Source organism: Rhipicephalus sanguineus, chromosome 11, assembly GCF_013339695.2.
Source record: "Rhipicephalus sanguineus isolate Rsan-2018 chromosome 11, BIME_Rsan_1.4, whole genome shotgun sequence".
Lineage (NCBI taxonomy): Eukaryota > Metazoa > Arthropoda > Arachnida > Ixodida > Ixodidae > Rhipicephalus > Rhipicephalus sanguineus.
The window spans coordinates 82,888,020-82,960,108 of record NC_051186.1 but is presented as its reverse complement, the minus strand read 5'-3'; the positions used below and the strand labels follow the sequence as shown (position 1 = coordinate 82,960,108).

The following is a 72,089-nucleotide window of genomic DNA, read 5'->3' as shown; positions in this document are numbered from 1 at the left end:
GGGCTGCTCTTGAAGGATGGTTGAGTTATTGGGGTCGTCGATGTATCTTTGTCAGATTCTGAAAAAACAAGCACACCGGTGACAGCCGCGGTTTCTTCGTTGTATGCTGTTGTCGTGCCTCAGCTGAGGTGTCTGCATTCATGGCTGAAGTTCGTGAGCATCACGCTTCTTTATCCTTCATGCAACCGGGCGATGCCTCTTGCAACGCGAATGTCCCGGCCTACCAGCAAACGTTTATCACTCTCGGTGAGGCTTTCAATGTCTTCAAGTTTTTGGTTGCCGAGGATGATTATGACTGAAGCGGGGCAGAATGGTGACTTTATTCTCACGTGCGTTTTGGCAGTGATGACCTGGGTTCGTGTCCGGTGGTGTGGCTTTGTTCGATGAGGGTGTTATAAAGTTCGTTTATAAGGCGATGACAGTGCTGCAATTGCTTAAGAAGTCCATGCCTTCTATAATATTCCCGGAGCAATGTTGTAGGATGTCGAAGCTCGCAGGTTATGTCCGACTATTGATTGCGACTCCTGCTGAGCAGACTCCAGCCAGCGTTATTAGATGGCCACCAGCACTCCGGATTTCGGGCGTTCCCAGGCTGTTTTAACTTTTCTAAACTTAGTGGTGAACGGCCCACTGACGAAGGAATAGTGACGCTGTTCGGTGACGCTGTCGTCGTCAATAAGAGCGTCGAGGTCACTAATTCGTGATCTTGCGTTGTGGTTACGTCCTGATGTCGGATCACAGCTGCATCGGCTTGCTCGCTGCTGCTACGTTGCGTCGACACGTGTTGTTTCGATGGAGATGTGTCCCTAAGAAGGTTCTGTCTGAATGGCGGCGAGCTGATACCTGATGACTCCTGAATAGTCGTCGGCGGCGGTGGCGGAGGATCTTCGGCATTTCATCGTACAGCAACCGCACCTCCTCCGGTTGCTGCCCTTAGTTTCCTGAATAAGGGCTCGAGTATCGGCCCAGAGTAGGGTCTGTGCACTGCCAGTGCTGTGGTGAGGTGTAGCGGCCTGGCGCGGTGATCTCGAAGGTCGTTGGGTTGTCCACTGCACTTCTACAAGAAAGACGGCGTTGTCTCGTGGTCGTTCACCTCGCTGGGGAAATGGCACCTACACGGTGAAGCCTTGGCGTAGTCCCACAAGGCGGTATCGGCCACGACGCTAGATATGGAGGGCTTCCCCACAGTGGTAACAAGAGGGCGTTGGTCAGGAGAGCCCCAAACGGCGCTCTTCCTATATGGGAGTAGCGCTGGCTGACAAGCAAACTGTAGGGCGTCGGGAGTGGAGGTGGTGTCTGGCGAAGGAGCTGCGGTGCTGCTGCGTGTTGGCGTTGGCGCAGAGGGAGAGCGTGCCGGCGCACTTCAGCAACGTATTTCATTGCTTGCGGCTGTGACTGTGCTGGCTGAGGAACGCCCAGTGATTGCTCTACGACGTCAGAATTGCAATCCACTTGAGGCTTCAATGACGGTAAGAATTTTCCCAGCTCTTCCCGCACGGTTGCACTAATCGTGTAACGCTGGTCGGCATTTCCTCGCGCTTGAGCGTCTGCGTAGTCTGCAGCCAAGAAACAGCAGTTGTGCTGCCGCGTTCGCATTTCGAGCGTTTTCGCGATCGTCAGATTTGGAAGCAGTATTCGTATACCTCCGCCAAACAAGAAACGCGATGTCATACTCCAGCGGGCCACTGGACTTCTTTTTCAAAACAGGTACTACCTTTACTTCCACCACCTCAAGCAGCCAACGCGTAACATTCGGAGAGCCGAAAGAACGCAGATGTGGTGAAAGAGGCAGTATATGGCGCGTGGCCGTCAAAACCACCACTGCACGTTCACAGAAAGCCGGCACAAGATTCCACTAATAATTTCCGCGACGAAGATTTACGTGTCATCGCTGTGTGAACTTATTAATAAGCAGAATGCGCACGCTACTCACCAGAAATATAACCCCATCACATCTAAGCGCACTGAGCGTTCTGGACACCTTGTAGCCACTGCTTGCAAGCCTTCAATAGCGTCATGCATTCTAGTGCAGTCCATCTCAAACAGTCGAAAGTCGAACTGTCTTCTGTGACAGGCCGCAGTTTAAGACCTTCTGGGTATGCGCGGTGAACGATGCTAAGAGTACGAGCGTATTAGTTGTCTTCTCGTTCCTTCTTCTTTCTGTATTCTTTTATTTACCCCTCTCATCTTCCCAGTTTAGGGTAGAAAACCGTCTACAACCTATTTAACCTCCCTGCCTTTCTTTTGTCTTTCTCGATCTCTCTTCTCAATTGTACAAGTAGCGGCCGTAGGACAAGCGTCCGCAGCGTCTCCTCACGGCGTCTTCTAGGTAGACGTAGCTGTGACGCAGTTTCTCGTCGGAGTCCCAGTTTGTGAACGTGCCAACTCGGTGTTACGTCTCCAGCCAGCCTTCTGTATTTTGAAAGAATGATCCACGGAAAATCCGTGGCTCTCTGTGCTTCTGCATACCGACTCTAGTCGGGGACAGAGTAGTTATCATTGCGGCAGTTGTCTTCGTCACCGTGGCTGTCGTGTAGGGTAACGGTCCATACTGCGGTTGCAAACCTCGCAGTCTGGGGCGAGCTCGTAACTGCACGAGGGCTTCGGTGTCATCTACACGCTGTGGCGTGAGTTTGTCGCTTTTCGTGGGTGTCCGGTACATAAGGGACCCAGCTCCTCCTCCAGGTGTCACGTGGCCGTGACGCTGAAGGAAACGAGCAGCCGGTCCATTTGAGGTGAAACTCTTAATTAAGCGAACTCTTGCCCAGGAAACGAGAGGTCAGATTACTTGGGGCACCCGCTGTGCACTGATAGCGGCAATAATAATCGTACGCGGGCGGTAATGTGATCAGCGGTAAGGCGCGCCGGCATATATACATGTAGCATCGAAGATTCCGTCCCTAACGTTGGTGGCCTTGTTAGTTCCGGAATAGAGTGTACTGCTCGTGCTCTGCGCCTAAGCTGATCAGAGAAATCAACAATAATCGGGAATGTTCATATCATCGTTTTGCGACGTAAAGCCCCAGCTATTATGATTATTAGTACTTGCCTTTACTGAATGAAGAAAATTTCTGAAATGGAGGAAAAAGAGATCTCTGCAGATGTTCTTTTTTTTCGCTTGCAGGCAAGGACCACAAACCTGACATCGAATACTCAAAGCGAGGAAGCTGCAAGGAAAGGTTTCGGCGGTATTACTGCACAGTATACGGTTGCCGAGAATTCGTCGGGTGCTACACAGGTGGATCTCCTAGCCGCGATGAATGCATGAGCAAATGCTGTACGTATAAAACATTTACTTGTTGTTTCTCTATTTTAATCTCAGGCTATGGACATTACGGAGGGGAAGATAACAGCGCAAACTCAAAGTGGAAACCCAATGAATAAAATAATAATAAGCAAGCTAGAATATTTGGCAAATTTATGCGCAGGCGTTCCAGCTGCAATAGCATGACAACAGTAACACGCAGAGTAATAAGGTCACCAAGTGTACTGGTGTAAAATCTGGATAAGGAAGAAAAGACAGCAAACAAGAATAGATTTCAAGAACGAATGAAATTCTATTTAAAGAGCACGAGAATTGTTGAGCATATTATTAAAATAAAAAAATATATATTACTCTAATACTGTAAAATCTATCTTTGACAGCAGTAACTATTTATGGTGGAAGAGTGGCCGCGGAGGAGGCCCGGGAAAAAATGAATGCCATAACGCACCGGCATTTACACATATGGCATCGAAAATTCCGTCCTTATCGTTGGTGACATCGTTAGTTCCAGAATAAAGTGGTTTATTGTGGTCCATTGTGGCCCAGTGTGTAACGAGAAAAATAACATCTTGTAGATGGTCATTTCTAGATAACATGAAACTGGTATGCGCCACAATATAGCCACCGTAAAGTATGTCAGGATAACGCCAATAAACATCAGTATAATTTCAGAATATGAAATAACAACTATAAACAATTCCAAAAAATAACAAAGAAATACTATTTAAAGTGCAGAATCGAGGTACTTTTAAGGTGTTGGTAAAACAGTTTGTGTACGATGTATCTTAGGTAGCAGCAGGTATTCATGGTAGCAGATTCAAATCGGAGGTGGTTGAAGTTAAAGTGGATGCGAATAGGTAATGTATTTGAAATGAAGTTGACTTTCTCAGTGTGTTAAACTCTAGGAACGAAAGGTGAGAGCTTAACGCGCGAGGTGCCACCCTGTTCACCATCTAACCCTTATAACGTGTTGAATTCCCGGCCACGGAGGCTGCATTTAGATGTGGGCGAAAGCCAACACCCAGTGGTTAGATTTAAGCGCACGTTAAAAAGCCCCAAATGGCCAAGTGGTGCCTCATATGACATTTTGCGTTTGACATGTAAAACGCAAGATATACTTGCTGAATACTACTAAACATTTATTACTAGACAAAATCACACCCAATCCTCCTGAGAAGTGTACCAATCAAGGTGTAACGATTTCTCAGTTTCTGATACTGTGATCGCACCACGCCAACGCACTGCTAGGCCTTCGCGCTAAACGGCGCTGCCGCGGGAAGAGTCGGCGACTACTCCCGACAAGTCAGCAATGACGGAGATGATTGTGGAGTGGAGGATTTACCCTCCGAAGAGTTTACTGAGGAATATGGCTGGAAAACAGCATCTCGAAGAGATCGAGCGCCGTAGCCGGCCGAGTCAACCGCTACGTAAGCACTTCGAGTCAGGCTGGGCATTGCGTCAGCGCGACGGGCGGCTATAAATTGAAACCATATAGTGAGAGCATCCCGAATGCCAAGGATGCCGAAGGAACACATTAAAATTGTGATCCGACCAAGTGGTCAACTAGATATAACCAAGATTGCGCCCACCGTCATTGGAAGGGCAACCGTCAAGGCAGCCGGGCTCAACCCGTCACAGACCGACGAGGGCGTAATCTCTCCCAACTATCAGCGGAATATCGTGGTTGCTGGCACTCCTGAGAGGGACAACGCGGACAAATACTCAAGAGGTAGGCTAATCCAAATTGGAGGCAAGGACTTCGAAGTCAGCGCCTACGAAACGACTCCGCACAGCACGTGCAAAGGTGTCATAAGCAACATTGATGCCTGCCAATAACGGTCCCGCGGTCTTCAAAAATAACATTGTCCACGACAGGAATCCGCTAGCCTTAGCAGTGAAGATAATTAAGAACAGGGGCACGGTCATCATCACATTTGATGCTCTTAAATTGCCAAACTTCGTAAGGTATGGCCCGACCCTGGTGAGATGTTTTCTCTACTGCAAGCACATGGACGTCTGCTATGCATGCGGCAAGTTTGGCAACCGAGCGGATGTGTGTCCGAGCCCTGAAAAATCAATTTGCAGGGGTTGTGGTACACCCAAGCCAAAGGAGTCACATCATTGCTCACCGAAATGTGGGCTATGCGGAGGACCGCACCTGACGGCCGACGAACACTGCAAGCAACGTTTCCAGATACCATACGTGGTCAGAAGGAGAAGACAAAAAGGAGCCAACAAAGAAGCAAGACTACAACAAATTGGCAGCACGCCCAGCAACGCGGAACCAGCGATGAAAAGGTGCCCTCCATCCAGGGGACGCTCCCGTTCCAAGAATCGCTCCAGAACCAGAGGCCATTCAAGCTCTAGGAGCCAATCGAGACCTCGGGGACGCTCCTCCAAAGGAGAAGGAGCGTCCCCGAGCTCTGGATTGGCTCGGGGAGGCGTTCACACCCCAGGATCTTCACCACACCCCAGAGACGAAGATCGTCAGTGGCAGTCAACCTGGGCCGATCGAGTCCGAGGAGGAGCGCAGGGAACGCAGGTAACGCGCGAGCGACCGCCACAGCATGAGCATACCGGAGTAGTAAGTGATAGGATATCGCAACTAAAAGGAGAAAATGATAAGCTAAGAGCCAGGATAGCGAATCTCATTACGGAAATGACAGAAATTAGAAGAAGCTCCCTGATAGCCGTAAGAAACAAGCCACGTTCACCTATCGACAGACCTAGAGGAAGCCTTCGATAATATGCACCATACCTTTATCCTCAAGACCATTTCGAACCTCTGTTTGGGTAGAGTCTTATCAATACGTCGAGGCTTTTCTCAGTGGAAGGATGGCAACGCTCAAGTCTGGGGATCTAACATCAGATACAGTGAAGCTAGGCAACCGAGGTACACCCCAAGGAGCGGTCATCTCGCCTAGCCTTTTCAATATCTCTATGATAGGTCTCGCCAAAAGACTCGAAGACATCGAAGGCTTAGAGTACACTATTTACACGGACGACGTCACGATATGGTCTACTGGAGGCAGCGACAGAGAAATAGAAAAAAAGTACAAGAAGAATTATGTTCACCCCATTCATATTGTGAGCAGAAGGCAAGCCAGAGCCAAAACCTTTCTAGAAAAAGCTAAAAATCTAGCTGAAGAATGCTCGTTTGTCGACGCGGCTTTCATGTCCAATAAACGAGCCTTCACAGTAGTACTTCTGAATGGCGAATGTGTGTGTGAGAGAGAGAGAGAGAGCGAGAAGAGGGAGAAAGGAAATACAGGGAGGTTAACCAGAAGCAGTCTCCGGTTTTTACCCTGTACGTGCGAAGGGGAAAGAGGACGTAAAAGAATGTAAAAGGAGAAGTAGACTTGTGATGGCAGCACTCGACAAGATACATCAAAAAACAAAATGAAATCATGACCGTAGTCCAAGTACTACACAGCAACATTTTCTTCCGACAGTCAAAGTTTGACATTGAGCGGCCCTCTCAGCTGCATTACGCCAGCTGGACAACCGCCCTCTCACAGGGAACAAAATCCTAGGGCCCTGGCCTACCCGGTCTTCAGCACGAGCCGCTCTGAGGGCGTTGTTGCGGTTTCTCCGAGCAACCGGTGAAGGTGAACTGGTCCAACTCGGCTTCTACCTACACCACAGAATCAGAAATTGCTGAGCAAGTAGCCACCGCAGTGGCACTTTTAGACCCAAATAGATCGAGGATCTACAGCGATTCTAGGGGAGCCGTCCGACCATTTGCCAGAGGAGTAATTTCCAGACAGGCTCTGGCAATTCTCAAGAGAAACCAGACAAGATCATCTGGTTTCCTGTCCAAATGGAAGAAATCAACGGTGCTGCTGCGAACCTCAACGAATCAGCCCACAATGCTGCACGAGGACTTGCCAACCGTGCAGCCACAAGGCAAGAAGACGCTGAGGTTTCAGAATGCAGGGATCACCTCCTCTCTTACAACGAGCTAACCAAGCGCCTCTGCCTAGGACGCAGGGTCTTCCCCCCTCCGCACAGTAAACTAAACAGAGCACAGGCCAGTACGCTAAGGCTTTTACAAATAAGAACCTATCCAAACCCGCTGTTAATTAAGAAGATTTATCCGGAGTTCCCTACTCCAACAACGTGCCACCAAAATGCCACGAAACCATAGATCTCACTCATATGCTCTGGCGTTGCTCCGCCTTACGCAGCGACAAGGAAAACACTGAAGAGCGGTGGGACGCAGATCTGCGCAGTCCGACTATGGACAGATTTAGTTGAGCGTCCGCAATAACGTACGGACGCAGCCTGCCATAGGAAATGGCTGGCAGGCTGCGTCCGTACGTTGTTGCGGACGCCTAACTAAATCTGTCTTATAATGGGACAATTATGGGCATTCCAAAGGGCTCGCGAAGCGGCCGAAAGGCTAGGTCTGTCGGTCCCAATGTGGGAGTGGCCCGCTTTGGGCTAGGAAACTAGCACGACCTATTGTACCTCAATTAAGTTCTTTCATCCATCCATCCATCGCACGCGGGGCGATGTTTTTGCATGTGCTCTTCCTGCGACGCAGTTGGGCGGCTCGTTTCATGTCTGCTTCAGACGCGTTCGTCGGCAGCACCTGCGCAGTTTTACTCTTACGTAGAATATAGGACGTGTGGGGAGCTGTTATCTGTTTCAAATTTATACGGAGCATGACGGCGATGGCAAGGACCTACAAATGGCATCCATATAATTGCGATCGCAATGAAGAAAATGCAGTGCGCGCCCGGTAAAACATGAAACACGTCAGTCAGACAGGAATGATGCCTACTTCGGAATGAGGGACATTGAAAGAAAGATTATGCGTACCTGGCCACTGTTCTGTATGATGAGACCTCGGATGTGAGGCACGCACGCCAATAATCATAATTGACAGTACACTGCTATCTTGAAACAACGAGTGGCGACCGCGTTTTTGTGAATATTGGCTATCTCCCGCTTGCCTAATTTTATTTCACTGTTCAGGTATGCGGTCATTTATAAAACGTCCTGTTTGTCAAACAAAAGTTCGCTGTATTGGTTTTCTTTTCTTACTTAAAAGTAGCTTAGGTTTCTGCGTACTGCTACAAAAACTAAAGTGAAATGTGAAGTGAGACGGAAGAAATTTGAGAGTGTGCGTAATTATGTGTAGCGCCACCCCATGGCATTCAACAAAAACATAAAGTATGGCCCCCGAGATATTTGCGAATAGGAGACTCAAAACGTGATTTCGTAATCTACGTTACTTTTTGTAGCAATATGTAGCAACCGAAGCTATTTTTAACAATGAAAAGAAAAGTAATACAGCTATAACGAGTGACATTAATGACAAAAACCCACCATCTACAGCTGCGATTCGAACCAGGGCTTTTGAGTGGGAATCGGGCATTCTACTCCTACGAGACTTTGTCGGAGCCACGCGTAGCTCCTAAACGACGACACGTTGCAGGCTACCGAAGGCAGCGCCACAAGCTGCTTCACTCTGTTTCGGGTTCATTTACTGCAGATTGGTGGTGCGGCATGCCGGGCACTCCCCTGTTCTAGTACACTCTACGCTTGTCAAACCAGCAGCCTCAGTAGCATTTTTTTTTCTTTTAATATAACCTGCTGTAGCGAATATTTGCGCTAAGTGAATTCCCACTGGAGCGGATAGCCACAATAGATTGATAATTTTCAGTCGCTATTTCTAATTTTTAAGAATCACCAGGGTTCATCTTTTAAGAGATCTAACTACTTTCCGCAGTGTTTGCATAGCGCAATAAAAATGATGCCTTCACCTAAGGGGGATTACAGCTGTTGGCTTCTTGAAATGCTGTTTTACTGAAAAAATGAACTAATCCTTCATAGGCAATTTGCTGCATGCGCGGACACGTCATTTCTCTTAACCCTTTTATTTTTTACTGTGTTGGTAAATAGTTGCGTGTTGAAGAGGATAAAAATCAAATGCCTAAACTTTAAATAAGCGAAATAATGTAGCCTTAAGGCGCAGTGCTGATGCATTCACTTTAGAAGTTCGAGTATATGCAGTGGCAAACACTGTAGTATATTATTGCGCAATGAAGAAGTGCCAACGCTGCGTAAATACTTCGCGTTATTTTACTTGAACTGCGGTATTCCTTACTCTCGTTACAGCCTACTAGAGAAGCCCATTTCAAATCAGTCTTGAACGTGGACGAGGACCAAAATAATATGCTGCTCATACAGCTTATTTTGCCAACAGAAGTTGGACCAGTAGACCGCTTGTTACGGTGAAGGTTAATAAAAAAAATAATAAACCCAAACCATTGTTATCGTGTGGGCTTATTTATATTATCTTTTGCAGAGCATGTGACGTTCTCCATGCTGGAATAAAAACCTGTAAGTATACACAAAGTTTTCGCGCTTACAGCGAGGAGGTCTAGATTATACAACTTATTACACATGATTGGCGCTTACCATCAGTGGCGGATGCAACGGGGCGGCGACTGGGAGACAGCATTCCCTCCCCGCACCACATTTTCTCGGCAGCAATTTTTCTGCACGTGAAAATATTTCAGGCCGCTCTGGCGAACTTCGCTGTCCGCGGCGAGCAATTAGCACCCATCACTTGCTACCTTTCTGCTGGAAGTCAATCTGGTTAACTTATCGGTCGCCTTTGTGGAAGCGAGGTAATCGCACCTGCTATCCACACCCCATTCTGGCTTTTAGACAGAACTGGAAGGTGCTTAAACGGTCACCTGCGTGAGCATGCCAAGATTGTTAGGAACGGAAGAGGAGGTTTTCTAGCCATACATCGTAGCGAATGCGGCTGCGCTTTCGCGTTCGAACAAACAAAGGCGATTTCGTCGCATATGGACAATCGCGCCCACATGATTGTGGGAGCAGTTCGCATTGCACCTGAGGAGCGCCCACGCATAAGCAAGCCATCTTTGGCCTTATTGCAAAATGGAATAACATTCGTGGAAGGCGGCAGCGTGGCCTGTTCGTGATGGGCCGGTCTTCTTGTACGCCTCGTTTCATGCATTCCTTGTTTTGTTGTTTCTTCTGGTAGTCCTATGTCTTTGGGAAAGAATAAAACTTCTGTTGGAAGTAAGCGCTCGTCGTTGCTTTTCTAAATCCGCTGTCCTGCTCTGCGCTACACTGCTCCAGAAAAAATGAAATACCAGCACGTCCAAACCGCTAGAAGTAAAGGCCATCACCGCGGCAGGAAGGAGGGACCCTTTCTTTCTAGCTATTTTACTCAATCAAGTATGTGCTCTATTCTATGCTGGGAGTCCGTACTCGTACGAGTCACCTTTCGGTAATGGACTTAGAGAGAGAGAGACTCTTTATTGGAAAAAACAGAGATTTTTGCCGGCGTCAGTATACCGCTGGCATGCTACTCTGTGTAGGGATGGGGAACGGGATTGACAATAGACTGCTTGAGTACCTCTGGCATTGGTCGCTACGAGTACCAAGAAAATGAGGCGCTCACGGAACACGCAGACGCTCTCAAGCGCATCTATGCACCTTTCCAACTAAGGTTCCCTGGGTGCCACCGTAATCGTCTCTAAGGTGTTGCAAATATGCGTTACCTGCCCCCCCCCCCCCCCCTCCCAAAAAAAAATGAGTGCTGAGTCGGGAGCGTCCACCTGTGTATCCTCGTGCGATATTGTAGGCAGGTCCTCCCTCTCATTTTGAAGCGCGTGTCCGAACTCACCAATAAAAAGAGGGGGCTCAAAAGGGGAGAGCTCCGAGTGATTCGCTTCTACAACGAGCTTGTGACTTTCGTCGCACAGAGGGCGCTTCAAACTTTCAACAAGAAAATTGGCTGTGGTGCGAATTATATCGACCAAAGGTTCACCGAGAAATCGTCTGTGGACAAATGATCGTGCCCAATCCGGCTATTCAGCAAAACTTGGCAGTCCTCCCACCCCCCTCGGTACATTCAATGGTACAGCGGGCGTCAAGTGATTAGAGTGATGTTCTTCGAAGTCTTGATGCTTTCGTGACAAAAATGGGTGGTTTGCTCCATTTCTAGATTTGCCGTAGAGCGACACACACCAGTCGCTACCTCGATGCTACTTTAAATCCACCCTTTCCACCATAAAGAAGCGGTAGTAGCATCAGTATTGTCCCGTGCGTGGAGGGGTCGTTTTTCGGAGGCTGTGCGAAATGATGAGGAACGATTACGAGACGTGACCTTCTAAAGAACGGCTACTCAAATGCCTTCTTTAGAAACGTCACACACGCCAGGCCCGTCCCCGCCGACCCCTTCTGACCCACCGCTTCCAAAGCGTCTACGGGTGTGCATTCCCTACGTTGAAGACACCAGCGAAGCGGTCGCACGCGTCCTGTCGAAAAAATGGCTTAAGTCAGCTTCCGCGCAGGGCCGCTTCTTTTCGCCCACGAAGAGACAGCACAGAGGCCGCTTTACACAATAGCATGTGCGGATTGTGACGCTTCATGCGCGGGGGCAACAAAGAACTTTCCCAACAGGCGGCGACCCCACAAGAACGACGTCGGCAAGTTCAACTGAATGACGAGTCCACTCGCTGAGCATAGCGAAGTGAACGACCACCGCATTGCTTTTGCAACCCTCGGGTTGTCGACCTAGACGCCAACTGCCATAGGCGCCTTTTTGTGGAATTCTGACTCATCCAGGCAACACCCGGTACCGTGAGCCGGTCTGCAGCTGCGTTTCCGAGCGCCTACTTCAATGGAATTCGGCGCATCACTGAGAACAGGACAGGTTCCTGCCCTTCTTCAGATTAGCTCCTCGGAAGAAACTATCTATATCACGTAGCTCTCTGAACCGAAACATAATAATAATTGGAACGCTTTGCAGTGCCATGGCAGCAAAACACGAGCCGCGACGACGACCTCGGCTGCACTGTTTAAGTCGGCGCAGCGAATGCAGTGCCATGGACGTTCGATGGAAAGCGTTTTTTTCATTAAGCGGCCGTGACAGTGCGATTGCTGGTGTCGCCAGTTTTAAGCTGCCGTTGAGCTCGCTGCCACGTAAGCCCGAGGGTGATAAGCTGTGATTGTTTGGTGAGCGAGATGGCCCGCGTTACACTGTGCGCAGTTTCGCTCAACGGGCTCGTCACTTCCGTTATCTTTCCCAGCTCATGCATTTTATGTTCCCGCGTTCGCTGAGGATACACGAGGTCGGGCGAAAAGAATCACACGCGCTAACGCTACGTTCTCTGACTGGTGCTAACAATTTGACGTCTTTTGGAAGCAAACGGGAAAGAAAACGCCTCAAGTGAAGCACCAAAGCAGCGGCGCAGTGGCTTGCCGCCGCCTGCGTCGTCTGCTCTCTTCTCCCGCCAAATCTGCTGCTGTGGCCGCTTTGGCGCTGGAGGCAGCGCGCGACTGTGGCGGCTCCTAACCTATGCACGATACCCATATAGCAGAAATTGTCTTTACTGAGGCGTACTCGCTCTTCGATATTCTGGCCGTGCGAAGCCTGTGCCTTCACAAAAGCTTTTTAAACGCGCATCAGGCAACACGTGTATGCACGCCACTGCTTTTCTATTCTGCTTTTTATTGTACTTTCCACGCGACACACTGTGCAGCTCTACACACCTGCAGCGACGCGAAACCGAGACGCGACACTGAGAACACAGAAGCACCACTTACCGTTCGCATTTCCGACTGTGCCGAACCAGGTGCTGGCCGAACACGCATACACAAAGATGCCAGCATTGAGTCTCCAGACCATCATGAAACCAACACGCTCACCGTACGGGATGTTGCACCACCGTCGCTAAATGCCGTTCACGTCCAGCGTCGAGGTCTCAGTCGCGCACACACGGGCACGCACTATCGACACAGCTGAGCAATTAGGAAACTTCGATGACCGGGCAAAGGAAGAAAATGGCGGAGGCAGCAACGGGCGACGGCGGACTTCGAATTTAGCACGCACGCTTCTCCTCTCCTGGTGTGTGTGTGTGCGTCCGTATTTTTTTTCTTTCCTCGCTCGCGCATGCGTCGTAAGGTTGCGTTATCGTGTTTCTCTCTCGGGGGTGCATGTAACAGCCCTGCCCGTCGTTTAGCGGCCGCTTGAAGGAAGTCGCGTTTATATATATTTTTTAACGCGACAGCGTCAGGGAGCTCGTTTCGCAAAGATTCCGGTGTGTGTCGGCGGCGTCTGCGTCATTGGTTCTGAGCGAAATAGCAGCGTTGGTCGTGAGCGAAAATTCGAGGTATAGATGCGAAAGTTATAGAGAGCGTTTGCACTTCGGCTTTTCTCGCGGCACTGTGTGTACGTCTCTACCGAGAAACGAAGGCAAGCTAGCGATTGAGAAGGCGATAGTGTGTATGTGTGTGTGTGTGTGCGTGCGTGCGTGCGTGCGAATATCGCTGTCGCGTTTTAAAGGCAAAACACAAGATTCCCCCCCCCCTTCTTTTTTTTCCTTTTGTCGCGCTTTCTGTCCACAGCATTTTATTGCGTACGCTGCGGCGCGCCGCTCTAGTCAGTTTATGACTAGTACCTGACTCAGAGTGTACGTACGTGTGAACATAATCGTGTGCATTTATGATTGCGGATTGTTTGTGCATGTCCGCGGTTTTCGTCGCGATAAGTTCACCGGGAATATATAGCCGTCACTTCAACGATTGAGCGACTGCCAAAGATATTAGACTGCACGAACTTTTCTTTGCAGCTCTTCATATTTGAAGAGGTGCAAGACTAAAACAAGCTCTGAAACAAGCTTTTATACGGCAAGAGAGTAAAACAATCTTTTACTCTCTCGTGGGATGCAGGAGTGAAACAGGCGCTTTACTCTCTTTTGCCAGGAGGAGTGAAAAGCCTTTCACTCCTCCTGGCAAAAGAGAGTAAAGCGACTCTCTGTAGAGAGAGTGTAATGAGACCTGCGGGAGTAACACAGCGCTTTAACTCTTACTGCAGGAGTTTCAGTTTTTAGAGTGTATCTGATGGGAGCACGAAAGGTGGTTGCGGCAAGAAGCACGCCATGTCGTACACAAAATGTGCGCCACCGGTGTTGTTTATGAATTCCCGCTATCCTGCGACAAGACGTACGTCGGCCAGACGGGAAGGTGCATGAATGAGCGATCGCGGGAACACGAGTTTTCACTAGAAGATAATGATGGGGTACACTTACCGACCCACTGCAGTTCACATAAGTGTGAGCCGTGCTTGAATAACATTCAGATTCTGGGTAGAAGCGGGGACACCACGGTTCGAGAATTGTTGGAGGCATTTCATATAAAAGCACGATGTTCCATGTTTATCAGTGATACTTAATTGTCTCTCTCGCAGGCAGAGAGCAAATTCATATATCACAGGTTGTAATCAGGGTAGTACGCGCTCGCTGTGAGTCTAGTTTGCTGAGCATGTCTGTGCCTATATATTTCGTTGCACTATCTCTTGAATAAACAGTCGAAAGTTTGCGCTCCCCTGGACCCCGTTCCCTCGTTATTTCTTTGCGCAAAAACAGCCATACTTTTGTGGCTTGTACTTAATCACAGCCCTGCCCTCACTCGCGCCAGCTCAGCGACCTTTAAGCCTTGCGGCGGACACACTATTTTTTAGAGGACACCTTTCTGATGCTCACTTCTTGTCCCAGCTGGTTCTGCGATGCAATGAAGATACGGGAGATTTCAACATACATACGCTGTAAATAGAGTGTCCATAAGTGTATGAATTGTGAAGATTTCTTAAAGTAATTTCAAAGTAATTTCGTTATTTTTCAAACGTAATAGTAATATAGTGTTATTATTTTCTTCCAGCTGTAATTTGTAATGTTCTTTAGGCACAATTAAAAAATGACAGCATATCCACGGGTGAATGATGAAGAGCTTGGGTGAAGCTCCTGAAGCAATCATAGGTTACACCGTGTAATGTTCAGTGGTTTCGCCCAGCAGTAATCAAAGCGATACGCCGCTTTGATTACTGCACGCCATCTAGCGTGAAGGGTGCCGCTGCCTTTTTTTTCTTTCTTTTAGTTTTTTCCTTGTTTTCTTTTCTTTCTTTTTACTTTTTTCTTTTCTGTTTTTTTCTTTTTTGCGGACATATAGCCCACATCTCTATGGGACAGCGCCATCTAGCATATCGTCACCCAACTGCAGTTTGCATGCATCTCTATGGGACAGTGCCATCTGTTGAATGACTACGGGAGACGCGACTGGCGGGGGAACGCCGGATGGAGCGACGACCGACCAGGTGGTGCTATAAGGAGCTTCGCCCCTAAAAATACGAAAAAATAAGTAGTAATGCAATTTATTACATTTTAGAAGTAATTTTGCGATCCCTGTGCCTAATAGTCTTCTCTGATCTTCAACAAGGGTCTCGTAGCTGAGTTCCTAGTGGTGTGTGCACACTTGCGTAGTACCACCGCACGGTCCTAGTATCTGTGTGTTGGCGTTAGCGTTAAGGCGTGTATTCCTGGCTCGTTCGTTACACGCTGACTGCGGTACCGGTGACATCACTGCACAGTACCGTTACGTGGATGTAATACGAAAATGTGGCTCTGCTATTTATTAGGGTACTCCTGGGAAATGCCAGCATATTGTGGTGGGGCCGCCCTGTGGTGTCGGACGGTACCAAGAAAAAGCGGAGTCTGCTTGCGGCAGTCCTGAAATTACAAGAGGTAATTTCCATGAATTTTCAAAAGTTATCCAGACAGCAAGAAATGTCTCCACAACTGTCAGTCGACTTGCTGGTCCATGGTTCGGTAACATCATATACGTAATGCCCTCTGGGATTGCATATATATATCTGTAGGGCACAACGTAAAATGGCATTCCCTACACCTAAGTGAAAGGTAGTGCTACAATGCACGCACAAACTTTCTGACCTGCAAGTGCTTCGAGAGGGAATTTTGAGGCCATTACGTTGCAGCGACCGTCTAAAGCGGCTTTCTCTCGTTCCCCGAAGAGTGAAGTACCTCATCGATGATGCTACGTTATTCTAGCGATTTACGGGGAAGCGCTTCCCGCTCCTCAGAAAGCCAGTTCCTTTCGCTTTGGGGTCGTTAAGCCTCGCCTTTTCTTGGTACAGAAACAAGTCAACACCCTCTCCCCCCTGCCCCCTGAGGCTAAGATATCTCCATAGCCAATCGGCAAACCGGCTTTTAAGTTTGTATGAATGTCAGTCTACCATTTGTTCTCAAGCTGTTGACACGTGTATTTCTTGCCTACACTAAACCGAGCTCTTGGAAATGTTATCGGAGTTCCTGGTCAGGTTATACGCCGACAGCATTTACCAGCAACTGCAGCTTACAGAGGATTTCCAGCTGTGCCAAGGCTCATAAAGGATTACTCCGGGTAGGCGTACGCTAAAGCATGGCCAATTGTCCACGCTCTGGAACCGGAGTATACGAAGACAATGACGGGCAGTATTCACGCCGTCGTCTTCTACGCAAATTGTGTAAGCGTTTGCCTCAAGTTTAATGCATTTTCTTGTGCGTTATCTTGTCGCCATCAAGTGTCCCGCTCCACGGTAAGCACGTTCTGCTCGTCTCCTAATTGCTCTGTGAAATTTTATTTCTTGTCCACTGCAGTATTCATCTGGAGCAATATATCTAGTGAAGCTTTCGAAGTTTAGAGTCTCACTTTTCATTAGCCGATGCCTTACCAGAATCTGGCAGTGATTACATCCAGACGTTTTGATATGGGCTGACCATTCGGCGTCACCAAGAAGGTCATGTGAGCACAACGAAAACTTGTGCATACATCTTAAGCAAGAATGCCGACGCAGAAACGTTGGCAAGATATAATGTACCTAGCTGGTGCACATTTTTTTATGTTATATACAGAAATAGATGGCTACTAAACTAATATACTAAACCAGCTAGTACACCCACTGAGAGGAAATGTATTGCAGATTACGCAAAAAGTAACGGTGACAGAGGGGCTTTCCCCTCTGTTCACGTAAAATGACGGCACTTTTGCCTGTGCGGCGGAAACAATTTCTGGCGCATAGCGGTTTGGATTCGCTTGGCAGAAGAAGCTGTCTTCTAACGACTGGGAGAAAAAAAAAACAGGAATTCCCTCAGGTCCCTCCTTTTCATACGCTGCCAAAATGAACATGTTAGTTTCCTTTGGCGCATAGATGGCTGTCCTACCTTAGTCGATGCGATGCGTGTTGAGTTTGGTTTTGAATATATCGTGTCATGTCTGGTGAAGACGCGGTGGTACCTCCTGCAGTACTAAAAGGCTTCTAAACCACTCCGAGTTCAAAGACGAGAGAGTGGTTCCTTTCTCGGCTTTACTACCCTTCCTACATGCGCTATGTCCTTCTCCTCAGTATTTTTTCAATAAACATGTGGACAATACCAGCCACAAGCGTTGAGCCGATCAGCATTTTGCGCTTTTCGGCTACACGCTGTTATTTCCGCTTGCGCAGGCGAAAACGCTCGGTACGAAGCGCAGAATAGTTATGCGATACAACGACCTTCTAACGCGTTGCTCGGGCCGGCGCGTGCTCTCTTCGTTCTCTTCTTCATCTTCTTTATACCTCACTAATTCAGTTTATTCGCTTATTAAGGCCTTGCAACTAAGGTAACACTAATTAGGACACGCTAATTAATACATTGCTAATTAAGCCGTGCTAAGTGTCACCTCGGTAATTAAGTCATTGAAAATGAAAAACTTACCACTTAATACCCGCGTACCTTGCTATTTAAGATCGAGCGAATTAAGACCATAATAATTATTCGTTCATTGACGTCGCCACTATGACACTTCGCTAAGCAAGATAGTTCTATGCTCTACACAGCCACACAGCTTGCAATGCCTAGCCATACCTAGCAATGACGGCAATGACTTAGTCAAACTTGTTGAAGCCGACAGAAGCTCGGTCGGCCTCGTGCTCAGCCTTTTGATGCAGGCTTGCACCACTAGTGCGAGATGCCCACACTTTTTGTACATTGGAACTAATGAATAAGTGCAATGACTAAATAAACCATTTTTCTGGTTGAATTTCGCCGTGAAATCTTCTACAATTGTCTTGTGTTTTGCACTACAGATACATGGTTTTGCTTTCTTATTCAGCCATACAAAGCTGAGAACCCAGCGTTTTCTTCGTTCCCAGCCCGTATGACGCACGGTTCGTTACATTGTTCCCGGTAAAGGGATTGTCCTTTAAGTTTTCTACGATCCCTGCGCACCGACAAAGGCACAAAGCCTGCGTGGGCGAAGGCGAAGGCAAACAACCTCTCTTGGGTCCTCTGCTCGTAATATACTATTCTCCGATCACTACGCGGTCGGCCTATGTTTTGAGGGTGCTTTAACAATATCGACTCCGTAGCAACCGGTTAGTCAACAATAGTTAGATTGTGACGCACCACAGATGCAAAACGGGAGATCTGCTCGTGCGCGGAAGTGGGCGCGGCAGTGTTATGGCGAAAGGGGACACACAGTAGATATTCTCAGTTACGATATTTCCGCCATAGATGGCGCTCCTCGTCAAGAGCAGTGGCGCCGCTGGACGTTCCTATGGAAACCCATTGTGCCAAAAAGACGGCAAACGCTAGGAGGGAATGACGCACACGATCTTTTTTTATTTTCAGATGTTTTTTAGCGGATCTTTAGGAGCTAGCCGCGTAGCCTTCATGATTAGCCGCTTCTTGTAGCACTTCCGAATTCTGGCTCGATATTGTGAATTGAATGGACTCAGAAAGCACTGCTGAACACATGGCTTTTGCCTATATATGTGACAGTGCGTGTTATTTGTGTATAGTGTATAATGTATGTCGTACAATCTTTTTAAACAGATACTGCCACATGTTCACATCTGTTTGTTGCTTTTCATTTTTAACACGAAAGTGTTTTATGCCGGGGTCCACCAAGTACATCCGTCACGGATATGACGTTGATAAAATGGACGCCAACGGGTGAGAAAGAAAAAAAAACAAGAAAAAGATATCCCGCTGGGAATCGAACTCACGACGTTGCGGCCGCGACGGCAAGCGCCCGAGGCTCTACCGACTAAAGCCTGTTTCACATGCGAGCGACCGAGCGGCGGGGCCCGCAGCGATCGAGCGGCAGCAGGACGCTCGGACGCGGCTTCGTTTCACATGCACCGCTTTTGCGCGGCGCGCGCCTCTGCGATGCGCAGTGATGGTTGTGGGAAGCGCCCGTTATCCGCGGGTTTCCTTTCTCCGGGCTCGCTTGTTTTGGTGCGCTTGGGTTGCAAGTTTCACGAGCCTTCTACTTCGGTGATCGATTTTCACGCGCCTAAACCTTGAATGATGAAAATGTGCAGTATATCAGAGTGCAGTTAAACAACTTCAGTAGTCACGTTTATTTCTGTTCCAGCTTTCTTTTTTTACCACGCAAGTCATGTTGCACGCCCATACAGTTGGCCATGGGAAAGCAAAAGAAAGAATTTGTTTTTGGGGTTTGAAGCTTTCACAGGGCTTTCGGTGGCTTTTGCTCTCGAATGCCGCAAGGCGTTGGTGCGCCGTATGGGCCGGCAACCGGATGCAAGCGGCCCAGTCAATGACATTGTGGGTTTGTGAAGGAGCTCGTCTCTTTTTTTTTTTTTGCCTATTGACATTCTGCAGTAAAGAGGCGCCGGCATTTGTCGTCATCGGGGTACGTGACCACTAAAAAAAAAAAGAAAAAGAAAGCAGTAAACTATTCGAACGTGCTGCACCAGAGTAGTAAAAAAAAAAAAAAAACTGAAACATCTGCTGGGAACAAGTGCGGAGTGTCGTAGGTTCCCCCTGTCCGGACCTATGTTGGTGTCACGATTAGATAAAAATACAAAAGAACAAAATGGCACGTGCAAACGATTTGTCTGCTTTGATGGAAGCGCAGTAAAGAACAACAAAAGGAAAATAACGGCATTTTCTACACTGCCAGCTCGTTACAGCAAATGTCGTCTGCTAGGAAACCGAGTCGGAGCGAGTTCCTCCCGGCGCGCGCGGCTGCTCTCGTCTCCATCCCTACAGTCACGTGCCCTCCACGTCACTGCTCCCCCATTGGTTGACCTTGGGCAGACGCTCTAGACGCGCTGCCGCGAGCGAATTTTTCCAAATGGAGCGAACAAGATCGCAGCGTCCTTTGGTCGCCCTTAAAACCTGTTTTTGGGCTTCCGCGACGGCAGCCGCTCCGCTCTTGGAGCAAAATCGCTGCATGTGAAACAGGCTTAAGCCAAGCCGGGAGCTGCTATGCACGGCGCGAACGCGCCTTATATCTTTCACAGATTCTCTTTCGCGGCGGGCGGAGCGGGGCGGTGCCGCCGTCTGTGAGAGGTGAGAAGAAGTAATGCTTCATGATCGACACTTACTAGCGCTTACTCCGAGATTGCACGTGATATCGGAGGTCATGGTTAAAGCGTCTCGATACCAGAGTATTAATGAGAACTAACAGACAATAACGCCAAGGAAAGTATAGGGGGTGTTATGTGTAGTATTTAGAATATAAATGTGAAGAAAGTAAAGTGGACGAAAAGATAACCTGCCGCCGGCAGGGACCGAACCTGCGACCTTCGAATAACGCGTCCGATGCTCTACCACTGAGCTACGGCGGCGGTCATCCTCCCGTCCACTTTATGGGGTATATATGTGCATTTAAACCTTGGAGTGTTAGTCAGCGCCAATAGCAGCCATGGCGGCGAGTGTGGAACACTCTTTTTCTGCCTTTCTGGCGTCACGTAGCACGTGATCTTTTTACGAGCTGGCAGCTGACCAATAATCCCTCGCATAGTACCTGAAGGCATCAAGTCTGCCAGAACGAGACCCTTGCTATGAATGAAGGAAAGAAGATGATTCTTAAGGGCTCGTTTTCTTTGTTAGACACAATATTAATGAGAACTAACAGACAATAACGCCAAGGAAAGTATAGGGGGTGTTATGGTAGTATTTCGAATATAAATGTGAAGAAAGTAAAGTGGACGAAAAGATGAACGGCCGCCGGCAGGGACCGAACCTGCGACCTTCGAATAACGCGTCCGATGCTCTACCACTGAGCTACGGCGGCGGTCATCCTCCCGTCCACTTTATGGGGTTCACGAGGCACACTTTACTTATGGAACACTACGTTCAACTCGTCCTTGTGCGACAAACCTATCACCCGACTGTTTCTTTACCTCGCAGTCATCTGTCATCAGTGCGTGGACTTTCTAACAGCTATACAAAGCTGTCCTTGTCAAGGAGGCTTACATAGACCTTCAGGAGCACATAATAGAAAGCATGTGTCGAGCTACTCTAGTTATTACCGTCATGCTCACTGCTTTCATTGCAAATACACTGGGTAAGTTGAACGCTTGTCTTATTACTTTGAGAATGCTTACTATATGCAGATGACGCAACAATCATTAACACTCATAAATGCCTCCAATCTCTGGCACATAATCTAAATAATGACCTGTCAAGGTTGACGAATTGGTGCTTCTATATTATATTACAATAGAATCCCACTAAAGCGAAGTTCACTGTTTGGCACCCTCAACAACGTGAACATGATTATATCCTGTCAGTATTTCTAAACCAATTTGCAACTGAAGCAGATGAAGGGGCTATTGTTTCAAACAGATTTCGACTGCCCCACCACTTGAAATTTCACTCGCATGTTGCGTACCTGCGGCGAAAAATTCCTCAAGGCATACGTGTTTTAATTAAATCCCGCGACATCTTTTCTCAGCCTACATTATTTTCGTCATACCGCAATTTTATTCATTCCCATAATAATTACTGAATCACATCTTGGGGCAATACCTACAGCAGTCACTCGTCTCCCTTGAAATTATCCAAAATCAATATGTTGGAATACTTACCAGCAGTCATTATCGGAGTGACGCGAAAGCACTCCTACATGCCTACAATATCCTAACGGTTGATAACACTTTCAAATAAAAACTATGCGTATTGTTCAAGGAAGTCAACAACCAGCTTCCTGTGTTCATCCTCCCTCAATCCAACCTAGCGAATACTGACTAGACAAGGTTTGCACATAATCACAATTTTATTTTTCCTTCAGTTCATAACTATGGCAAACAAATGACCTACTTCACCGGAATCCGTCTCTGGAATACCATGCCGCCGGTAATCAAAACATCTGAATCAAATGGGAAACTAAAAAGAAAATCGATACTTCACTCACACCCATGCCTTATTCTACATAATTCCGGGTACCTCTTTTACTCCGGTTTTCTATCATACCTGCTCACAACCCTCGGTAGACGGAGCATCGCAATAGCATCTCACATTACTGAAATTAGATTATGACTTTTCGATGTCTTTTTGTCGTTTATTTTTGCTATTTTTCACCCGGTAATCATCCGAGAACTGCTTACGAGTGTTGAATTACCTTTATTGTTATCCTGTCTAATGTTGGCCTTTCTTTCATTTTTGCGGCGTCTTGTTCTTTTTCTGATGTCAAATTTCTTTTGCCTGCGATCTATATTATTGTTTCTTTTCTATGCTGCAATTTGCTATTTCAAATAATTTGCTACATTCACTTCTGTACGAGGTTTCGTTTCAGTTTTTATGGGACCTGTTTTTGTATGAACAAATTTTGTAATTAACTTCAGATAAAAACACCTCTGACTTCTGACTTCTGTGACGTCTAAGTGGGTTAGGTATGTCTGTGGCTGAGTCAGTCGAAAGCGTGTGCTTCAGTCAACATTGACAACAATATTATCGAACAACAAGACTTAAAAGAAGGTAATAGGAAACCTGTCACAACAGGGACAAGTACTTAACAATGAGAAATAAATAAGCTCAGTGCTCGTATTTAAGAACTTCGAATATCTAAAAGGTAGAAAACTGCCAAACTAGGCAAACGAGATTATTTGAGCCTGTAGTCACGCGGTCGCCCTCTAGTTAAACCCAAAATATAAATGGTTTCATCCCACTTTAATTTCACCGTGAATAACGCCTTCACTACAACTTCTCAGCGTTGATATAAGCCATGTGAACATTTCCTCTGCGAAGAAATATTCGAAACAGATAACAGAGCAAGGAACATGTGAGGGGCGCGGGCGCGCCCTCTCATTGAAGCAGTTGAAGTAGTTACAGTTAAAGTAGTTGCATTTGGAGTAGTTACAGGTGAATACACTGTAGGCGATGTGGGTGTAAGAAATATTTTAGGGAGACAGTAATCTTGTACAAGTCTAGTGACAAAATGGAAAGGGAAGTAGTAGATGCCTTCTTCATTGCTAGTACTGACAAATGCGTAAGCATGCCTTCGCTGACTTTGCTTCCTAATGAGCTGCAATTTTAAGATGGTTTTGTGCAATCACACCTAGTGGTCCTTTTGGACAGCGTGTATTCACCAGTTTCCAGTGTTTGCGCATGCCATTGATGATCACTGCAACTCTGCTGATAGCTGTCATCAATGCTTGTTGTTTGGCGTTTGCGCTGTAGCCTTTTGATACGGTTTTTTTTGTTTTTTATGGGCAAGGGTCATGCTGATGCTTATTCATATTGAGCTGCTTTGGCCTTCAGTATCACAAATGAAGTTTGCGCCCGTCCTGCATACTTCCCTCCGTCCTGGTTCTTGGATGTGAGCACGAAAAGACAAGGACGAAGGGAAGAAGACACACACACTGGCGCTACTGACAACAAAAACGTTTATTTTCATTCACCAAGCCTACTTATATACCTTCTTTTGCACACGTGACCACTAGCATATAACATGAAAAAACGAGCAATACAATCAATAACATGACAGGGTTGAAAACCTCCTATGGCGAAATTGACCGCTTCTGCATCACCGGCAACCAGACAGACCTTAACACATGCGCAGGTAGTCTAATTCCTTTTTGCTCAAAGAGAGTGACGTTTTGCTAACACAACTTTCGCCAAAATAGTCTATCTGTTCAGCTTCGATTACTAATCTAGTGATTTCGGACTTGTTCTTGCCAACTATAACAGTCTGTTCAAAATTGGGTCGGCACGTGCATTTATGGCAGTGTAGCGCCAAAAACCCGTCAGGGGGAGTCTTGGCCATTTTGTTGCTGTGCTCTCTGAGCCTATCATTGAGGCAGCGGCCGGTCTGCCCAATGTAAAACCGGCCGCATGACAAAGGAATCCTGTAAACGACGCACGTTTTGCATTGAACAAATGGCTTACTGTGCTTCTTCGGGCATATTATACTAATCTTCTTATCGGGGTTAGTTTTCTTGCACAAGTTACCCAGTTTATATGGGGCGGAAAACAGAACACGAGTGTTAGACTTGCCTGCAATCTTCTTAAGGTTATGCGATACTTGATGAATGTAAGGAACCCCCGCTACACTCGCTTTTTTAGGGGCGGGCGAACCTGTGGTGGTGGGCTTATCTTGCATACTTTTAGCCCGGCGGAGTAGGCATTCTGTTACAGACACTATCAGATGGATGGGGTATCCGGCTGATTGTAGCCGTGACACTTGATGCCTAAAACTTTCGTCTACCATATGTGAACACGACTTGATGAGCGCATTGTTGAGGCACATTTTTGCAATGCCTCTTTTTATGAGCTTTGAGTGGCTCGAGTTGAAACTGAGTAACACCTTTTTGGCCCTTGGCTCATACGCCCAGCAGGTGTGAGTATCTGTGAAAACAACTTCAGATCTAGGAATCTAATAGTTCCATCGACCGGCAACTCGACAGTCATGACAAGAGGACTAAGACAACTGCGTAAAATGCATACAATGTCATTACACTGATCATGGAACATATCCAACGTGCTGTTAAAAAACACCATAAAATCGTCAACAAATCTAAAAACGGTTACACATTTAGAATGTTGGTCAAGTGTCAGAGACAGACGACGGTCAATTTTGCTAAAAATACATTACTTAAAATGGGAGCCAAGCAAGAGCCGATGCAAATTCCTTTTTTCTGCAGAAACGGAGTCTCATTTCTTAAAATGAAAGTAGAGGATAGATAAAACCCAAGTAATTCTAAAAAAGCACCTACAGAAACACCCGCTTCACAGGAAAACTTCACAGCCCCCATTTCGTCTATACATTCTTCTACGCTCTGCAAGAGCTCGTGATGGGGTATGGAGTAATAAAGGTCTTTAATATCAGCAGAGAGTGTGTGTGTCTTCTTCCCTTCGTCCTTGTCTTTTCGTGCTCACATCCAAGAACCATGACAGACCAACAAGCCCGCATCGCTACCCTCGTCAATTTCATTTCTTGTTCATCGGGCCCTTTTTTATTTGTGTGTCAAGATCCTAGCCGCACTGTTGCCTTCCTCGCCACGGCTATATCCAGATCAAGAATGCTTAGTTTTTGCATTCGCAAAGGCTTTCTACCAGAAGACGTTGTAGCCATCTTTGGTGGTTTTACTCCGTCCATCGGACACGGGAAGAGAGTGTTGAAGATTTTGCGCTCTGAATGGCTACGCCAAGCTCGTTTGCTTCGGGCGTACCTCAGTGTACAGTTGCACGCCGCCTTTGAGTCTAGCGTCGCGGCATGTCTTCTGAAAAGGCATCTTCATCTTGCGGATCAAGCTACTGAGAACCTTTGGAGGATCCAGTTAAGGGATCTTCGAGACCGCGTTGCGAAGATACCGAAAAAGGTCAACACTGTAGTCTGCAACCCTGAAGGTCTGAGCCTTCCAGAGGACGTGCATCATGTTCTTAGCCTTGGCCCGAAGTTTGGTGTTGAGACTTCAAGGACAAAACGCTGAGCTGCTTTCTGTGGTGCGTCAAGTGTCCCGGCGTGCTCCCACAGAGGACGAAATGAGGATTAACTCCGAGGGTGTCGACGTGTTGCTGCGCTGCAAACCAACGGCTTCCAGACTGCCTGTAAAAAACGTATGTTCCTACCTCGAAAGTCACTATCTTTGTGTCATTCCCGCCGACAAAGAGGGAGGCTTTGCTGTTTTTCGCGTAACTGTTTAATGTCAAAGCATGCAAGGCTGTTTCTGAAGTTTTTAATGAGCACAAAGATGTTGCCTTACGTAAAGTAAAGCAAAAGCCGTAGAAATGTGCAAAAAACATGGGACTTGACAAATTACGTAAAAGCGTTGAAAAAAGCGAAAGGCTGTCCCTGGATGTTTTCTTTAGTGCAAAAACGCACAAATCCGACATTCCTTTCAGAGTCATCATCTCTGAAAAAGGCACATGGCAAAAACAGATTGCAACGTATTTGCTAGATAAACTAGGATTACTTGAGATTCGGGATCCCTTTCTTATAAAAAACTCTGACCAGGTGGTAGATTTCGCGAATGTTCATGCCAACGAAGGCCTTATGGCATTCTCTGCTGATATTAAAGACCTTTATTACTCCATACCCCATGACGAGCTCTTGCAGAGCGTAGAAGAATGTATAGACGAAATGGGGGCTGTGAAGTTTTCCTGTGAAGCGGGTGTTTCTGTAGGTGCTTTTTTAGAATTACTTGGGTTTTATCTATCCTCTACTTTCATTTTAAGAAATGAGACTCCGTTTCTGCAGAAAAAAGGAATTTGCATCGGCTCTTGCTTGGCTCCCATTTTAAGTAATGTATTTTTAGCAAAAATTGACCGTCGTCTGTCTCTGACACTTGACCAACATTCTAAATGTGTAACCGTTTTTAGATTTGTTGACTATTTTATGGTGTTTTTTAACAGCACGTTGGATATGTTCCATGATCAGTGTAATGACATTGTATGCATTTTACGCAGTTGTCTTAGTCCTCTTGTCATGACTGTCGAGTTGCCGGTCGATGGAACTATTAGATTCCTAGATCTGAAGTTTGTTTTCACAGATACTCACACCTGCTGGGCGTATGAGCCAAGGGCCGAAAAGGCGTTACTCAGTTTCAACTCGAGCCACTCAAAGCTCATAAAAAGAGGCATTGCAAAAATGTGCCTCAACAATGCGCTCATCAAGTCGTGTTCACATACGGTAGACGAAAGTTTTAGGCATCAAGTGTCACGGCTACAATCAGCCGGATACCCCATCCATCTGATAGTGTCTGTAACAGAATGCCTACTCCGCCGGGCTAAAAGTATGCAAGATAAGTCCACCACCACAGGTTCGCCCGCCCCTAAAAAAGCGAGTGTAGCGGGGGTTCCTTACATTCATCAAGTATCGCATAACCTTAAGAAGATTGCAGGCAAATCTAACACTCGTGTTCTGTTTTCCGCCCCATATAAACTGGGTAACTTGTGCAAGAAAACTAACCCCGATAAGAAGATTAGTATAATATGCCCGAAGAAGCACAGTAAGCCATTTGTTCAATGCAAAACGTGCGTCGTTTACAGGATTCCTTTGTCATGCGGCCGGTTTTACATTGGGCAGACCGGCCGCTGCCTCAATGATAGGCTCAGAGAGCACAGCAACAAAGTGGCCAAGGCTCCCCCTGACGGGTTTTTGGCGCTACACTGCCGTAAATGCACGTGCCGACCCAATTTTGAACAGACTGTTATAGTTGGCAAGAACAAGTCCGAAATCACTAGATTAGTAATCGAAGCTGAACAGATAGACTATTTTGGCGAAAGTTGTGTTAGCAAAACGTCACTCTCTTTGAGCAGAAAGGAATTAGACTACGTGCGCATGTGTTAAGGTCTGTCTGGTTGCCGGTGATGCAGAAGCGGTCAATTTCGCCATAGGAGGTTTTCAACCCTGTCATGTTATTGATTGTATTGCTCGTTTTTTCATGTTATATGCTAGTGGTCACGTGTGCAAAAGAAGGTATATAAGTAGGCTTGGTGAATGAAAATAAACGTTTTTTGTTGTCAGTAGCGCCAGTGTGTGTGTCTTCTTCCCTTCGTCCTTGTCTTTTCGTGCTCACATCCAAGAACCATGATAGACCAACAAGCCCGCATCGCTACCCTCGCCCCTCCGTCCGCGTTTTTTCGCACAGCCCTGCAGTATATGTTCAATAATGCACCAACTAGCTCAAACTAGAGCTCTACTGCCCTTGATGGGCATTTTATTCCTGCTGTATATATATTCATGGGTGTTTAAATGTCAAAAGTTGAGTCGCAAATCAGTGCTCTTTCCGACTTTCCTTTAATTTTTTTCGTGTATTTTATAGCGCTAACACTTCATTTCAAGCGCTTTTTATTCTAAACCTTGAAGGGGTCGTTTTTGACAACGAAGGCTGTTATGGGATCACAGCACCCGATTTCGGTGACGTGGTTGTCCTGTGCCTCTGGTGTCCGTAACCGTTATCGCGCACACTAAGAGAACAAGATATCTGGAATCGAGTGCTATTTGAACTTAGGCCTTCTGCGTGGAAGTCGAGTATTCTACCATCTAGCCACGGCAGTGCTTGAAACACCTTCGCAAAAAGGCCCTATACAGGCGCCATGTCGAGAAGAAATCACGTTAACAGATGGAATACAGCGCGGCAGAAGAGTAAAATAACAACCAGGCGTCACACAATGCGAATTGCGCAGAGTGGGTGAGAATTGTGGCTGAGCTCCATTAGAAAGGGCTCAGATATAATTCTTCATCATCATCAGCCGTAGCATCAACAAGGTGCACGTAATGTCTTACAGATGTGTGGCGGGCGCATCGCTTCTCCGCAGAATGAAGAATAATGATATAGACGCTACCTCCGTACTTCGCAAAGTTATGATTTATGACGTAGGAGACACCCTGCAACTGTACATGTAGTATACACCCCAAGGGAATCCACCAGCTTTCGCTGTGACGGCTGCGTGTACCGCGCGGCGCTGGCACTTTTTTTATGCGAAGCATTTCTTTGCAGTCAAAGCCACCGTCGCCGTTTCTATCTATCTATCTATCTATCTATCTATCTATCTATCTATCTATCTATCTATCTATCTATCTATCTATCTATCTATCTATCTATCTATCTATCTATCTATCTATCTATCTATCTATCTATCTATCTATCTATCTATCTATCTATCTATCTATCTATCTATCTATCTATCTATCTATCTATCTGGCCGCTCGCGCCTGGGCACTGCTGTGGTCGTCTCCTTAACTGTATGCATGCCGAAATTGGCACAGAAGGAGCTGAGCATACGACGAACACGATTAACACGTCATGACACCCATACTGTTATATGGCTGTCGCGTGCGTCATGAAACTCTTTCCCTCAGTCACGTGTTGCACATACCCACTTACCCTGGCGCATAGAATGCGAGTATGAGCCACTGTTGATTCATAGCCTTCACCAACTCGGAAACGTCATGATCATACTTTGGAAATCTTAAGGCGTAAGCGCTAAGGAATCAATGTCAAGGAAAACTGGCCGGTGGGGTCGCTAGCATTTCCGTCGAGAGGAAAAATCGAATGTAAGCAAAGAATAAGCTAGCAGATCGAGCTGGAATTCGAATCCAGGGCATTCTGAGTGGCAGTCGGGTATGCCCAAACTCATATCCAAGCCAGTGCTTCAAACTATTTCGGATAAATACCCTGTCCAGGCGTCATGTCGTTGCAATATCACTCGTGGTTGCAGAGTTGGCAATCCGCCTTGATAACAATGTAAGAAACTTTACACATGTACTTTATAATTTAAAAAAGCAGCAATCGGTCGTTGCTCGTCCACGCGGAAACGCGCCAACGAATGCTGCTCGCACTTCGCTTTGATAAATGGGACGTGTATGTTGTAACCTGAGTGCCGAAGTTATATCGTCGGGTCATAATTTACCGTTTTGTAAATTATGACCCGACGTGTCCGGTAAGCCCACGATATGCTACTCAAAGTGCACCAAGACGTCAATCCGACTCGCAACCATAAGCTCAAAGCAACAAAAAAAGAAGAAGAAAGGAATGATGCGGCATAGTCTGCTACTTGATTACTTTTGCGCATAAGATCCATACCCACTAGACGGGAGATCTGTTGGATATTTTTTATTCGTGAGGATAATGCCGCAACAAATCCCGACCAACTAGGGGCTAACAAATTTGCCGTAAATTGTCTTTGTGCAACACAGACACAATCTAAAGATACTTGCTAGTGTCCGTGCCCCACACTTTCTTTTATTATCACCGAGTTTCACCCACTAAAACTGTTAGACATGTTATTGATCGGCGCAGGCGGCACTTGAATGCCATGCGCCATTCTCGAATGTTTTCGAATGTTCTATTCAGACTGCGTGCATGACACGAAAAGAAGACTACATTTTGGGAATGAAGCCAACACCAGTGATAACGGTAGAATGTGCGATGACGCATGCATTAAAACGGATTCGTTTCACCTAAACTTCTCCTACAACCGACGACTGCGCTCGCCGCTATCCTTTTCTGTTTTGCTTGGCACAAGTTCGCCAAATGAATATTTAAATCCGCACCTGCACAGCCGCTTCATTATTCACAGTAAAAACCACTTGCCAATAAATATTTACATTTACACTTCAATTTTAGGAGAGGAAAATCTTGAATTATATTTTTTAAGGAATGGCGCACTCCACTAAAAAGCTTGGAGTGAATGTACTGAGGTTGGTGCCTATATATAACCGAAGGAACGTTTGGGTTTTGTCACTGTAAATAATGCTGACAGTACTTTCCTTTCTAAACGAGAAGATTTTCAGAAACTGAGAAAGCTAGATCTCTAACTAACTCTCGTTACTTTTTTCGCTTGCAGGTCAACGCAACAAACGAGGCACCGCCACCTTCCCGCGACAAGGAAATTGCAAGGCATCTTTTGTAAGGTATTACTGCATGGAAGACGGTTGCAGGGAATTTGTAGGCTGCTATAGAGGTGGCTATAAAATCATGCACAAATGCAAGAAGTGCTGCCGTAAGTATTCTATTCTTATTATTTTTTAGTTATTTTACCACCATGCTGTGCACATTACTGAGGAGACGGACACGATAACGAGAATGTTTAAAACACAATTTATAAAATATCAATAAGCAAACATCAGCAATCGACAAGCATATACAGAAAATGTTCAACTGAAATAGTGTGCCAAATGACAATGCACGTAATAATAAGGTCAAGAAGCGTAAGAACATAAATTCTGGATCTAGAAAGAAGGACAGAAGAAAAACCAGAAGAATAAATGAAATAGTGCTATTAAATGAAATAGTGCTATATTAAAACAAAAAGAGAACACTTCACCTAGTAAACAAGGTGGAGGGTTCCAGCACGTTACGACGCGAGCACGAGAAGAGAAACGCACAAGACAAACCTGATAAACCACGCAAAGCACACTGCTCAATTTTTCGTACATGGCCAATTTTAGGTAATACGAAAGGAGATCACTTAACGCTCCAGATGTAACTCTTCTGACCATCTGAGAATATTTAGAAATATTTTGCGTAATCAACATGGCGTCTTAGAAGGTAAGGTGTCCTGCTGCTGAGCTCGAGGACACGGGTTCGATTCCCACCCATGGCGCCTGCATTTCGAAGAAGGCAACACTCAAGAATACCTTTTACATAGATTTAATTTTACGTTAAGGGTCTTCAGGTGGTCAAAATTATTGCGGATACCCCCACTAAGCCATGGCTCATAATACCTATGCGTTTGACACGTCAAGCGCGAGCGAAACCTGTTACATATTTTGCGCAGATAAGCTGAGTTGGCCGAACTGCTGTGAAGAGGTACAGATAACTGAAAAATAAACAAATTCATCCGTAACTGTATACTGAAGCTGATTGTCCAGTAAGAGCAAGTAGGCATTAAAATATTATTTGCCAATTGTCGCCGTCTATCCAATTACTTATCTTTTGACAAGACAGCAACTCCCCGTGCTGCAGTTACTCGCTACTGACGGACAAGCTGCTGCATGTGGAACATTCTAAGATGTGTCATGCATGTGCTAACACATAGGTACGAAGACGGAAGCAAGCGCGAACATACGGCGCGGAGATGACAACGTTTTTCCTTTTAAACTGTTCGCCTCTCACATTTCCTCCGGCAATTCATAGCTAAGTCATCTCAGCCTTGAAGGCCTCCAAGCGAGCAAAAAAGAAAACCTACAACGAGAGATACACACGTGGGATGGTTTGGCCCGTAATTTGAGCAAGAAGTGCACTGAGTGGCAGGAGGTAATAAATGACTCGGGAGCTTGGCGCTGACTTACAACCAAATTTTGTTAGGGGGAGAGGCTTATGTGTCTCATGCGAAGGTGGCTTTGAACGAAAGGCCGCCGTCTTGATGGTAGTGTAAGATACCCTCGAAATTTGTGTTTGATATAGCATATGTGCTCCAAACCTTTGAGAGAAAAACAAATAGAGAAAGGAAGAGGCAGAACGCGCAGAATCTATGTTGAAAGAAGTTGATCAGACACGAATGATTGATGCCTAATTTGGAATGAGTCTAACGGCCGGGAACCAGCAGGTTGGTAATTTCAGAGCAACTTGCTACTTTGCACATTGCTTGCATTATCCATAAAGATGACACCTAGAGTGAAGTTCAATTACACGTTCATTCCTTGAACTGCAGTTCGGCTGTCAAAATTATCTGATGCTTAATGCGTAACATTCCGCATATGCACACAACATATCTCCGCCAACCTTTCTTCTTGTAGTGTTGGGAAAAAACTGCATGCTAAAGATGATTTCATATAAAAGACTTTCAGCTTAGATAAGTGAGATTATGGAGCAGTCGCGCTTCGTGTAGATAGAGGAAATGAAAAGAAGAAATACTTCAATATTCAGCGCCTTACACTACGGTACACTAGTCACATAGCGTCAACAGAAAACCTAACCTATTTGTGTCATTTTACTGAGCTGCAATATTCACTGCTTTCATTTCAGGCAACAAGAAAATGCCATGGCAAACCCATCATGAACGTTCCCGAGGACCTCAATAATAGACGTTCACGCCTCTTTCTCTGCCGTAAAAGAATAGACAAGTGGAACCAGGGGCGGATCCAGGCGCTTGCTTTGGGGGCGGGGGCGGTTGGTTGTTGGGGGGGGGGGGGGGGGGAGAGGGGGGGAGGGGGGCGTTGCCCAACTTTAAAACTTCACGTTAGTAACCAAATGCTCATTATTTTTGTTCTCAGTTGCATTGCTCAGTGCCATTTCATTATCTAAAATTTCGCATATTTCCGCTAAACATTGGGGAACACGTATCAGTGTTGTTGGTAAGAGGAGGGTGAAAGAGGGAAGGGCAGGCCACCTGCTCGATAAATGAGTATTCCCACAACGGCGAGCTCTAGTATTCCTTGAACGTAGTTTCGGAGTAAGCCTCCCTTGTTACCCCGCCCCCTCCTCCCCATTGCCTTTTTTTCTGGCCGGTCGTGTTGCCAGAAAATGCCCTTTCTATCTCCGCAGCCTAAGGACGGTCAAACGGAGCTTTCGGAGTCGCGCTCGATTATACCCCGCGCACGTGCTCTCGGAGGCTTGCTCGGTACTTCGGCGAATATAATTCACAGCACCACTGCCTGCCTTCCTTCTTTTTTTTTTTTTTTGAACCAGCCGCTGAAGGTTGACTAAAAGGTAACTTGTTCTGCACGCTTTGTGGGACCACGGCCGGGCTAGACTGCACGTGCGCGCTCAAGCGCGCACGTGCAGTCTAGCCCGGCCGTGGTGGGACGAGAGATGCCAGTTTGAATGACACAGAACAGACTCCTGTCTCTGAGAAAAAGATGGGAGAATTTGAAGACCCCTCGCTTTGCTGAAGAGCTGATGGCCCTGGGAGTGGGGAGGAAACTTTAGCTCGCTTCCATAAAGGCAGCAGTTGCTTTAGCAAAATAGTGGAGGCTTGTGCTCGTCGGTGCCTATTTGAAAGATGCAGGACGCAGAAGAAATCTTTTCTAGAAAGCCTGTTTCGCTGTTAACAAAAGCGCTGGGCTGTGTGAGGGGTGCTTCCCTAGTCTCGGATTGGGATGGACACAGCGACCACCTGAAAAAATTCTACGTTCTGAAAAATGGCCTTCGGTGAGGTGAAAAGCGGGGGGGGGGTTGGGTTGGCTTATAGCTTTGGGGGGGGGGCGATCGCCCAATCGCCCCCCCCCCCCTGGATCCGCCACTGAGTGGAACGCATGTTGCTCTGAAATAACGTTAAAAAATAAACCAAACACCTTGCGAACCTATAGATTAATTGGAATTATATTTCGTAGAACGTTAAAACACTTCACATTGCGAAGAAAATTCATGACGCTTCAGAAAATATTTCCACTTAAAGCAGAGACGTATGGCTTTTGTTGGATAAAACGCGTTATCGGTGAAATGCCCATATCCCCGATCCTATATGCGCGTACGGCTGGTCGTCTTCAAGCGCTCCAGAGCGCTCTGGCTGCGCGCGTCTTATATTGCTGGTTGATACTGAGCGCAACAGCGCTCTATGTGAACCATTTACAGATATAACGCATTCAGTGCACTCTCAGAAAGAAAGAACGAGACTGTTGACTGTTCTTTGTGAGTTTCGACTTTCCACGGGTGTGATTCTTCGCATATAGTCGCGTGAACTCGCTTTAGAGATTATACCGTCGTCGGAGAGACGTGGGGCCCAGAAGAGAGTTCCCGTGTCTCCTTGAAGAGAGCCATATAGTGGAAAGTAAGGACTCATGGAAAAGGCTAACGCGTACTCTTGTTTTTTTTTTATAGAGTGTAGGCTCATTCATTCAGCCCACCACGCTCCAGCTCAAAGCTGTAAGGCGACTTCACCTTCTACCTCGCAGAGCGAGCGACAACTGACGAAGCTTAGGTAACATGGCTTTAGAAGTTTTCTTGTCCAACGTGACGTCACCCATGGCGACATGCCGGTTGTGCCTCGGTGCGGGGGCTTCTTGCTTCTGAACAGGAAAAAGCGGTGACGTGTTTCCTTTTCCGGTCTCGGATCTCTCTGGAGAGCTCTTGTGAGTTCAGCTCGGACACGCTTTCTGTGACTCGCAACAAGCCCGCGCTCCACATGTTGCAGTCAGAATCACAGTGCGGAAGCGACTAGCCGACCGTACAGTTAGCGTTCTGGGACAGTATTCGGGGAGAGTCTTATTGCACAATCCTTCCTGGAGCACGTGGCTAGACATACCGTTAGTGAAGGCGGCTGGCTACTGGCAAGCAGAGCGTATGAACGAACAGCTTTGTGAATTCAGCCCCTCGAGCACAATGGTGTTAATGGTAGAATTTGGTAGAACTTAGCACCACCGGCTGCTACCGCTTCGGGGATGGGGGGAGGGGGTGTTAGACTAGAGTTCTACCCCTCCCCCTGCCCCCTGAGTTGTAACACTTTGCATGTCCTTATTTACAAGCACACATGCAAAGCTACTGGCTACGCCCTGAACAACAGGTATTACTAATGCACAAATGTGCCTTCGCTGTTACGTGGACCGATTAGCGATGGAGGCGAAGTTCGTGTGTGCTATAGCAGCCGCACCGAAAGCCCCCAGTAGTCAGGTCGCCGTACTACTTTGAGAGGGATTGAGTACTACGCGCTGATTATGCAATAATTGTTTGTGAAGATAACTTACTGTGTTTTTGACGGTCATCTGCGCGAAGCTTCTGCATATGTTGCATTTCCCAGCAACAAACCACTGTTGGCTAGTATCGGCGCCCTGTCTGTCGTTGTACCCCCTTCCTGTGCTAGCGCTGTTTGTTCCCGTCTTAATGCTTTGAAGAGTTTCCGTATTGTGTTATGTTAAAATTTCAGGATGAAATGATTCCCATCGTACTATGTATTGACGGAATGTTGGGACGCACGAGTATGCCGAAATTGTTTGGTATTAATGTCATGGGGACATGCGCGTTGAAGAGATTATATCGGCCCTTTTCATAGTACGTTAGGCTGGTCTCTTCGAGAGCTCCAGAGCGCTCTGGCTGCGCACATTGACATAGAACGCTGTAGCACTTTATTTCATACATAGTGCACCATATTGTATTCGGTACATTCTATTCTCTACGATTCACTATTACATTATGCTGAGTATTTCAAGAAGTGTATCCAAGATGCTCAAAAATCAGCAAAACGCGATATTTGCTCAGTGCCTTCAAACTTGCTCTTTATATTGCTGCAGACATCTTAAGATAGTTATAGACATCATTTGGGGCAGTAATTAAGGAAATTGTTTAGATTTTTAATTTGTGGAGTTAGGAGCTAATGTCAAAGGGGAGAATTCAAGTTCATGCGAAAACCTCATCGCAGATTCGAGATTGTAGGCTCAGGGCAAAGGGTCGGCTTAAGCCCTCAGAGACTACGCAGAGGCAGAGCAAGAAAATGCACCTTTACTGCGCGGAGTCTAGGGCTTGACTGCCGGCTGTAATTCCGCCGTGAGCGCGTGCGCCCGCGCTACGTATCGTCTTCGCTGAAGCCAGAGCGATACCCACAAGACACAGAGAAGGCGGCCTCTAGTAATTGCTTCGGTGTAGTGAAACTTACCCAAATTCAGCAGTGAAACAGAAACCGAAGCACCGACGTGCGCAAGAAGCAGATGACCAGAAGATGGCGCCGTTCAAGAAAACAATCACAGAGGTGTAGCTCTCCCGCGCTCGTTAACATATGTAAGATAGGCGTGCTATAATTGCGAGTGCAGTCCGCACACCCACCCCACAATGCCGGTTGATGGTTGATTTAACGATGCTCACCCATACTGAACTTATCAGAAGAATATGTCAGTTGCGCTCTTCCGTGTTTCGGTTTTGATTTTGCCGCTGTATTTGAGTTAATTTCATTACTTCGCAATTATTCTAGATGCCGCCTTTTCAAAATCTCAAAGCTGCACTGGGTCCTTCGCATAAAGGACTTTTATTGTCGCTTTTGACACAACGACCCAACTCAACTAATTAAAAAGGTAATTAGGTTAACGTTCTTAAATACTAGCCCGAATGATGTCTTTGGCCATGTTAAAATTCTTGCGGCTACAGAAGTAATTGTGAAGGCATCGAGCAAATATCGTATTTTCCTGATTGGACACATTTCTTGAAAGACCCTGCATATTATATTACATAATTTTCTTATTATTATATTATATTCATTCTATCCACATGGTGATTATTGTTTTTCTGAATGTGCCACTGAGAGGATCAATGCCCTACCCGTTGTAGTTGAATCAGCAGAGGGCATTGCTTCGAGCTTGTCGCTTACTTCGGACGCGATTGTCGCATTTTCGTGCGGGCGAAATACAGAAATGTTCTTCTGGTATCATTTAGGTGCATGACGAACAACGGCTGGTGGTCTACCTTTATTCGTAATTCTCAACAGCTGCATGCCTCATAGTCAGAGCGTGATTTCGGAGCACGAAACCCGTGGAAACGATTCTTGAACTATGCACACCACGTTCAAGAAGCAGCTGTCGTTTCCTCGAATAATGAATGTGCCTCTCGTGCGTTATTGTATATCGATACTGCGAATTCAAATGCAGACTCACATTATTATATTTCTAACATTGAGTGCGCTTTGAAAAGGTATCTTGTCGCGCCATGTAGCTTCTACTAACAATAAGGGCCTTTCATTGGCCGTTGAATAGGCCCACTGTATAAAGTTCGGCCGTCTTTCCCACAAATATTCGCATTTTTGCGACGAAAGAACGTAAAATTGGTTGATGTTCGCTTAGGCAGTTTCCTTTCAAGCTTACCAAACACATCGGCTTTCTTGGTATTTCCCCCTCCCCCCCGCACACTCTTCTCCTAGGCGAAAAAAAATGCAGCTAACACCGATTCACCCAAGAAATATATTGCGCTTGGTGCTCTCTAGGACTAAAGCACCCTTTCCAGTCATGAGAACAATCGAAACATGCCGCCATTTTTTTCGCTTACAGACGCAACACAAGGACCACCCATTGGCACTGGAGATTTTACGAAGGGATAAAAGCAATGCTCATGCAGAAATACGAAGTAATGTACATATATTACCAAGAAATGAAATTTGGAGCTCTGAAATGGACTATCCTCCATGGCTACTTGCAATACCAAGCATTGAATTCTCAGTAGATGGCATTATCAGAGAGACATGTTCATCCAAGCTGCTCTACAACTAGCGCTTTATCAGATACACATGCGGTATCCAGGGTACATACAGGTTTACACAGATGGCTCAAGTATCACAACGTCTTCAACATCGGCATTTATCATACCACAGCTCAATATTCAGGAATCATTTAAATTATGTCGTACGACGTCATCTACTACAGCAGAGCTTTTCGCTATACTGTATGCTATAAAGTTTATAAACTCGGGAGCAGACGCGAGAAAATGGGTACATTTCAGCGACTCACAGGCCGCATTAAGATCACTCTCGAGTACAAACACGACAGTAATTAGTGATAGCATGACATAGGAAACGCTGAAAGAGCTCACCAAAGCAAGCAAGGCACAACATGAAATCAAATTCCAATGGATACCTGGCCATTGCAACATTCCTGGAAACACAGCTGCCGATGAAGCGGCACGACAAGCACATCGTAAAGATGTTACTATTCCTTTACCAATTTCGAAAAATGAATTGCGTGGTCTTATAAAGGCTACAACTTTCAGAATGAGCAAAGCTGCTTGGTTTGACCAAAGTACAAAGAGCTGTGATTTATATCACATCGATCCATTCATTGAATTCAAAATTACGATAGCATTAGATAGATGTATGGAAACTCTCATTCACCGATTGAGGCTAGGCACCGCATACACAAAACATTTTTTCCACAGAATTGGTAGAGCTGAAACTCCCGAATGCGAATGTGGATTTATAGATGAAGACGTATGTCACCTTCTCATAGACTGTCCACATCATGACACGCCGCGACGCCGTCTTAAATCGGAACTGTTGGCATTAGACCGCAGACCGTTTAGCTTGAGGAAACTTCTGGGCCTGTGGCCAACTAGAGTTTTACAGACGCAAGCTTTAAAAGCGTTAACACGTTTCTTACAAGACAGCGGTATTGCTGACAAGTACTAAGAAATACCGAACTTTCATTTCTGTAACACATGTCGTACTTATTATGCGCAGTCTCATATGACACCCATCATATGTGTGTGCTGAAGTGAATAACGTATCGACTGTTATGTACACACGAGCGAATACATCTTCTTAAAGACCAGACGTGTGCTCTGCTGTTTTGTGCTGGTCGGACCAAATATTAACGACGGACATTATCAGAGACTTCATTCGCTGTCTTTGGAACATTTCTTTATCATTTTGTTGTGATATGTGCCTATAAGTGTGTTTTTGCATATGAGTGCCCGAGTGTTCTATTTTACATGAACTGCCTTGTATGTTTTACTTTAAGATATGTGTTCAAGTTTCACTCAAGGGCTAAGGAGTAGCCGGCGCCATAATTGTGCGCCAACATCTCCTTATATATCATATCAATAAAAAAAAAAATAAAGCTCACCAATAATAACAGCGGAGCTGTTTATGGTCTCCGTAATTTGTCAGTTGGAAGCAGAAGTGATAATCATCAGGAGCCGGCACGCGCTTTCTTCGTTTCTTCGTTCTCTTCTTCATCGTTGTCCCCTTCATCTGCTGCTTCGCTCCCAGAACACGTGCGGCGATTTTTCTGGCGCGGGTACAATAACCTGGTTCGGGACAGAACGAGTACAGAGAGAGAGACAGAGAAAGAAACAAAGAAAGAAAGATAGAAAGAAAAAGAAAGATTTTTTGAAGAAAGAAATTTCTTGGCGAGGGCGGGACACGAACCCGCACTCCCAAGATCCGAAGGCCATCCACTCGTCCATCCAGGCACGCTAGCAGAGCTTAGCATAGTCACATATGTTAGGGTGGGAGATAGACGTGAGAGGAGGATAGACGTGAGGGTGAAGAGGAGGGAAAGAAGGAGAGAACATAGTAAAACGTAGCATCAAAAGAATGAGAATGACAGAAATAGAGAGCAAGAAAGTAAGACAAAAGGAAGTAAGAAAGAGAAATAACCAAAGAAACAGAGAGAAAGAAATAGGGAAAGAGAAAAAGATAAATATAGAGAGGATGCAAGCGAGAAAGTTAGACTAAAAAGGAAAGAGAGAAAGAAAGATAGAAACAGCAACAAAGAGAGAGGCGAAGTGAGCGTGAGAGAGAAAGAAGAGAGTCAGAAAGGCAAGTGAGGGTGAGGAGGAGAGAAAGAAGAATGGGAGAGAGTAAAGCATAGCATAGACATAATTAGCAGGGAAGAAATAGAAAGAAAGGAATCTGAAAAAGGAAAGAAAGAAATGTTGCAGTGGCTTAGCTCGGCTATGCCAGGATAACGTTGCGTTAGCAAAGGCTCAGCTGATTATTCTTAGCTTTACTGATTGTCTAGGATTAGCTCGATTATCATGCTTACTGTTGCTCCAATGACACACACACGGTATACATATTATGTGGCGCATGTATATTTATTTTGCCAGGCAACTACTTCAGGATCCGATGAGTTAGGCTTCTCTGCTCTTCTGCGGCGTTGAGCAGCATTTGCACTCACTTTCGCCATGGCTATACCACATTGGCAAACGCCAGTCAGAGGCGCTATCAAGCGGCTCCAGCGCTGTGTCAGACGGCGACTGCGCAGCGAAGGCGAATAGCTGCGCGCGCGCCGGCGCCAGCACGTCTGTCACGGCTACGACGTCATTCCTCTGGAAAGCACAGACCGGCGGCGGCGTTTCGCGCGCGCAGTGTCGGCGGAGTGCGCAAGAGGTGCCGGCTCCGTTGCGCCAGCGGTATGACATCACTGATCCTCGTGCATGCGCAGCACTTCTCTTGAGGAGGTACGCGAAACTGTCTTGGCTAGGCCAGTGTAGCTAACGCTACAACACTGGCAGCGTACCTGCGTGCCTCGCTGCAAATGACGTAAAAAGAAGGTAGTCCTCTGCCATTTATGTGTTGCCTTACCTCACACAGCGCCTCCTCTAGTTGAATCGGCCTCATCTGGCTGGCATTGATAAAATAGAGGAGGCGCTGCGTGAGATATGCATGCCATCTGGCAGTGGCATCGGGAGACATGAGCTTGTGCAGACCCCAGGGCCACTACCAGTTGGCAGCACCATATCGCCGGCAGATGGCTTTTTCGTGCATAGCGTCGCATTTTCAGCGCAACCGAAGAAACACTACGATCTTTAGAATTACGTATCTATGTATTTTCGAGTAAAGGAACTCACCACCTAATACTTACGTAATGATGTTGCGCCTCAGATAAGCGTAATATTTGCTTTTTGATCGACAGTGTTAACAAGTATGACTGCAGCTACTAGTTCAAGATGGCTGGGCGTTCAGCAAGTGCTTAAACTTTGGCTGGGTGGCTGAATCGTGTGACAGACAGACCGACAGACAGACCACAATTTCTGTGTTTAAGTTTCCCAAGAAAGACTATCATCTTTAAAATTGAAAGAGAGAATGAGAGAGAGAGAGAGAGAAATAGAAAGATAGAAAAACAAATAAAAGAGGAAGCAAGCTAAAAATAGAAAGAGAGAAAGAGAAAGAATGGGAATGAGTAGGAAGAAAAATGGAAAGAGCGAGAAATAGAAAGAAAGAAAATAAAGAAATAAAAAAGAAGAAAAAAAGACAGGCAAAACAGAAAGAGAGAAAAAGAAACAAGGAGAGGAAGAACAATATAGAAAACTAAACAGAAACAAAGAAGGCCGCTGTTACAAAGCCATTGCAATGCTTTGTTGGAATTGTCCGCAGAAAAGTCTTCTTGGTCTTAGACACAGTGGGAACCCCCCACCCCTCCTCACTAGGGAGTGATACCCGCAGTGATACAGTGATGCAGTGATGCCCGCAAATCACGCTGCCTCATTGCCTTATTGGTCAGCTGCCAGCTCGTAAAAAGATCACGTGCTACGTGACGCCAACAAGGCAGAAAAAGAGTGTTCCACACTCGCCGTCATGGCTACTGGCGGCGCTGACTGACGCTCCCACGTTTAAATGCACACATATACCCTATAAAGTGGACGGGGGGATGGCCGCCGCGGTAGCTCAGTTGGTAGAGCATCGGACGCGTTATTCGAAGGTCACAGGTTCGGTCCCTGCCCGCGGCAAGCTATCTTTTCGTCCACTTTTCTTTCTTCACAATTACCTTACATTTATTACTAAAAAACATCCCCTATACTTTCCTTGGCGTTATTGTCTGTTAGCTCTCATTCATGCTGCCTCGTTTTTGAAGTATGTAAGGAATGCTGTTTTGCGCCAGAGGATGATCATAAATTGAGTGCTTCTGCCGGCGTGTGTTTTGTGGTATCTGTGTTTGCAAAATACTTCATCAAGAGTCGCTCTCTGCCTCGGCTCTCTGCTCCTCACGTCCATGGGCCTGCGGTTCGACACCTCCGCTCAGCACAACGCCACCCGCTCTTTGGCTTTTGCAGCAAGTCAGTCGCAACATCGCCCAGCCCCGCACTTCCTTCAGGCATGGAACTAGTATTGCGAAGCTGCCTTCATTTTTTTCCTCAGCCGGAATCTCTCGGATTGAGACTGACAAAAACCTTCCTCAAGCGAACTCACTCGGACTTATATTCACTAAAGTTTTCCGGAACCGGACTCCCTCGAATTAAGGCTCACTAGAATGCTTCTCAACCGGGCTCACTCAGACCCGGACTCACCAAAATATAATTCATCCAGGCTCCCAGCCTGACGCAGACTCGCAGCTTGACCATAGTCGGCCTTAGTTAGTATCAATCATTTTATCATTTACCAGCCGATATCGGTGTTACCCTTATTCTCGAATGTCTTAGAGAGCGTAATAAAAACAAGGATAACAAAGTTTCTTGATGACCATGAATTACTTGTCAGTGGACAATACGGCTTTCGTGAAAAGAAATCTACAGAAACAGCATTATTTGGCATTAAAGACCAAATAGCTAAAAATATAGACAGCAAGGAGTTCACGCTCGAAGCCTTGTAGACTGTCGAAAGCAATGCTACTTGCTTAAGCATGATATTATGTAAAAAATTATCATGTTATGGCATTCGCGGTGTTAACCTAGAGTTAACACGTAGTTATTTAACAGACAGGTTACAGTACACATGTGTTCATGGGTGTGAATCACTGTTAAAATCAATGAAACAAGGTGTGCCACAGGGCTCTATACTGGGGTCCTTATTTTTTATTATTTACATAAATGATTTCGTCCACATGCGAGAAACTTCCTCTATAGTCATGTACGCAGATGATACGAGCTTGTTTTTCTCTGGCAGCTGTTTAAGAGATCTAGAGAAGAAAGTGAAAGAGTGCTTGGCCTCACTTTTAGATGCGAAGCATCTTATAGCGGAGTTCAAACTGGTGGTGGCTGTGGTGGTGGTGTGCGGCGTGACCACCCTTACTGCGCATGCGCATACCCTCTCCACACACCTCCTCTCCACTCTCATCTAGACTCCCCCTCTCTTCTCCCCCTCTCCACTCTCTTCCTCTGAAACGCGGGCTAGACATGCCGAAATTCTCTCCTGTGCAAGCCGCGATGAGCGCCAGCGCATGCGCGTCCCCTCCCCCCTCTCTCCTCTCCTACGCTCCCACCCCCTCGCGCGCCTGTCGACCGCGTTCCCCGCTCGCTCTGTGAGAATTAACAGCCAGGCTAGAGGGAAGACAAGACGCGCGTAGCGTTCCTCTTCGCGTTCTACGACGCGAGGTCGGTAGCATGCCCAACGAACGCCAACGGAAGGCGCTCGTGCAAGTGCTCCGGCTTCGCATCGCCTCATGGTCCTCTTTAGCGGGAAATGGTGTAATTTTTTTATGCTGCCTATGTTCGAACCAACTACAACTGTACGTTAACACAACTAAATTTATTTTATTTAAGACCAAGAACAAGTGTGAAGGCTATAACATTTCTGTCTGGTTTAAAAAATGACGAGATCCAACGTGTCTCTTTGTTTAAATTATTAGGTGTACTTTTTCTTGAGAACCTGAGCTGGACACTTCAAATAAACAAAATGCACGCCAATATGTCTGGACCGATTTCCCTTTTATACAAACTTAGGTCTCTAGTTACAAACTGGCTGAAGCTCCAGCTATATTACTCTTCTGTTCAATCGCAACTACATTACTGTCTCTTAAGTTGAGTCACGACTTCAAAAACTAACCTAGGCAGACTATAAGTTTTACAGAAGGGGCTGTACGCTGCATAGAAAAGATGCAACCTAGGGAACACACTCCTCTATTTTTTCACAAGCTTAGGATACTTACTGTCCACCAACTCCACAATCTTAAGCTTACCATATACATCGGCAAAGAAATTCGAAACAACGTGGGCTGTTATATAGAGCATTGCTACCCAAGCGACGCTCCCTGTGATCTACGTTTTGACAGATTTCGACTATCATTATTCATGACAATCTATGGAAAGCAGGCCTTGTCATATCAAATACCTAATCTACTCTACAACTATAGATATGTCCATGAACTTTTAGAACTAGGTAATACTAAAACAGTCTAAAGAAAATTCTAAAAAATGTACTGTCTCTCTTGTACAGTGCCCTAAATATATTATTAATTAGAAATATTCATTTAGTGTAATTGTCATTTGGTATTATTGCGTAAAAGTCACTCATTTCATTCAATGTGTATATTGCATTCTCCATTGCACTTAGTGTTCTGACCTAATATCTTCCTGGTTTCAGTGTTTTATATAAATATATTTTTTTGTTTTTATCTTGCTATTTGTAACTGGTTTTTATTATATTGTTATATTTTAAAGTGCATGTTGCAGTTATTCATTCTACACATTGAATTCTGTCTTTCAGCTATTGTGTTCCATAAAAAAAGAAGAAAGAAATCTCTATTTTTATGTTGCACTACATCTGAGCAAATGTATGGGCTGAGGGACCTTAGTCAGGCAGAGATAATTTGCCATTAGTCTCTTCAACCTAGGCAAACAAAATTCGTATGAATAAACTGAATTGAATTGAACTGGATAGTCGGCTCATGAGAGTGTTAGCGAATGTAATATAATAATAATTCCTGCGGTTTAACGTCCCAAAACCACGATATGATTATGAAAGACGCCGTAGTGGAGGCCTCCGGATATTTCGACCACTTGGAGTTCTTTAACGTGCACGTAAATCTAAGTACACAGGCCTCAAGCATTCTCGCCTCCATCAAAAATGTGGCCACCGCGGCAGGGATTCGACCTTCGGGTGAGCAGTTCAGCACCCTAACCACTAGACCACTGGGCGGCTGTGTTAGGGAAAATTAGCGTTTTGAATCATGGTGTCAACGCTCCTTAACCCCAATATATCACACAGATGGTGAACTAAATGACACTTTTAGATCTCATACCTTCAAATAGGAGTCATCCTTGGTTGGAATGCAGTAAGAGCATTTTATTGAAAGCCACGTCTCACATGAGTCATGGCGTATGAACGCTGGTGTGTTGAAATATATGTGAGTAGACGTCAGTATAAACTTGACTGTTAGCGTCAGAGGCCTTAAGGGTGGTAGTAACGCTGAAGCTGAGTAGATAGGACCATAGGTCGGCAGAGAAGTGTCGCTCACTTAGATTCACTCAAGAAATGTATTTTGTGCTTAGGGTACTCTGGGACTCGGCCTCACTAAAATATTCCTCAGCCGTACACACTCGGACAAAGAGAGTTAAAACTTTTCTGAGCCGAACACACTTACAAGATCTCACCAAAATTTTTCCTCAAGTTTTACTCAGACGCATTCTCACCAAGCTCGCCTCGTGCGTTGTATCTTCTTTGTGCGAATGAAAGCGGGCAAGGGCAGCCGGCTATCGTGGCTCAAGCTCACAGAAAACGAACCGGCCGTCTTCAGGGGCCCTGGAGGGCGGGCTGCATGGCTCCGTCAGTAACTGCGTGCCTTCAGCTGCCGGGCGCGGTCGCGCGCGCCCTATCTCGACGGAGATTATTAGACGCTCGTACATGTGTTCATGCTGCGTCCTAATCGCACTGTTAGCCTTGACGCGATAGACAGCACGTAGGTCACTTGGCTCGCTGAAGCGGCCGCGTTTCCTTACGCCCGCGTTCTGTGTAGTCGCACCAGATTGTATGATAAAGGAGTTAGGTGCTAACCTCACTTCGTATAACATTCCAATTTGTTGCGAGCGCATTCATTGCTCCGACCTTCAGGCGAAAGGGACTGCTTTTATTGTAGTAATGCGCTAGTTAGCTAGCGTGAAACTACGCCTGGTGACTAACAGCACAATGTGTTTATTAGGTGAACTTTTGGTTGATGCGTTCGTTTCCAGACAACAATTGCCAAAGGCTTCCAAGTTTAAACAATGAGATCTGCACTAAAGTAATTGTGAGAAAAAATATATCACTCTCATGACATTCATTGCTACCACTCCATGCGAATATAATTATTGTGAATATTTTGAAAATAATATCAGAACTTTCGCACAATCAATAGAATTAGCAACATGATAATCTCGACAAGAATATATAGAACAATTCCACAAAAGTTTATTCATCGGCTTTTCGATAGGGTTTTACGGATATTCTACTTGCTCTGGGGCTAAAATACTGATTTCCCGTTATAATACGTGTTATGAATTCGTTATGAACTTGCGTATATCATACACAGGATTATGGTGGTGCCAACAAAATAGAAAGCCTGGTTATTTGTACACAAATCTGTGGTGAATAGCACATAATCTCTGTGGTGGTCATGCCGTTTCCAGCCTGCGTAACAAGATCAGATATATTCTCAGAGGCAAATCTCTGACAATGCACCCTCATGTTTCACGTGTACATTATAAAAATACACATTTTGGCTATCCTCACAGACGTGCCTTCGAGCAGCTAGTTTCTCACAGGCACTTCCACCTCCACCACTTATGAGGAACTACTTTGTTCGAGTCTAGCTCGAGCTGTTCTACAATGATGGTGTTCTATACAGATGAGGAAGTTGCACATGTGATGATGATATGTCGAAATGACAAATAGTAACTGATCGGCTGCGCTCACACAAGAAATGAAGTTTGGGCGAGTTTCTAAGAATTAATATTTGAACAAGTACCGCAAGAAATAAGGCGAGGAAGACCACGACGACCATTTGACTGGTCTTCATGTTCCTAGTTGTGTCTTTGTGTATTGCGCTACTTGTTCAAGTATGAGCTAGCCTCTAATAAATCTCATACTACAGGCTTGCTTCTCCTTCAAGCGCATCTGGCTGTGTATTTACTTCCGGTGTTCCGAATATTCAGCAAAATGTCTATGAAAGAGCAAACTGGTATAAAATCAATTGTTCTCGTTCAAGTTAAGTGTAATATTAGATACACGTGATAGTGGAACGTCATATTGCTTCAGATAAGGGTCAATTACCTGTCGGGATAGTTAATACAGATTAATGTAATGGGTTCGTCAAAAGAGCAGACGGTTTTCTTGCGTGCAGCTGAGGTGCTTGCAGGCATCTGCTGGAGCAGGTCTCAACTGCGCACTTTTTTATGCATGGCCCCACAGATGAGCTTAGACAGCGCGACGAAACACGCAGTTCACTCAAGAAATACGCCAGGGCATACGGACACCGGCATGCGAGTGCACTTACCGGTCAGCTAAGTGGTGATTAAGACTGCCAAAAATTTTGTTTACAGGCATAGAAATAATGGAAATTAGCCTGCTTTGCAAGGACTACGAAAGAAAGTAGATTAGGTAAATGGTTTTTTGAACGTAGGGACATTCATGCGCAGCAAGGGGAATGCCTTTATTTCAAGCGGCGTATTAGAGGACGTTTCCTTTAAAATTTTACGTATTTTAACTAAGGAAATGAGATGGCTTTTAAGGGCTCGTTTTTCTTTGTTAAGTACACTATTAATGAGAACTAACAGACAACAGTGCCAAGTAAAGTATAGGGGACGTTATTTGTAGTAATTAGGATATAAATGTGAAGAATGTAAAGTGGACGAAAAGATAGCTTGCCGCCGGCAGGGACCGAACCTGTGACCTTCGTACAACGCGTCCGATGCTCTACCACTGAGCTACGGCGGCGGTCACCCTCCCGTCCACTTTATGGGGTATATATGTGCATTTAAACTTGGGAGTGTTAGTCAGCGCCCATCGCAGCCATGGCGGCGAGTGTGGAACACTCTTTTTCTGCCTGTTGGCGTCACGCAGCACGTGATCTTTATACGAGCTAGCAGCCGACCAATAATTCCTCGCATACTGCCTGAAGGCATCAAGTCCCTGCCTGAAGGCATCATACTGCCTCAAGGCACCAAGAAAAACATCAGTGTTTCTAGACACAGCAAGAGACAGAGTTTTTATACCTATATGAAAACAAAGGCATCGATATGGGGTGGTAAGCAACGGTAATTAAGTACTAAAATTTCTAGTAGGGAAGACAGCTCAAGCAGCTTTGCAGCCGTTAGCGCTATGTAAGGAGGATGACAAGGCCCAAACCTTAGTGATGCTTATTTCTCGCAGGTTTCGATATATTTGTCTTGCTGGGCGCCGGTGTGGCCCCTAGAAAAAAGCAAGACAAGAGCGACAAATTATATTGATGTTCATCTTTGTTAATATAAAATACTTGTTTAATGTTCAGTGACATTCACATTCGATGTATCATCATTTGACACCTACGTTCACAATGACAAAACAGCTGAGTTATCATGAAAACGAATAAGCTACACATCGTATTGATATGGCACACATGTGGTTGGACATTGGCCGATATTTGCTTCTCTATGATATACAAAGCCCTCACACATTGTTACTTAGGGGTAACTAGAGACCTACAACAGAAGCTCGAATACAGCAACGAAAAAAAAAGCAGTCAAAATGCAATACAGTACATTTAAAATGCATATTACAGATGTCATATAACATCTTGTTATTGACATACAGACCTGAAGCAAGGAACACGAGTACCCAGACACTAAGGCTACCACTGCAACAACGACAGAACACGTACCTTGGTTTGAATGGTTTCCCGGACCTTGCCTTATTGTAGGGACCATCAACGGTGGTTCGATTCCTACACAAAAAAGCGTGGAAGTAAACAATGATGTTTTTGTGAGAAATGGAATAGGTAATTGCTGTCAGTTGCTGTTTTCAAATACACTCACATAGAGTTATACGGCAATTTGACTGCAGCCATCACAGATTGTGACACAATGGCTTAATTATCGGAAGCAGGTCCATGTTCAAAGCCGAGTTCTTTTGCGGAAGATGTCTATATCTTAACAATATATCATTTAGTCCATCTAAACTTGCACCATTTTCATGCTCATCTCGACACCTAGCACTTTAGCTATCATTGCAAATGCATAAAAGAGAGTCGAATGAATAAAAAATCACAGTTTTGCCGCAAGGGCGAAGCAATGAATACGATACCAACAAATTGTAATGTTATACGAGACAAGGCTAGCAGCTCACTCTTTTGAATCCGGTCTCTGTCAAAACTCAACAAAACGCTGGTGTATGTGAATACGGTCGCTCCAGGGAGAGGAGGGGTTTTCGTTCTTCTCTGTCGTCACAAAGCAAGGTAAGGGGTGGGAGTACAGCACGTGCAAGGGTATGCGAGCCGTTCACTGTGTCTGGCGCTCGTGACCACGCCCTTACGGTCAAAGTTCGCAGGTGCTACACAAGGGATGCAGCACCCCACCGCTTCCCCCGGCGTCCGCTTATGCTCCTTCACCCGAAGAAAGAACACGGGCGGGTCGTTTCCTCTCTGCTTGAGGGACAATCGACGGCAGGCCTCGCACACGGGGCGATGTTATCGCGTTCTCCTTCCGTGCGATGGAGATGGCCCTCTCGTTTCATTCATGCTGCAGCCGCGTTCGTCGCCCTCACTAGCGCGCTGTTATTGACGGTACAGAGCATGCGATGCGCGAGGCAATGTTATCAATCTTGACTTTATACGAAACACGACGGCGACGGCGAATAGCCGTCGTGAGTACTGAGATAATTGCTCTCGCAATTAAAAAGCCTGAAAATACGATTCGCTTACAACTTGCAGTGGAGCAGATAGTTCAAGCTGCTCTACTGATAGCCCCTGAAGTGAGGCCGGGAGAACTCCCACACATTTGTGTGGTCGTCGCCCTGGAGTTGGGCTAAGCTAAGAAGTCTAGTCAACGATGGCTCTGTTAATCTTGTTGGTTGGTTGGTTGAAAAACTTTATTTGGGTCCTGCAAGGCGCGCGTCAGCGCGCAGAGGGCGACTCCCACGTCGGGACCGTCAGACCAAGCCTGCCGGCCGCTCCGCGGGCCTGCTGGACGGCCCAGAGCTGGTCAGCCAGGAGGGAGCTGCGGAGGGCCGCCTCCCATCTGGCCGAAGCAGTATCGTGTCATGCGGAAACTATAATATACAAACTGTATTTGCAATAACAATATCGCTGTCTACGGTCCCATGGCCATTGTCCATCCATAGTCTGACAGGCATGCCCAAGTACGCTGACCTACTTGCTTAGCAGAGCACATCTGCGTCCATATGCATTATATAGTTTCGCTCATGTACGCTCTTACCTAACCATTGCGCGCAAAACTTACGACGTTTCTGCTGTTGTATTACGTGTTGTGGTGGCCGCATTCTCATGGTTGCTGCGTGGAAATTTCGTGCATATCGCGTGCTTTCAATACAGTTTGAAATTTCTGACAATCCGAACAGCGCAAATTTAATCCGGAGCCCTCAACTGCGGCATACCAGTGGACTTTAGGAGCACGCAAATTTTTGTTTTATTGTTATGATATATAAGGAGATGTTGGCGCACAATTATGGCGCCGGCTACTCTTTGGCCCTTGAGTGATATCTTAAAGTAAAACAACAAGGCAGTTCATGTAAAATGGAACACTCGGGCACTCATATGCAAAAACACACTTATAGGCACATATCACAACAAAATGATAAAGAAATGTTCCAAAGTCAGCGAATGAAGTCTCTGAAAATATCCGTCGTTAATATTTGGTCCGACCAGCACAAAACAGCAGAGCACACGTCTGGTCTTTAAGAAGATGTATTCGCTCGTGTGTACATAACAGTCGATACGTTATTCACTTCAGCACACACATATGATGGGTGTCATATGAGACTGCGCATAATAAGTACGACATGTGTTATACAAATGAAAGTTCGGTATTTCTTAGTACTTGTCAGTAATGCCGCTGTCTTGTAAGAAACGTGTTAACGCTTTTAAAGCGTGCGTCTGTAAAACTCTAGTTGGCCACACTCTTTGTACTTTGTACTTTGTACAGCTCTTTGTACTTTGGTCAAACCAAGCAGTTTTGCTCATTCTGAAAGTTGTAGCCTTTATAAGACCACGCAATTCCTTTTTCGCAATTGGTAAAGAAATAGTAACATCTTTACGATGTGCTTGTCGTGCCGCTTCATCGACAGTTGTGTTTCCAGGAATGTTGCAATGGCCAGGTATCCACTGGAATTTGATTTCATGTTGCGCCTTGCTTGCTTTGGTGAGCTCTTTCAGCGTTTCGTATGTCATGCTATCACTAATTACTGTCATGTTTGTACTCGAGAGTGATCTTAATGTGGCCTGGGAGTCGCTGAAAAGTACCCATTTTCTCGCGTCTGCGGCCGAGTTTATAAACTTTATAGCATACAGAATAGCGAAAAGCTCAGCTGTAGTAGATGACGTCGTGCGACATAATTTAAATGATTCCTGAATATTGAGCTGTGGTATGATAAATGCCGATGTTGAAGACGTTGTGATACTTGAGCCATCTGTGTAAACCTGTATGTACCCTGAATACCGCATGTGTATCTGATAAAGCGCTAGTTGTTGAGCAACTTAGCCAATTATTGTTGGCTGGCACATAAAATAACACAACCCGTCAATAATAAAAGCATTATTTTGCGTGCTCCTTAGATGGCATTATCAGAAAGAGAGACATGTTCATCCAAGGAGCAAGCAAAATAATGCTTTTATTATTGACGGGTTGTGTTATTTTATGTACCAGCCAACAAAATTGGCTAAGTACAATTGACGGCTACGAGCGTTTTCGTGAAGATCTGAGGTAATAGCAGTTGTCTATGTCATCGGAGTAGTAAAGCCATGGTGTTCAATAATATCTCTATTAAAAGCATGCATTCGCACGCACAGACGCATACGAAAAGAACGCTTTCATATTTGCGTATGTCTTTATTTCTGATGACAAGAATGATGTACGGTAAAGCATCAGAAAACACCCAAAATATATCTGTACTCAGTCCGTACCTTGTTATTTAATAAACGCTGGCACAATTTGAGTCTATTTGTGGGCTACTTCGGCCCCACGGAGTGTTATTTCCCTCATTGCCAACAAAGCGACCACTGATGTCGATACTTACACGCCTCGTGAAACGTCTCTTAACGTTGCAGTGTCCTTTGGTGGTTCACCAGACGCCATCGAGACGTTTATAATATCCTACGTGCTTGCTACATTTCTTTCTGCATAGACAGTCCTGTTTTTTTAATATGCCGCGATGACCAATTGCACTCAGTCGCTCTCCGTGCCATACGCCCTATTGCATATATATTCCCTTAGCCAACCTGGGCCCTTCTGGCGTAGCTCCTTGTTTCCACGTTGGTCTCGGGATTTCTGTCTCTCGGCCACAGCCTTCAGTTATCTCTGACATATCCTTAGCGACGACTTTCTTTATCCGACATTCCTTAACTTAAGGTCATATTCACACATTATCGCAGCGGGTGATTTCACCGATCTTAAAAGTTAGCTACATCACTTAATCGAATTCGGGACAGGAAACAGTTCCCGTGGTCAGCACGCTGTATCTGCACGCGTACGAAGGAAAGTTGGTGAGCAATTTCATGCACAGCGACATGCCAAAGCCCAGTGTGGATGGTTAAATGAGCTTCGAGTCACCATGAAATCAGTTATTTCCGCCAAATAATGAGCTAGTAAGCAATCATACTCAGGGCAGAAATGAGCGTATTGGGCTTACCGCAGTGGCAGCTGCAGAAACGAAAGCCTGATCGGAGAATCCACTCAGTGCAATCGAGGTAGTCAGTCTCAGAGCAATAAGGGGCACGTGCATTCGTTGGTGGGCAGGTGCCTTGGCGAACTGGTAAAGGAAATGTACTTACAAACACGTGGCATGAATGAACGCGCAATGAAACAAACTTTTGTTCTGACGTGAATTTCTGAGCCCGAAGAAAGGGGGCGTGCACGATAGTTTTGATCACTTTCGCTACATCTAATTATGTTTTACAGCGAAAGCTGTTGTGAGGTCATTTCAGCGGCCGTTTTTGGCGCCGTAGTTGTCCGCCGCGGCCACCGGTGTCCGTAACCACTATCGCGCGAAATAAAATTTAAAAAAAAAACGAAATAAAGAAAAAAAAGTCCAGGATGGAACGGGGTTCGAACCTGGGCCCTCTGCGTGGGATCGAGCTCCCCAGTATTCTATCTCAGAGCCATGTCGGTGCTTGGAACTGCTTTGCAAAAAGGCACTATACAGGCTTCATGTCGGGAAGGAACCGCATTACTACGTGTAACATAGCGTGGTAGAAGAGTAAAATAGCAAGCAGGCTTCACACGACGCGAATTCAGTAACGAGGCGTCACACAATGCAAATTGCGCAACGAGTAGGTTGTTGAATGCTTCCAACCCATTACAAAAGGCTCTGCCATAATTCTTCATCGTCATCCCGCACAGCATCAACAAAGTGCACATAATGCCTTACAGGTGTTTAGCGGGTACCACGGCTCTCCGTTGAATGACCAAAAATGGCATAGTGGCCACTTTCCTACTTCACAAAAATTACGATGATTTAATGCGTAGTGGGTTTCTCGCGAGCGCACTTGTATTGGTTGCGAAAGAAGCCCATAAACATATGATCTATTTCCTCAGGTTCTCAATAAAGTTCTCCCTCCCCCATCTCTCTCTCTCTCTTTCTCACGCCAACGTATGTTATAGAGCATGGTGGGAGAGTGAAATAGCGACCGGGCGTAACCCAATGCGAATTACGTAACTGGTGGGCCGTTTAAAGCTTCCAAGCAATTACAAAGGGCTGAGCCATAATTTTTCATCATCCTCACTCGGCCGCGTCAACAAAGTGCCGCGCCGAGCCGTCGCCATAGCAACCTCCACAGTTTTTTGCTCCGTGGCTCATGAACAGCGATTTCAACACATTCAGAGTGGCAAGCTTTACGCTTATTCCGGACCCGGCCGTCGCCGTCTCTTGGCTGCCGCTTCTTTGGCCAAGCGCGCTGGACCCAATCGCCTTCGGCGTTGTGATTCCCGTGCTGCAGAACGACGAGATGAAAATCAACCAGCCTGGCTGTGCGAAGCTCTGCGGAACTTAGTACAAACGTCCCGAATTTTTTTTAGAAGCTGCTATGCATGGTATGATAAAGAACAGCATCCTGCTATTACTCCACTAACTCGAAAAATGCAAACACATTTTTAAACACGTCTCACACGGCATGAATGAACGTGCAATGAAATATACTTTTTCTTTTACGTGAATTGTACGTCAGAATGACGTGACGCGGCTAAGCCCTATTGGAGTCAAAATTTTAAAGTGTAATATAAACTGCAGCTTTGATGAAGAGACAATACAGTCGAAAAATTTGATGCGGTTGGCACCTTGTTGGCTCACAGATATAATTTAAGAGTCACGTGTCACCTTTAGAAAAATGCCACATCTCTGCTAGGGAACACTGGTAGACTGGATAGGAGAGACATAGGCGATATCTTCTGACGTGGGTGGTTTGTGACAGTGGTGGTAAGCAGCTCGGTATGTTTACCTCCACATTATTAATAATCAACACACTGAATAATTTTTCCAGCACTCAGAGAGAACATACTCGAATTGATATCTGTGCACTTAGCGCAACGGTTTAATTAAAATACGGAATTTATTACGGGCTGTAGAACAAAAAACGCCAGGCCTGCGCTAAAACCGCAGCACAGTCACAGCGAAAGCTGGAAGAGCGGCGTTTCTAGAGCCCGTTAAGCTCTCTTGGGGCTACAATACAAGTACACTAGAAAGGTACCCACTACGCCATAAATCACAATTTTTGTGAAGTTTGGAAGCACCTACTAAGCCATTATTTGTCATTCTGCGGAGAAGCGAGGCACCAGCTACACGTCTGTAAGGCATTATGTGCACTTTGTTCACGCGACGACTGATGACGATGAAGAATTATGGCTCAGCCCTTTGTAATGGGTTGGAATCTTTAAACGGCCCACCAGTTATGTAATTTGCATTGGGTGACGCCCGGTCGCTATTTCCCTCTCCCGTCATGCTGTATAGCATACGTTGACGTGGGAGAGAGACGGGGGGGGGGGGGGGGCGAAGAACTTTACTGAGACCCCGAGGAAATGGATCATACGCTTATGGGCTTCCTTGGCAACCAATACAAGTGCCCTTGCGAGGAACCCACTACGCTATAAATCATTGTAATTTTACTGAGACCCAGAGGAAGTGTATCATGCGCTTATGGGCTTCCTTGGCAACCAATCCAAGTGCACTTGCGAGGAACCCACTACGCTATAAAAATTGTAATTTTTGAGAAGTAGGCCAGCAGGCACTCTGCCATTTTTTGTCATTCTACGGAGAGCGTTGGTACCTGCTATACCCATGTAAGGCATTATGCGCACTTTGTTGATGCTGTGCCTGATGATGAAGAATTATGGCAGGGTCCCTTTGTAATGGGTTGGAAGCATTCAACAACCTGCTCGTTGCGCAATTCGCATTGTGTGACGCCTGGTTACAGAATTCGCGTTGTGCTACGCTTGGTGCTTATTTTACTCATCTACCACGCTATATTGCATATGCTAATGTGGTTCCTTCCCGACATGAAGCCTGTATAGGACCTTTTAGCAAAGCAGTTCGAAGCACCGGTATGGCTCAGAGGTTGAATACTGGGCTCCCACGCAGAGGACCCAGGTTCGAACCTCGTTCCATCCTGGAATTTTTTTCTTATTTAGTTTTTTTTCTTATTTCGAGCGATACTGGTTACGGACACCGGCGGCGGCGGCGGCGGCGGCGGCGACGGCGGCGGCGGCGGCGGACAACTACGGCGCCAAAAACGGCCGGTGAAATGATCTCATAACAGCTTTCGCTGTAAAACAAAATTCAATGATTGCCCTAAGTTGCACAAAGCTTGGAATAGAGAAGCGCGGGTCCGTCGCCGCTCGCCCTCCCTGTCGACCGACGCGTCTAGCTTTGATATGAGCGGCTTCCTCATCGGGAGTACGCACTTTCTTAGGACGCGCCATGACTCTCGCGACTCGATAGGGCGCAGCCAGGCTATGCACTATTGGCGGCGAGATCGAGCAGAGTCGGTACCTAGCGGTGAGCGGACGAAAGCCCGTGATGTGGATCGCTCCTTGCGTCGTCTACTAGCCACACCATGTTCGCATGTGTGCGTACGTCATGTACGTACCCGGATTACAGCTTATTCCGTTGTGCTAGCACAGTATCAAATGCTTGTACGTATGCCTACACGATATACATAAGCATTTCGTCTTACGAGACTTGTATGCACTCTAATACGTGAGGGCATGCACGTGTCGGTATGGCATTAGTTCTAACCATCGTACCACCCATTCGCCAAAATCGTTTCAATGTGGGTACCGCTCTGTCGTTCAAGCACATCACATAGTGCATTTGGCGTCGTCCTAAACGAAAAAAAAAATAACTACTAGATATCGAGGTGTGAATGCAGAATTTTAACGGCACCCACTCGTGAATTGTTGGCGATTTGGAAATCCTTGTCATACCGAAAAGCATGAACTAGCGTCTGCAGAGGCCTGTTAGCGGCAAAAAAGACCTGAAACCGCGCATTTCTATAATAACAGTATGCGTATTCATGCAAACAGAAAAGCAGCGTGCACAAAGTTCCACTTCATCTAAGTACGCAGAAATACAGGCAATCTTTTCTTTTTTTGTAGCCGCTAGAACAAGTAAGTACTTAATTGGCTCAGTCGCGCAACACTATTTATATTGTGGTATAAGTAAACGCAATTTAAACACGTGCAAATAAAGCAAGAAAAAACATCGAACACAGTACAAAACACTAATGAGACCAAAGGCCAGTACCCCATTGATTGGGCGATTGCGCTTCTGTCACACGTAATAGGAACGTTAGGCCGATTTCATGCATTCATGTGGAAATGGAGGGCGTATACATCACCATCAGGCTGCAGTCCACGCGCTTTATTCGCCTACAATCGACTCAAACCGCCTACAGCGAAGTGCCGCTGCCTGCGTTTGTATACGCGCCGCCACTGCCTATCCACACAAACTCGGCGACAATGCTGCCGCCTATCTCGCGGCGAATAGAGAGGAGCATAGGCATGCGCAGGGTTCCCCTTCAGGGGGGGCGAAGTTTGGTCGCAGCGCCTCCCTCTCTCAATTGCGTCAATGTATGGCGCGGACATTGCTCCCCCCCCCCACCGTGTCGCAGCGCTCCCCTCCCTATTATATCAATGTGCGGGGCTGACTTTGCCCCCCCCCCCCCTCTAAGGTGAATAGGGGAGCGGCCGCCCCCCTTGCACCCCTGTGCGCACGCCTATGGAGAGGAGGTGGCGCGCGATGTCTCCGTCGGTGGGCGTGACTTGCTTGCTTTACCATCCTCACCATCACATCTCTCCTCCTCACGCTCTCTTCCCTTTCCCAACCCTTTGCCAGAATATACTATTGGTGCCGATTGGCTAGGACGCTCGCCTTCGGAACGAGGGTACGCGGGTTCGAATCGCGGCGTGTGAATAACTTTTTTCAGGAAGAATTTTTTCTCTTAATCTTAATATCTATCTCTTTTTCTCTCTCTCAACTTCTTTATCTCTATATATCTCTCTTTCTCATTCCTACGCTCTACGATTTGCTATCTCCCCTCCTCCTTTCCCTCCTCCTCACCATCACACCTCTGCTGCTCACGCCAACTTCCCTTTCTCAGCCCCTTGCTACACTCTACTATACAAGGCTATGCTACGCTCTACCAGCGTGCCTGGATAGCCGAGTGGTTAGGACGCTTGCCTTCGGATCGAGGGTACGCCGGTTCGAATTCCGCCTCGTGAAGAATTATTTTGGCAATAATTTTTTCTCTATATCTTTCTTTCCGTCTATCTGTTTGCTTCTGTCTTTCTTTCTCAATCTCTCTGTACAAGTTCTCTCACCCATCAGGGTTATTAGGCAGTCTTAAAATAGCGTACGCAAAGCTCTGCGTTGGCTATTCGCGCAAATGCGCATGCGTCGTACGCTAACCGCTTGCGGGCTCCCGTTAAGTGACAGAAATAGCGGGCTGCAAACACTACCGCTAACTTGGCGTACGCTATTCTAAGACTGCCTATTACAGACCACGCCGTACCGGTGAGTAGTGGAAATAGCGCAAATTTTGTGGCACATACCCCTTAATGATCATGATAATTCTGCGGCAGGTTCGATGTTTTAGGGTTGGCTTAAACAACTTCACTGTTCAAAATATTCGGGAAGTTTGTACTAACTTGCTCAGAGCTTGGCACAGCAAAGATGGTTGATCATCAGCTCGTCGTGCTGCGGCACGAGAATCACAACGCCAGTGGTGATTGGATACAGTGTGCTTGGCCTAAGAAACTGTGGCGGTTGCCATGGCGACGGCTCGGCGGCGGCTGCTCCTCGGCGCGGCAACGGCTGGGCTATTTTAGCACAGGCATGGTGCAGCAGTGGTTTCTTATTAACGAATGTCTTACTGCCAGCTTGAACAGTTTCGCTGTTTAAAAATCCCAAGTCCGTGCTGCTTCCCCGCTTAAGCGACACCAATTTGTCGGAACCAGTCACGTGACAGATGTTACGTGATTTCTTCCAGCGCAAGTTCACTGGTGTGCCAGTCAAATTCCGCTGTCCTCGGCCGCGCATTCCTACTCGGTTCCTATTGAGTCGCTTTATGTGAGCGTCAGATAATGTTACTGCGCCAGACACGGAATGCACAGGTCATTTGTAAAGCGAAGCTCTTATGAGCTACAGATTTCGGGGGAGGGGGTCATAGTTCGCGCAAAACCCGAAGCAGCCGAGTGTACATAAATAAGACTGTACACAAACTCGGGCCTCCAATGTGCCCCGCTCACAGGCGTATTTGTATGGGCCGTTTTTTTAGTAATTGAGACTCCCTCGACCATGGGCTTGTCGGCTGGGAACTGTTTCTGATATGACAACCTTATCTTTTATCGTGGTCACTTCTTAATTAACGTTGCCACATTTTTTTGTCGCCTTTCATTGTTGTATTTCAATGCTTCATGCATAACCATTGTTGTTGCCTGCAGCAACAGGAATTGTTACACTGCAAAGCCCGTGGGTTAACGTTCAATCCTTGGCATGTAGGAAGGAAACAAGTTAAGAGGGAGCATTGCACAATGCGAAAGGAAAGAAAGAAAGAAATAAGAAAAGAAAGAAAGAAAGAAAGAAGGAAAGAAAGAAGAAAGAAAGAAAGAAAGAAAGAAAGAAAGAAAGAAAGAAAGAAAGAAAGAAAGAAAGAAAGAAAGAAAGAAAGTAAATCAGTCACGCACACGGCAAGGTTGGCTTGCTCCCATTTTTTCGATAGGGGAAGCGTTGCTGATTTTTTCTCTTCATATCGAATGAAGTATCAGCTACCCTACTTTGAACTCTCAGACAACGATATTGTTGCCCGCTGAAATACGCCGTGAAACAGCAAACTCCACCTGAATGAAACGTTCATTTCACTTCTAGTACATTGTTCCTTTGCAAAGCAAATGGCACCCTGCAGAAACGTTCGGTTGGTTGTTAATGCTGAAAATCGTCGTATACGGTCTCTGCGCAAATGTTTTCCTTTTTTTTCGTGGAAGTATAGCGGCAGCGCAAACGTTGCATTTTTGCGTACATTCTTACCCATATTGCAATTCCATTTGGTCTTGGCCCAGAAGCAAAGTTCCATATGATCCCAACCGCCTTTTTTATTTCTGTAAATCCCTAAAAATAAATGTGAAACTCGGTAAACCAAGCGTTCGTCCGAAGTTTTATGAGAAGGATACCCAGGTTTCAATCAGCAAGAAATATTTATTGCGCAGGCCTTATGCACAAAGGTCATTAGGACGCAACAACCTATATTGTACCCGGCTGAAAATGACAAAAGAGCTTGCCATTAGGACAAAATAAATTGCTGTTGTTACCCCAAGATTTCTGTGTAGGGACTGACTTTCTGTGTAGGGACTCCTGACGTGCTGACGGACTTTTCACTCGTGCAACAGACACACTTTGTCGTGGCAACGGAAGTGATTTCTTTCGCGGGTGTGCTGTTACAACGGAGAGCTGAAGTACTACAATAGAAGTTAGAAGTACCACATTATTTTGTGACATCTAGGTGCCTGTTGTAACAACACAATGTCGCTGAAATAATGCGATAAATATGTTGTAACACTGCAAAAACATGTTGACACAAAAAACGCACAACAGAATCTCGCGACGGATGACAGGGTTGCAACAGCATGTCATGTCCCAAAATATGACAACACAAAAGAATTTTCTCTCACGGTATTCTGTTGTGTTTTTTTTTTCAACTGGGTTCAGTAAGTAAAAATAAAGCGCAATAAAACATTGGTAAACATGCACCAAACGCAAAACTGTTTCTTTTCTAACCCGACTGTATTTTATGTTTAATTTCGTGTCGCTAGTAAATGGAAATCGTGATTATGTGATAATTTTTACGGCTTGACTGGCTTGCGTGAACTGTCCCTTGATGCTCTTTTATGTACTTTTTTCATTGCTGCCATTTCCATGAATTCTATTACCTGCGCAAAGGAGTAGTCGGTGCTTTATTACAGAGCTAACATCTTCAAAACAACATATAGTTTTAAAAAAGAGAGTCGGAAAAGCCTGAAAACGGGTGTGCGTAAATGTTTTTCATTTGGTAACTGCTTCCTTATTGTTAAATGTTTGCCACCGAAAGCTGCCTATGCCTGTGCGGTAGAGATCTCGTGTATAAAGGAAAAGGCAGGCGAACGATTGTTCATTTTATTATGTTATTTGTAAGCTGACGTCGTAATGCAATTATCCTATATCACATTGTACGACGAAACTAAATCAGCTCCTATATTACAGAGATGCAACTGTGCGGCACAGCGCGTTTTATGGCTACTGTACGCAACAAGAAAAGAAATAATAGGAATATAGAAGCGCTATTATTGCGATAGCAATTATATGTACACTGTGGGCTGATCTTTTCTGTAGCCGTCATGTCCCAGATATATATATATATATAATTCGAACTATGTATATATATATATATATATATATATATATATATATATTTGCTTCTTGCTACGTCCCTCTCGCCTTCAAGGACATTTCAGAGTGGGGGAGACAGATTACAGAAAAAATAAATAACGAAAAAGAAAAAAAGGAGAGAGAGGAACACCGACGAAATCACGAGGCGAGGAAAAAAAAAAAGAAAGCAAACTGCGTATGGCCTAAAGTCGTCGAAAGTGTTTGCCGCTTCGCGTCGTGCGCCGGGCCACCCAAAATTGTCGTCGCGGAAGGCAGAATGAGGCACGTGAGGGAAAAGTGTCCCCTTAATGAGTCGGCTTTCCACCTTTCGTCTTCGCCCGCTCCTTGTGAATAGCCTCCAACTGGTAGGAGAGCGTAAGCACTTTACATTGTACAAGCAGTGAAAACAAAATAATCAACAAAAAAATGAGAGATTAAGAGCAAGGAAGTAAACGACACTGCACACGTACGAGCCAGTCAAGAAACAGGCATGGTCCCAGTTATGAATCATAATTCCTGCGACCTCCGGGTCAGCAGCTGAGCGCCGTAACCACTAGACCACCGTGGCGGGGTCCTCATGTCACGTGACTATACCAGATGTGAAGGTGACCGGACATTGTTCTGCTGCTCTCTTTGCGGTACGGAAACACGCCAGAGGCAAGTCAAGTAGGAAACGGCCTGTCATATTTTCTTTATTATCTTCGTCTTGTCTAAAGCCCACACTATATGGTCTACATTCAGATGGGCGGCGTTGTCCTGTTGAACATGATGCTGCGCGCAATTGTGCTCAATGGCCACGTGACCGGTACGAACTACCATTATGGTGCTGAACTAGCTTTACCAGAATATAATGCATAATTTGTCATTTACCGAAGGCAATGTACCCGTGAAAAAGTTCTTATTAAGGACTCAGATATCCCTATCCGGCGTCGTATGTAACCGATTACCGTTTCGTGACTTCAAAAATAATTTTGATCTGATGCTCTGGTATTGCGATGAACATAGTGTAATGCATTCAGACAATGTAATTGATATATTGAGCGAATGGCAAGAGCAACAAGCACGAGCGATGTACACGTGCGATAGTGGATAGTGTTAGTTCATTTTGCGTGCTACGTTAAATCGGCGATCCAGCAACTGTCCCAAACCTGCGAACTGCGGCGACGATTTTTCTCGCGGTTGTGCGCACAGCATCCCTTAGACTGTTTGCCGCCTTACATTTTTCTTTGAATCTAACCTGGTTATTACAGAGTAGCTTCACTTAGGGGTACTGACATTGGTGGCGGCTGGCGTATGAAGCTAATGCAGTTCTTAAAACAACAAACCACTAAGTTCTTTTAAGGTTACCTCACATTCTTATTTATATCGTATGGATGGAAGCCTTGCGCCGATATATTTACAGGGCTTGGAAAGCAAAAACTTTCAATAACATACTGGCCCATACGTATTCCTTGAGTTTTAAATTTCAAAACTTACATTCTTCAGTTTTGCCTGCAGGTTTAAAGGCAACCGCATAATTGCTTAGAATGGTTGTGACGACACCGATAACGATCCCAATTCCAAGCATATGGCGCCTTTCAGGCAACCGTAACTGAAAAAGAAGAGATGCATGTAAGTACATGAAGCTGAGGCCTCTAGCCTCCACTGACGCAGAACACGAGACCCCAGTAACGGTATCAGCTCTTATGTAAGAAAACGCTCTATTAGCGCTATAGGGAACCAGCGCTGGAGTTTCCGCGGTGTGGGCAGTGCCGCCCTGGTGGTCTAAGCGCTCATACTCCAGCCGCTCCCGCGGACAAAAGTGGCGACTGGTTGAGGCGATGCGGGCGCGTATCGCCGAAACAAAACAAAACTGCTGGCGGTACTGTTGCGCGTTCAAGTGCCACAATACGTAGAAATGAGGGAGGACGTATCCTTTTATGTTTTTCCTTATAAAACATGAATGGGAACGGATGCGGCGTTGCATCCTGGAGCAAGAGTTGCGGCATCCCGCAACACTTGCTCTCCTGTCTTGTGGCGTCGGGCTGGTTTCTAACCCGAATTGCGCGTGCCTGCTCGTTTATTCGATAGTGAGGGCCACCAGTGGAAACCAGGGCCAACGAGCAGAATTTAATCGGTGTTTTGTCGTAAATAAAACATACATATTATAGAGCATGCGGCATATGTAACAATCTTTTCATCTGACCACCACCAAGCTCCTTCTGATGCCACCGCGTGCAGTGAATATAATACGATAGGGAAGTAGTCTACATTATTTGCAAACAGTTACGCAGAAGGAAACCTGTCTGTCTACGAGATGCTTACGGGGGCAGGTTTGCCGTAGCCGCTAGAGTGTTATGAGAAATATGCACCGGGATGGATGCCCCCGTTGAACTTCACTTGTGCTACAGACAGAGTTGTTGTCACGAACAAAGCAGCGGACTACTCGAAGCTTAGCTTTCTGTAGTCAGCCGATACGGTAAAACTTCCTTGTGCATTGGCTGGCGCGGCGAAGAGACATCGCAATTTATGCCTTGCAGAAAAGGGCCAAATCTCTTGGATTTTTACTCGCCGTTTAATTCGCCTAACGTACTGTATTAGTTTTTTCGCTTGCCTGCGTCTACTTAGAATAAACGTGTTTGATCGACATCGGCAATTGCTGGCGTTTTACGTGCCAAACAAGGTATATTATGAGGCACGGCCGTAGTGTGGGAATCCGGATTAATTTTGACCACTTGGGGTTGTTCACTGTTCACATATAATACTCAGTACGCGGGTGTTCTTTGTATTTCAACCCCATCGAAACGCGGCCACCGTGGCCGATAATCTATCCCGCGCCCTCGAGCATAACAGCGCGACACCATACATGCTATGCTAGCACGGTGGTTTGCTTGATCAACGTCCCAGGGCTGAGCATACGTACCATGGCAGAAAAACGTTGACATAGCTACTCCTTGCCACTTACTTTCTTTTTACTGCAGTAGTGTGCTACTGGTATCAACGCAGCACGTACTTATCAATCAAGGCTTGTGAGCGTGCACAAGCTTGACACAAATCTCAGGACGCAAACAGAAAATGGTGACGACAGAGTCGCCACCATGGCACAGTACTCTCTCTTCGACGCCGTATGCACAGGCGTAGTCTGCTTTGCAGAGCTTCTCTCCGTTTTCCAGTGCTTTCATGAGAAAGTAGCCTCCAGAGAAAGTTACTTTTTTCTAAACCATAGAGCATTATTACTGGCGCAATGGCTGCTCGAGCTGTTCGCGCCAAAATGAAGCACGGAAACAGCGCACGCGCGTGCGCTCACCGCGGTACAGCGCGGCCGCTCGTCTGAGCGCGAGCGACATGGCCTCCGAGATTAGCCGGCGACGCGGAGGCCATGCGAGCGGCTGAGTTATGTCGCGACTCCCCGCCAGGCGCCCTTTTTCGGCGTGCCACCTATCCAGCTCTGGTCTCCCATAGAAGGTGTACGAATAGGAATGAAGTGCCTCAGACAGACAGGCAACGTTTCAATAAGCGCACCTATCTTTATCAAAGGCGCCCGGTCATTCGTGGCGTGTTACTTTAAATGGGGTTGTAGGTGACGTCAGATCTCGTAGCGTCGTTGTGGGGGCTTGTTATTTGCAAAAGAAGATACTGCCAAGAAATGAAATGAATGAAATGAAATGAATGGCATTCCGCGCCTCACAGGCGCGGAATGCCATTCTCATTTTTGTCCCAGTTTTTTAACACGGAAGTGTTTTATGCCGGGGTCCACCAAACCTTCAGTGACGCATTTCCGTCACGGAAATGACGTCACAAATATGCACTACATCAAATGGCAAAGAAAAAACTTCAAGAAAAAAAAGTTCCATAAGGGCGCGTCGAACCTACGACCTCGGTTCGCGACAACAGGTGCCGGGCACGCAATCTACTGCATCACGGTCACACAGTCTGGAGGCTTTACAAACGCTCCTTTTATATCTCACACTTCCGGGCAGTTCCGCGACCACGCACAAACTATGGTCTTCAAACACTTTCCTACTGTCTTCCCTCCACACTAAATAAATATAAACTATGCGATGAAAGCATACCTTATATTGCTAAAAACGCATTGCTTGAACTAATATTATGAATGTCAACCTTGCTTTTGTGTTTCTTGAAAATGTGTGTTTCTGCTGATTTTTATCACTTTGCTTGTGTATTTATATGTTAATACTACAATAAGTGCGAATACTTGTCATATAGCTGCTGTTATTGTAAGGGGAGGTGGAACCAGTCAAGCTGCCTATATGCAGGTTTTATCCCACCATCCTTGCTGTTTATACATGCATTGTAACCATGTGGCAATAAACTTCAACTTCAACTTTCCTCTCGCAGTGTTCTGAGTCGACGGGGTGGTGTCGCTCTCTGGGAGCAGGAAAGTGAAATAACGCATCATGACTGGGGCCTTCGTGATTAGCTCCGGCGACGCGTCGTTGCTACGCGTACGTCCCATTCGGCGCGTTTCCAATAGGAGAAGTGCAATTTTGTCAACGCCTTAACACACCGCGACGCGACCTTAGTCCAAACCTCGGCCTCGCTCATAGCATCCATCCATAATATCAATAGCTCTTCGACGCGAGCCTGCCTTGCCCGGCTGTAACACCGCGTTCCCCGCTTACGCTCGCCCCAAGAAACATTGCGGCCGGGCTAGAGGGTAGACACGACGAAGTTCCGCGTCCAGTCAACAACGCTCTTCTGGCTGTCACACCACTTTCTTTGATTACGCTGTTACCGTTAACTGCTACAGCTAACACAAAGGTTTGTTTAATCATTGGGCTCTTTTAGCTGAGCGTCGCTTACGCTCAGCCCCTCGCAGATGTAGCGTCCCGAGAGAGTGCAGGAACTGCATATATTTCGTGTTTTTGACGAGCGCGTCTTGCCGGGACGTGGTGAGCCTGGCTGAAAAACGACGGCGAGACCAAGTGGACGCACCTTCACGCTCCGGTCAGTTGGCCGGACGAGCGGAGCGAGAGATGCGTTCAACTTTCCGCCTGTCACACGATCGTTCTGCGCACGCGCACTACAGTTCTTTCAACGTGTTTGTGCGTTAATTGAGTCACGCGCACTACAGTTCCTTCTACGCGTTTGTGTGCATTCGCCCATAGAGTTTCCTAAAATGACCTAGAGGGAACTCTGGCGCTGCGATCGTTCAGCCGCCATGGGAATGATGGGTAGTACACGGATTTGCCCAGTCTTCGTGCTTGTGGGCTTCGGACGCACTTGTGGCTTTGTTTATTGCTATGTTTTGGTTCTCTTTCGGATAAAAGAATGGACCGTTGTGAACTTCGTGACCAGATTTGAATCGGTGAGCCTAAAGAAGTTAAAGTGGTGAAGTGAAACTGCCGATTTTTGCTGAACTTCGTTTTGCGACAAAGCGGATGCAGGCGACGCGGAGCCAAACGGAGCCGAAAGAACGAAGTTTAGACAAATCCGTGTACTACCCATGATTCCCATGCTGGCTGAAGCGCGATGCATTGCAGCTCCCATAGACACTAGCGCCAGAGTTCCCTCTAGTAAGTATTGTAGGAAACTCTATGCATTCGCCGGTCTGACCGGAGCGGATCGTAAATGCCCAGCTAAAAGTGCCTATTGATCATGGACGTTAGTCGTCGGGTTGGAGATGTGCCACCAAGCGTGAACGTGGGTGCATCCATGTTAAACGGTGCCAAAGGCCAATAGACACCGTGTAAGCTCTCTTGCATCAGTGTACAGTAAACATTCAACTACCTATGTAAAAGACGTTTTACTTTCGTGTTATACCGATTCCTATGACGGAGAAATCAGCCACGCTTTTCTCTCTCTGTTTTTTTAGTAATACTTAAATGCCTTATATGAAGCAATATACAGGGTATAGGCTTCACTACATCAATGCACAAAAATATAATACAAAGCAATAGAAGTAAAGATCATAACTATATTGGAAACAAACAGCAATTTCACAGGTAAATAAGCACAACAGTAAAAAGCAGAGTACACAAAAAAAGTCACATTTGCAACAGCGAAACGGTGAATGGATAGCAGCAAATCAGAATGTGACACGAAGCATCTTCAGTGGGTACAGAAATGCACCGCTTTCTAGTGCGCGTCTCAAGGGCAGCCTTCAACCTGAAAGAAAATGTAGCAGCGTTGCTTTAAAGCGCGCCCTTCGGGCAATCTCGCTGGTGATACTACACACACAGGAGCACCTCCGAGCTCTGCGCGCCGTTAACGTTAAATGGTGTATATAAATAGCCCGCCATTGTTATGCTAAACAGCCGGTTGCGCCTTAGTTGCGCCTGGCCGGGTTGTTTAAAGCAGCGCGCTAAGGACCGAGGGGTCGCAGGTTGGAATCCCGGTGGCGCGCTTCGGAAATTTTCTTCTTCTGATTTATTTTTCTTTGTGGCTTTTATTTATATATACATACATACATACCTACATATGCATATCAAGGACATGACGGCAACGGCGACGGCAAAAACCAGCCGAGAGTGTCCATTTAATTGCTATCGCAATAAAATATCAAGTAATCAAAAAAACGCAGGATAAAAACAGCGATGTATTAACAATAAAATAATTCGGTAGTGACGACGCTTGATGTAGACTTATAACCCGTTAATTAGCGCTCTACGAAAACGGCCTGTGTCTTTGATAGCGACTAGTGGCTCAGGCAGGCGATTGCCCTTCAGGATAGTAAGAACTGAAAATGACGCCAGGTGACCTGATGTCAACGAGGGCAGCGATGGGGGCTTGTTGGTCTGTCCTGGTTCTTGGATGCGCCGGTGTGTGTGTCCTTCTTCCCTTCGTCCTTGTCTTTTCGCGCCCACATCCAAGAACTGATGTCAACGGAAAGGAGCACAAGGCGCCTCTGATACAAATAGGTCCAACTATCGAAATGTCGGCCAACTTGTGTAAGGTATTTTATTCCGTTCATACAAACTCTAAACCGCATTGCGTTTTTGCCCGTTAGCTCCCACCTGTACTTTGGACCTCTAAGCATAATAGAAAGCTTGAACAATCACACCCGGGAATTCGCTATTGTTGTGCTCGCCCATTGCATTAAGCGAGAATTCTTCAGAAACCTTCTAATGTTCATAGCACGGTAGCAGCTTTAGCTCTTAAGCCTTACTGCGGCAATGAGAGAGACAAAGAGAGAAATTGAGAAATTAAAAAAAAAACAAGACAAAAAACTTAGGGTTACAGCTAGATGACCGTCTAGTTCTTTACCACGATATGTAAAGACCAAGGAACGGGGGCAAGCGAGCACTGCATGAACACTTGAGAATCCGTCATAAAGAGATAATGGCATAACATCTCATACATTTTAGGGTGAACTTTCTGTACGACGCTTCAATAAGGGACGCGTAGATATATGGCACTAAACGCATATGAAGGAGGCTCATTGCTAGACTGCATCAGCAAGTATAAGAGACAAATCTTCCTCTTCTACTGGTTGAAAGCTTCTCACTGTCTTGTGCACCGTTGCTAGGTGGGTTGTATTAAAAGAGAAACATTGTAAAGTTTATTCCTTTGACCTTCAGACACGCATTTTCAAGCTAAAAAGGGCAATATATTATGGCATACATTGGTGTTGCATAATATTACGTACTGCAATAAGTGTCTGTAGCAACCTTCCAATAAAATGAATATAAATGCCCTCACCTCAAGGCGCTCGGTGAATATAACACTTCAGCACTTCAGTAAAATATATTCTTTCAGAAAAAAATTCTAAAATGTAATCAGGAGTGATGTCTAGGTAAAAGCATTTCGCAATATTTTATGGGAAATAGTTTCAACAGCATCGGTAGGGCTCTGCAATTACAGTATGGTGTATTGAGCGCACTCCATGCAATCAATCGCAACTCTGGGGTTGTGGTACGACAGCGGGCAGTGTTGTAGCCGGATAAATAGCAGCAACGGGGTGTGAAACCTGCTACCCTTAGTATTTGAGGCGAGAACTGAGCGATAAGGTTGTGGCTGATGCCTTCAAGCAGAAATTAGTGGCTACTTTTGAAACGATGTTCCGGAACTGCTGCCGTGGCTTTGAGTTGCAAAATTTTACTTCAAGTCCAAAACGTGGACTACACTTACAACACGCACTAGGTTTCTGTACGGATTTCTTTAGGACGATTCAGGGCTTTCCAGTACAACACATGTAGAGGTGCCCAATCTTGATGGTGTGACCACGCCACCGTAGCTTGACATGTAGGGCACATTTCACTTGCGATACGCCGGTTGTGCCGCTCGACAAGCCATTTGAATTTCGGCTATTTTGCAGAAGAAAATATCAGCCATGTAGTATAGGTGACTCATGCAATTAAAGACGTATGCTGCAGTTAACACTACTGTTAACAGTAGAGTGGCATATCGCGGACACGTCATCCAACTGACTCGCACAGTTATGGACTTGCAGAACATCGTTAGGTCCCACAACTACACCCTTACAACGCAATGTCTCATACGCATCGAACACACGTGAAAGTTGCAATAACAGGTGTAGACCCAGCAAAAGGCTTCGACATTTCGCTGCACAACCCCATCTTACGAAACCTAGCCTAAAAAACCTCGGTTTTTAAAGCATAAAAAATGCCTTCCTCACTTGCGGTGGTGATCATATCTTGCATGCTCGGGATCGCGACGGCACGATCGCTCACGGCAAGCAACAACGAGTGTAAGAGTGCAAGAAAGACGCCACCAACTGAACTGCCTGTGTTTAGTGTGTCGCGAATAATTGAGCTGCTGAGTGACATTACGTTTTCTAAGTGCAATAACGTCACCGAAACGCAGCGAAAGCGGAGAGCTCAGGACAAAGATACAGGAAGGACGTAATATAACGGGTAAAGATATATATATATATATATATATATATATAGAGAGAGAGAGAGAGAGAGAGAGAGAGAGAGAAGGGGGGGAGGAAGGAGGACGAGGAAATGGAGGAAACACATATATCTTACAGCTGCGAATACACTGTTAATGAAATGTATTACCAACTAGGCCAACTATCAGCATTGCTTCAGATGTCTCAGCTTGTTCTGGTTGGATTACGAACTTATAAAGTGAACAGCGCACCAGGACAACTATATGCATCAGTGTGCAGTTCATTACCCTGAATGGGGATGGCAGGGAGCAGCATTTGACAGCAACAGCTGCAAACGGCAAGCGCCTTCTCTGGGCCGTAAGAAACGCTTACCGTGTTCTTGCGTTGACGGGATAAACTGCGCCCTTTCAGTCCTGGTTCAGGGTAGCCAGCTGGACGCATAGGCGACGGTTTCTCACTTGCTCGGAAGGGGACGCAGCATCACCCACCATACCTCCATTATGTCCATGACAATATCCACCATTATGATGGAAGACATTACATCAATTCGGTGGATTTTGATAATGGATGATGGACAAAGTTTTAGTAAGGATATAATTGCCACGTAGTGCATTTACGCAGTTCTTGTTGACACAAACAGAGTGGACATAGTCGAGAAATTTTCGAATCGCGGTATTCAATTCACAATTCGGAATTGAAAAGTTCCGAATAAGGGTGCCTAAAGGTGACGTTTTCTTATCTAAGGAAATTATCGGAAGACGTCCCGATCAACCGTTACTGAAGCGGTTGTACAATGTGAGCATCGATGCGGTGCAATACAACTTTCTTCAAGAAAGGTAGCATTCTTTTGCGTTACTGGCGTTTGAACAACAAAATTCACGTTGACTCTGAGCCAAAGCATCAGCCTCCAAGTTGTGCGACTTCTGAACATTACAGGCTTAAAAACATATGCCAAATGCGTGGAATTACTCGGGACAGGAGCGACGTACTAGCTGTACGTAACAGTTTCAGGTTGCTAAAGGTAAGAAGGTAGTAAAGGTAGTAAATGAACAATAGAGTGATGACCACTCTTAGTTAGGTCGCTTCAACACGCTCTCGTCAGGTTCTTGCAATTGCGGCAGTGGCTCAAACGAGAAATGTCCTTACCGGTGCTGAAGTCACTAGTGAAGGCATTACAAGGCAGGCTTCTAATATGTGAATCCGTTCTTTAGTACCGACACAAACAGTGAAGCAATAATTCTTCATGAAACTGCGTTCTTGCATCCACAATCGAATCTACTTTTTTTTTAACTGCAAAATTTCTCAGCCATCATACTTGCGCGATCTACTGTACCGAGGCCGGCGTAGACTCAGATGCAACGGAGTTGCGCTTGTTTATGACGTCGACAAAGTACAATGGATAATGCATGCACCCTAGAACAACTTCTCCAATAATGAAGAGGAAATTCTAATGCATTTGATTTTTAGCTTTGAGCATCGAGTGCCCGGCAAAACTAATGTAGCTGCTACACTTCACGACAGAACTGCACAATAGAAGTGTTACATCAATGTATTTTTATGCTTGGACCCTCTTGTATGCGAAAGAAAATGGGCTTCATTGCGAATGTATAGCTAGATTGGGAAAGAAAGAAAGAAGCGCAGACGCGAATAATGCTTACCTGTGTGCGCCTTCTGAGTATTCTTTCACAATAAATGGGCACGTGCACAGATTGCATTTTGAGACACCTGACACCTGTGTGCTTTAAAACTTCTTAAAAAAGAAAGACGCAGTTACGCCCAAAGGCAAAGCGTTGTCGACGGCAGCAAAGCATAAAGGCAGCTGCGCAAAGCGTGGTTCGTACTCTTATCTGCCATATGTGTTTCACTGAACACACTGTGTTTTTATTTCTAGAATGAATCAAGGCCAGACCTCTCGAGCACCGGAAGAAGAAAACACTGCCCAAGCACCCCGTATAGAGGGTTAACCAGCTGAAACATGCGACCCCGGTGTTTATCACTGGGTTAATCCGGACGGTTCAAGAAAGCGTTTCACAATTAACGGTTACCTCTTTCCAGGAATCTTTGTTTGTGCTTGCCGCCTGTGTGTTCCCTTCTTCATTTTTAGCGGACCAGTGGTGAGTAGAGATAGCCCAGTTTTTGTTTAACGTACGCATTTTGTCCGCGGATGACTTCATTTTAGTGGACCAGTGGTAATTATTGGGGCTTGCGCAATTTCTGTAGCACATACATGATAGGAGTTGTTGAGCCCAGAGGACGGACGAATTTTGGTTTCGCCTGCCATATACATCTTCGCTATAATAAATCACCTTACAGATACGTATTC

At 45.9% G+C, this 72,089-nt stretch overlaps 1 protein-coding gene and 1 long non-coding RNA gene across 7 annotated transcripts; one reads left to right on the top strand and one right to left on the bottom strand.

Moving 5' to 3' along the window:
- The first annotated feature begins 16,640 nt into the window (after positions 1-16,640).
- LOC119373353 (uncharacterized) lies at positions 16,641-32,900 on the top strand. 2 transcript variants are annotated; one of them, XR_005179834.2, is made up of 4 exons: positions 16,641-16,685; positions 21,289-21,445; positions 30,673-30,828; positions 32,796-32,900. It is a non-coding gene; the product is annotated as an uncharacterized LOC119373353 (long non-coding RNA). The 2 variants fall into 2 exon arrangements; XR_005179833.2 differs by lacking the exon at positions 16,641-16,685 and having other exon boundaries at positions 21,204-21,445.
- LOC119373351 (uncharacterized) lies at positions 30,926-71,207 on the bottom strand. 5 transcript variants are annotated; one of them, XR_005179832.2, is made up of 9 exons: positions 70,913-71,207; positions 70,139-70,259; positions 62,446-62,560; positions 59,596-59,676; positions 52,711-52,830; positions 48,731-48,793; positions 48,220-48,282; positions 39,302-39,485; positions 30,926-31,057 (listed from the first exon to the last, which is right to left on the bottom strand). XR_005179832.2 is itself a non-coding variant. In XM_037643378.2 (8 exons), the coding sequence occupies exons 2-7, from the start codon at positions 70,205-70,207 to the stop codon at positions 48,221-48,223; spliced, it is 510 nt and encodes a 169-aa protein (XP_037499306.1). In that variant the 5' UTR covers positions 70,208-70,259; positions 70,913-71,201; the 3' UTR covers positions 46,327-46,503; position 48,220. The 5 variants fall into 5 exon arrangements, 2 of the variants coding, with proteins under 2 accessions (XP_037499306.1, XP_037499305.1); XR_005179830.2 differs by lacking the exons at positions 30,926-31,057; positions 39,302-39,485 and adding an exon at positions 46,327-46,503 and having other exon boundaries at positions 70,139-70,197; positions 70,913-71,202; XM_037643378.2 differs by lacking the exons at positions 30,926-31,057; positions 39,302-39,485 and adding an exon at positions 46,327-46,503 and having other exon boundaries at positions 70,913-71,201.
- Between the last annotated feature and the right edge of the window lie 882 nt (positions 71,208-72,089).

Bases quoted from the DNA above. Each gene is read 5' to 3' on its own strand.
- LOC119373351 (XM_037643377.2), bottom strand. From the start codon at position 71,029: ATGCAAGAACGCAGTTTCATGAAGAATTATTGCTTCACTGTTTGTGTC. The intron at 62,561-70,912 runs GTAAGGACATTT...CTTCTTTTTCAG, and splicing joins CACTAGTGACTTCAGCACCG to TTACGGTTGCCTGAAAGGCG. The intron at 48,283-48,730 runs GTACGTGTTCTG...GCTTTTTTCTAG, and splicing joins GGGAAACCATTCAAACCAAG to GGGCCACACCGGCGCCCAGC.